Genomic DNA, 61,849 nt, shown 5'->3' with positions numbered 1-61,849 from the left:
TGAACAGACTGTGACTTAAATCAGCTGGACTGAGACTTCACTATGCATTGCAACAGATATGGATTCTTTCATATTCAGTAATAGCAAAAGTTTCCCAGACTCAGTATATGGAGTCCTTGGTGCTCTCTCAGCTTGGTTTCTTTCTTGCGGATGTTTCAATACCAAACTAGGTAACATCATCAGTGCTAGACATTGGTGCTAGACTATCCCCACTGGCACTGATGATGTTACTTAGTTTGATAATGAAATGTCTGCAAGAAAACAAGCAAACTCAGAGAGCACCAAGAACCCCCCCAGTTCAACCTTGAGCTATAAATATTCCCTTCTATTAAACCCCAAAGTGCATAGCAATATGTTGATTAAGGTCTCAGTCATTCAAGTAGAATTGTCTGGAAGTTGAGTCATGGCAACTGGACTTATTTTCTTGTTGGTTTGAGACTTTGGAGAAGAAACCCTGAGATTGATGAGACCCCTAAGAATTTTAGCAGTTGGCACATTCCAATGATTCTCTGCCTACTCAGATTCCTGTAAGCAACTTGTTAAGACTGAAAAAGTTCTTTGGATGGGCAGCAAAACTTCTCAAACCAACATAAAATAAGTCTGGTTGCCATGACTCAACTTCCAAACTGTTAATTTTTATGTAATTATGATAATTTTTGGCTACTTATATGTGTAATTTATAGCTGCATTTGTGTTTTAGTTATTGTGATATTGTTTGCTACCCAGAGTCAGTTGGATTGAGATGGCTGCCTATTGAACAAAGAAATAAATAAATAGCCATTCTCCACCCAAGAAGCTTATGATCCACACAATCATTACATTACCCAATGGGCACCATGTCTATTTCTGTCTAAGAGAAAAGCAGTGATGATTATACTGTCTGCATATGCGAGTCTATGTTGCAAAAACGGGAAGAAGAAAGGATCTTGTTAGTATCAAAAAATTTAATGTAGGAAGGGTGTGCAAACATTTGGGAAAGCAAAAGAAAGGGAGAAAGCAAAAAAATTGCTAAAATGAAAAGTCAGGCATCAGTCCCACACAAAAGCTGGTCAGTAAGACTTGGCTTCCCTGAATGGATAGGAAAGGAAAGAAATGGGGGTAATGACCAATCTTGCAATGGCTGAAATTACTCAATGGATCACAGTCTGATTCGTAGCAATTTTGATTGAAATTTCTGAAGTTGGCTTCAGAAACAGCCAGGAGCAACATGAGAGAGACGCAAATTAGGTTGAACATGATATTACCCATAATCTCCAAGAGCTGACTCAGCTCAGTCCTAACTAGCTAGTTTTCATTTGCTCAGTGGAAATAAAATATAGAGAAGGGCTTTAAAAATGATCTTATCTATGAGAAGAAAGGACAAGATGCTATAAAAATGATTTCAATAACCTGATCCCATGCTCAGGGTACTAAACAGATTTGGAAGAGAAATCTGTTGTTCTTTATAGCTACTGCTGTTGTAATTTAAGAAAACTACTTTTTATATAAAAATGATTTTAAATATGCAAATTATATATGCTCTAATAGTATCTATATTTCAACTTGATTGATTGTCAGTATAATGATTCACATTTAACCTATTACCATTACCAGGTATTGATTTAAAATTCCTATTTGCCCTTTTCAGACATTTGGAAGAATATAAAGGGCTGGAAAGCAATCCAGAAAATTCACTGAACACAAATACATCTCTGGACATGATCCACAACTGTTTTTTGTTAGGTTCCCAGATCACCTACAAAACTGAGAGATGATAAACTTCAAGGAAATACAAATAAGACTATTCTACTCTCTAGCTGAATGTTGGATGTTGGAGAGCAGAGATCTGCATGTGTATTCCACCTGTGCATGTTCTCAAGTTCCCCACATATTGATGTAAATGCCTGGAGTGGACTACTGCCTTACCTGGATTTGAGAAAAGGGAGATATAAAGTTGGGTGTCAATTGTATATTTGCTGATTCTGACCTTCTTGCCTAACTGCTCCTGATCACTTGAAAAAGATATTAAATGGCATTACCATAACAATTTTAAACAGAATAATTGCAAACAACATTGTATTCAAAAGTGTTAATTAATGTGCACATTAGTAGCTGATGTCTTTCTTATTTTGATATACTTTAGACTTCATACATAAGGATATTTGAAGAAAGTCTCTTTCATTGTTTAGGGAAACTGCACTTTGGCATATGTAAAAAGAATGCCATGATGAATAAGCTTATACTGTGAAAACGATACAAACAAGGTTAACAAAGTAACTTAAACTATTTTGCTGACAAGGGGTAAGATTCATATTTGATATTTTCTGAGAAGCCATCTCATCAATCACATGTGGGGTAGCTATATCAACTCATTTTAGTGCCCTTGGAGTATGTCCTTTTGACTTTCAGTTTTTTGCAACAGCAACAAATGATGAATTTTACCAAGGAAACCACATGGAAAACAACATATAAAATGATTGATAATATAGTACCAAATGATGGGCACCTTGGGTTACAAGGCATTTAACCTAGAACTGAGGAAGAGTGGAGGATCTTTTGGAATATTAATGGGATTTATTACATGACTAAACTCTTCAGGATGTCTAGTTGCTGATGTTCAAGATAGGAAAAGGAAATCCAAATATGCAAAGATAGAATTACAGTAGGAACATGGAAAATAGGAAGCATGAACACAAGAAAACTCCATACAGTGAAAGATGAAATGAATCAACTACACACTGACATCTTAGGTGTCCATGAATTGAAATGGACTAGAATTGGACACCACTCAAAACATGAAGATCAAAGAAGGAACAGCATTGCATTCATATAGGAAGGGTACAACAAGAACTATACTGGCTATAGTATAACCAATAACCAAATGATATCAATTAGATTTTGTGGATAATGCTTTAATTTGAAAATTATTCAAGTTTATTTTCCAACCACTGATAAAGAGGAAGATAAAGTTGGTGCAAAGATGCACATTCCAAATTAAACTAAAGTGGAAAAAGAAAGCCAATTTCCACAAAATGAACATATACTCATCATTTTCAAGAAGAACATCAAGAATCAGTTTGAAGTGCTGAACCTCAGTGATAGAAACTATAGGAAGTATGGAATGAAATCAAATAAATTATTAAGGATGAATGTGAAAAGTGACTGTGAAAAAGAAGCAGAAGAAACAAATTGGATATTAGAACAAACAGTGGAAATTGCCAAGAAGAGAAAATAAAGCCAAGAAAAACAAGGTCTCAGAAACGATATTAAGAATTTCAAAGAGCTGTTAGAAAAGATTATAATCAGAATTACAAGATCTGTAAAGACATCAAAGATGGAAACATACTTGGAAAAACAAGGAAAGTGTCCAAAAATTCACTGAATTCTAAATTTTTATGCCAAAGGAAATCAATGAACAGATAGTAACTGATTCCAAGAAGATAAAAAAGGAGTATACTGAAATTTTGTACAGTAGAGATGTCAACATCCAAGATACCTTGAAGATATTATTTAGTCACAAGAACTTCCAGTACTAGAAGATGAATTAGACAGCATTCCAGTTATTACCAAATCACAAGGCTACAGCAATTGGTGGACTATTACAGAACTATGGTAAGCAACTTAATGGAATGTTTGGGTGACCTTGGGAGATGGGGGAAGGAGATGCTGCTTACAAAGCAATCAAACAATCAGTAGCCCCTAATAGATTAATAGTCAGAGGAAGAAACTTAAGAAGGGTTAGCTTTAATTGTTCATGTGATTAAAAGTGGTGTTTGTACCTTCAGACTGGCAAGGTTCTGTTAATGTAGCCTTACAAAAGGCTTCATTCATTCATTTGTTTATACCTGGGGGGGGGGGGTCTGACAGCAATAGAAGAAGAATCAGAAAAAGTTGTACAACGAAATCTGGGCTATGACCCAGTAACCAAGAAATCTACATACCAATACCAAAGAAAGGAGACTTAACAGGGTGTGCAAACTATCCTTATATTTTTATAATTCAGATATTATCCATATGATATCCCTAATTTCACATAGTAACAAAATAATAGCTAACACAATCCAATTCAGATTACAGCCATGCTTAGAAAGGAAGATGCCAGATGTCGAAGGTTTAACTAAGGATTATTGCTGATGCATGCTGCATAATTGAGAAAGTCAAAATGTGCTTCATTGTTTACAAAAAAGCCTTCAGTTTATGTCAGGGTTGGCAAAGTAGTCAGAAAAGAGCTGTATACTCTCCCTTTACTTATTCAACCTACATGTGGAATATATATTGGGGAAACTGGACTGGAAGAAGATGAATGTGGTTTTAAAACTGGAGAAAGAATCATCAATAACCTGCACTCTCTGATGAAAAGTGATGCAAGTGATCTGCAAGCTGTAGTAATGAAAGTCAAGGAACACACTAAAGAAATGTGATAAGATTAAATATAAAGAAACTAAAACTACTAATTATGTCTGCCATTGTCACTTGTTTAATTATTTGAAAGAATATGTTAAATAGCATATCAAAAACAATGTGTCCGCTCTGGAGATTATGGAATAAAAATTGGATGCTATTTACTTGTTTACATGTTATTTACATGTTGAAACAGTTTCAGCTTGTTTCATGACAAAATGGGATTCTTTGGGGAAAAGTGGAGGGGTACCAATATTTTGGCTGTGTCTCTAAAAATATATATTTCTCAGAAATCATATTCTAGGTGGGTGGGTTGCTGGTTAAAGATGAGCAGAGCCAAAATATAATAAAGCTTAAGAGGCACTAATTTTAAGGCTTAACAAAACTTTCTAATCAACATGTAGCAGTCCATCTTCAACCCTATGGCCAATAAGACAAAAGTTAGTATTTGAAAACCTTCTCTTTGGATGTGGAAGAAGATGAGCTGCAGAATAATAGTCGGTGAACAGTTTCCAGATTAAGTTTGTATCATTTTTTTAAGGATACTAAGTTATATTTGATATTGAAACATACTCCTAACTCATAATTCACCCTGTTTTTAGTGGGGAATTGAATATGCTTTCTGTGAAAATTAAAGAATCTCAGCAGTCTTATGCTTTAGATCAGGGGTGTCAAACTCACTTTAATTGAGGGCTGCATCAGCATTATGGTTGTACTCAAAGGGCCAGCAGATCTCTCACCCGGAGGGCAGCAGAAACATCGAAAGAAGCACGTGCAATTCAGCAGCGTGTGGCTTAGGTTTCTTGAGTAGCTTTGGCCCAGCCCCGGCCCGTGTGAACTTCCTGTCTTGTGTTTCCTTGCGTCTTTGGGGAAAAGTCTATGAGGTGAGCTGCTAGTGGGAAAGTGCAGCACAGACGAAGGAAGAGGAAGAGGGAAAAGGGGCAAGGCAGGGAGGGGTAAAAACTGAAGAAACACACAACCCAAATGCCTTCCGTCCTTTCTCTTTCCTTCCTTCCCTCCCTTTCCTTTCCTTTCCTTACCAGCCACTTGCTCTCAGGCAAAGGGCACTTTAGCCATGCCCACCTGCCCCTGCGGTTACTGCTGCCGCACAGCTCCATGCCTTGGAAAGGCTCCCGCTGCCCATTCTCTGCTAGCACTGCTGCCACCCAAAGAAGCGAGGTGGTAACTACTCAATCACCTCCTCTTAGCAGGCAGATCTAAACACATTATGGGCTGGATCTGGCCCGCGGGCCATGAGTTGGACATGTCTGCTTTAGATAAACACGTGGCCAAAATCAAAAAGTTTCAAAACAGGAGAAAACTTTAAATATTTCCTCTTGTAATGTTATTTTCATGAAGAAGTATCAGTGGGTATTTTCAAAAAGAAACTGCTTTACTTATTAAGTGGAAGATAGTACATTTACTATGTTTTATGGAACTTCTTTGTTGAAATGACTGCCTGCTCTTTTTGGAAGCAGCTCAGTAAGAGACAGTGTCTTCCTCCCAGATTTGGAAGCTAATTAAATCACCCAACACCCACTGTTTAAGAGTTCCTATTTGTTTCCACATATGCTTTTTTTGTGGCATGTTTGTACATAATGGAAACAGTACAAAAATGCTAGAAATCTCCAATGGATTTTCAAGCAAAGCAAATTAGAGCAACAAATGCATTAATTGCCAATTTGCCTGGTACTTTAAAAATACAGTGCCCTGAAGAACATCTTGGAGACCTTGAATCTGAATAAAATATGAAAAGGAGCATAGATTAAGAAGGAGGCAAGCATATGTCAAGAGGAAAAATGTGATATTTTGAGGGATTGAGACTTTCAGATATAGAAGAGCAGTGGAGCTAAAGGAATAAAACTTTTTGTCTAATTAAAAATTTAAAAAGTGTTCTTTTTTCTTTTTTCTTATTCTTGAGCCCTAGAAATATTGAATGTTTTCCCATGTACAGTTCAAATGTAAATTTAATCTAAATTTTGTAATATCTTTCCAAATGGAAGCACTTTTACTAAACTTTAAAGCTGGAAGTTATTATTGTTTTTACAAGAAACTAACATGCTTTCTTTCACACGACACACATTTTTGATATATATTGGAGGTAATTCAACAATTCACCAAGGAATTGACAACCTTGATTAATGAATCTGAAAACATTGTAGAGCAAGAAATAAACAATTTAGAAGGATATTTTTCACATTACTGCTTAGATCTTTGTCAGCAGGGTTGCCTTAGTCAAGCATTATAGCTTGAATAAAGATTATATGATCCATACATTTTGCTCATAGTCTGGAGGGATATTTAATAGTTATAGCTGGAGTTTTTAATAAAATTTGGACCCCTTTGCTCAATTGTATAGTTTCAGGTAAGTAGAGCTCTCCTTCATGGGAAGTGTTACATGTTTATTTACTGGAATAAATCATTTACAATCTTATAATAATATTTGACTGTATCGTTATTAAAAGACTTAAGTATAATAAAGCACAATGAAGCAAGATTTCAAGGATATTAAAAATGTAGTTAAATATCCACTGAAATTTAGCAATTTTATTACATGCTTTTAAGGCATATTTTCCACACTGAATAACTATTTACTGTATGCTTCAAAGAAAAAAAGCAGTAAGATATGATAAGTCTGAAAATCAACTTTTGATGGAGTATGTGACATATCCTAAGTTGCATTCATGTAATATTTTCAGGTCACCTGCAATGGAAATCAACTTGTATCACAGAATCGTTATTTAAATAAATTAAGAAAGCTTATTTAGAGTGAGAAGAAAAACTTCTGAATTATGGGATTCCAGTCTAAAACTATGCCAATAAAATAATATTATTCCTACAATAAAGGACTCTAAGGAATATATATATATTTATCAATATAAATGGAATGAATAAAGCGCGTTCACCAGGAGAGTTTAAAGTTAAAATGATGTTAAGACATATGTAATCACTATATATATGTTGAAAGGCTTCCTAATTCAAGTAGGGACAGACGACAATGCCTGGATGACTTTGTCTTCATGCATGATCAGGATTTGCTGGTATTTGAATGGGAGAGGTGAAGATTAGAACTGTAGATTAGATTGGAAGTAGATTAGACTGAAAGTGTATTAGACTGGAAGTAAAAAGAAATCCCAGAAAAAGAGCATGGAAACCCACTATTGTTACCCAGAAAACTACATAGGAGTTTATTTATTTATGTATTTATTTGCTTAGCATATTTACATAACTGCCCATCTCATATGATATGATTCTGGATGGCATACGGTCAGACTATAAAAATGTTTTTAAAAGCATATAAAGAGTACAAAAAATGAGAGTTGTAAAAGGCTAACAGAGAATGTCAGATTGTGAACAATGGAACTATCTCAACAGATTACCATTCCCTTGTGGACCCCAGGCCTGTTGACACAACCGAGTTTTAAGGAACTTCTAGAACAGTGTTTCCCAAACTTGACAATTTTAAGGCATGAGGACTTCAACTCCCAGAATTCCACAGCCAGCAACGCTGGCTGTGGAATTCTGGGAGTTGAAGTCCACATGCCTTAAAATTGTCAAGTTTGGGAAACACTGTTCTAGAAGATCAGAGAGAGGAGGCCAATCTCACCTGGGGGAAGATGGTGTTCCACAGGGTGGGTTCCATGGCAAAAAAAGGCTTTTCAGATATAACTGGATCCTATCAGATATAATTCCTTATCAGGCGGGACTATAACTGAGTTCTTCTGAGCTGAATTTGACTTGATGGAAATTTTATGTTCTGAGTTTATACATTTTCAATATTGGAGAAACCAAAGACAAAGCATTTCTATATCAGAGTGGATTCTCATAATTGTTCTGGAATACTTTAAACTATTAGATGCAATGTAAAATGGATTTTTTTTTAAAAAAATGTCATTATATAATACATCTAGAAATTAATGTTTTGAGAAAAAAATTTTTGTTCAGTTGCATATTTGCCTTGCTGATTCTAAAATGCTATTCTTTCTTCCTCTGAAGTATAAAGCTTTTGGTAAACACACACATTTATTACTGTTGCATTTGATTTATGAGATTCATGCTGTAGATTCTACTGCTTTGAACAAATAAAAGTTGCAGGATTATGTTTGGGTTAACCATGAACATTTCAAGTCCATTTTTATTTGTACTCTTCAGTTTCAAAAGTATATGATTTTAAAAAGCAATGAATTATCAGGACCTTATTAATTTTAGAAATCTCTTATTGTAGATATTTTGATCTGAATGAACTAATAAGGTGAAATCTTTATGGTATCTATCTCTGCTCCCTTCTCATGGAAGGATTATGGTTAGGTTTCATGCCTTTCTCTGTTCTACCATTATCAACTGTCTGGTTTAAAATTACTTTAAAATATGCCTCTTTGAAAGCCAGAAGTATTTATAGTCATATAAGTTCATGGTGTCTCTCAATATCATGTACAAGTAGCAAAGAGAAAGAGTATTATTGATTAATGTTGAGGATTAAAACAATATCTGTTTATGGATACCATGTCAACATTTTGCATATTTGCTCTTATGTCTTTGCTGAACCTGTTTTTATACATTATTATGCCTAAGATATTAACATGGATAAAAATATATATGCACTTTAATATTTAAATGTTCGAAAGTGAAAAGCTAATAATGATCAGGCAGTAGTTCATATTTCTATCTTTTGGATATGCAGTAATATTTCTACATTCACATGTTTTCTTAAGAGAAAAGTCAACTTGCACATGAAATATAAATGAGATGAGTTGATATTATGCACATAAAAGCCATAATAAACAAAATGTTGGTCAATTTGTCCTGCCCACTTATATTTGACTGTTGACACTCAAGTAGGCAGATATTTTTGTGCATATTCGGTACTTTTAGATTCCCATTACTCAATGCATTTCCTGATTTCAGGGACTCTTGTGAATTTTGTTCAGTTGAATATATTTACTTGTGTCCACTGCCATCATGAGAAAATCTCTAGAGATGCCTTGTGCCTTAGGAGAAAAAATATATGAATACTTTGTCTTCCTACACCCTCTTAGCTATCTCTTGTGGAAACTAACCACCTGGTTTATTTCAATAAATCATAGGTTGAAATCAAAATTAGTATTATATGGAATGGACTCATTTAAATGGTGGGACTTATATTAATTCTGCTATATATATAGTACATGTTCAATAGGTTTCATGTGATAGGTTTCACAAAGTATTGGCAGAGTTAAAATGAATATAGCCACTCATTATTTCTCTTTCATTGAATGACTTCATATGGATGTATTGTCCTTTAGGTTTTTTAAAGGGGATGCTAGAAGATATCTGCTCTCCTTTGTAGATAAGAACATTCCATAGAAAACTAAGAATGGGAAATAAGAAGTAAGAATTCTTGGTGAATGAATGCCATTGCATATACATTCACCAATGTAGTCTAAGGGATTGAGGAAACTTTTATTTATGGTTTCTTTATAGTCCATAATATGTTTTGGTTTGTATATCTACAGGGCTAAAGGAAGTTTGGCATGAAGTTGTATTTGCAACACAATCCTGGAGAACCCCTCAACACAAGGATCAGCCTTATTCACAGCTTTCCTATTCATGAGTGATCACAAGCTTGTGATTACCATTAAAAGGAAATCTATATATGTATCAAAATGTAAAGCTGTCTATCATATGATACATATGATTCAAAATGGGATATTTGTATCTATAGCATAATTATTTTCTTTGTATCATGTGAAGTGTTGCTTACATTAATAGTCAGAATCTCAATCAGAAGGTGCTACAAAATCAAAATATCAGTACTGATTTCCAATTAGCTGGAAGAGGGGATGGTTTGTGTGAGGGGCAGGCACGCACATGCACAATTTCATTTGTGTGAAATAGGGTCTATGAGTGCCAGCATGGTTGCAAATAGGCCACGACCTGGTAGTGGGCCATGGCCCACAGGTTGGGGAGCCCTGTTATAAGGATTTGGCTTAAAATGAATGCATCTTATTATTTAATAGCCTCTTTTATGCTACAGTCAGAGAAAAAACACTGCTAGCTAGAGTTATAGATTTTTTTGCCTGGGATGAATTATTGTGCATTGTACTTGATGGGCTATTGGTGCTAAGAGCAACTGGCAAGCATGCTGTTCATAATAAAAGAGGCTGAGGAAGGTATATAGATATCAGAAGGAGATTTCTGCCACATTTTAGGCAAGAAGATTCTAGCTGGGTTCTCTTTTTTTATAGTAATTTTACTAACAATTACAATGGAAAAGATAATGCAAACTAAAAAATAAGAGAATCAAAAAAATAGAAAGTACAGAAAATAAGAAAATAGAAAGAAAATAGAAAATAAAGAAAAAATAACATAGTAAAAAAGAAAAGAAATATATAAAGATTTCCTCCTTATCATAAACATATAAATTTTAATAACTGATTATCTCTTATCATATCTTGTATCTCTTCTTCCCATATTCTATATACTATTTATAAACTATCTCTTAATTTCTGATTTCAGTCCTGATAAGCAAAAATCCTTTAAGGGCTACAGAGATAAAATGATATCATTTTTTTCTGCTTGGTTGTTTGTCTGGTATTAATCCCTATTTATCTGAATGTAGGTTGCTAGAAAGGATGAGTTCTGGCCTTTTTGTTTCATTCTTAACTTTTTAAAATTATGTCATATGAACAGTGTGTAAATATTATTTTTATGTCTACATATGGCTGATTTGTCTGAATGAATTCCCTAGCAATTTTAAATCTAACTTGGCTAGGATGCTCAAAATTTCCTATGAGCCTGAGAACTATGGTAGAGTTTGTACATATGTTATGAGATTAAGAAGTTTTCATCTTGTCTTCTGACTGCTAATTGGTGTTCACTTTGCTATTTTTCTGCCTGTCTGTCCTACATAGTGGCTGTTACTGTTCTTACACTGTATGTTGCAGATATGTCCTGTTTTTCTTCTTCTTGAGGTATTCAGTTTTTTTGTTTACTTAAGATGTTTTGGAGAAATGTATTCAATCAATCAGAAAACAATATCTAATCAGGGAACTATTAAGGAGAAAATTGGAAAACTGGCAGTACAACCTATATAAACAGAGAACAAACCCCACATTCACTCATATTGAAGATATTACCTAGTTGGGTAATGAAATATCTACAACCAAATAACCAAACTCAGAGATCACCAAGAACTCCATAGTGCAACTGTGAATTACATACTGTATATTATATTTTATTGGCACCATTATCTTTCTCTTTTGATACTTGCTAAAAATACTATAATAATTCACTTTCCTTTTTCAAATAAAGTTTTCTACTAGTTACCTTGTCGTCCCTTTTAGAAGCAGAAGTACTATCTAAAAAGTGACCAACTTTTTTACAATAAAAAGGAGGACACAAATAAATTGAAGAAAAAAATATCGTAGATAAAAGAAACATTTTATTCATTGCAACAATAATACAGACAACTTGCATGTGCAAAGTTTACCAACCGGGTGTTTTGGTGCGCTCAGCAGCAATTCCTATTGGCTTTCAAAAGCCAATAGCGGGAGTAGCACAGCTCATGCAAAAGTTGAAAAAAAAAACATCAAAACAGGTGCTGAAACGCCATTCTGAGGGTTTTATGAAGAAAAAAAAGCTCTGCAGATTAGTCTTCAAATATCGAAAAGGAGGACATATAGGAGGACACTTTTTAAGGGAGGACAGAACTTACAAAAGGAGGACTGTCCTCCCTAAAGGAGGACAGTTGGTCACCTTACATCTATATATGGATGATGGAGAAATGAAAGAGAGAAAACATTTTCTGCCTTTCCATTTGCTAGTTACCAAACACCTTGAATGACATGCATGATTAATTGTCTTTTTTCCTATTCAGTGTTTATTCTTGCATTTTAATGGCTCATTTATCAGCTATGAATTATATTGCACAATTATTTAAAGGCTCATAAAATATAGACAATGAATTTTAACAAATGTTAAAGAGCCAAATGAACAGGCAACTTTAGTATGAATGTAGCTAATAATAATGATGGAGTAGTCTGCCAAGTGCTGAGTTTTTAATTTGGCACATTCAGTGTCCAAGGTGAGACACTTGGCTCTGATATTGGGTAGCAACTTATAATATCAGTGGCATTTTGATTGTAAAAAGTACTGTATGACTTGTTTGTCATTCATTGTCAGCACAAGTTTTTGAAAAACCTTACAACTGCCTATTTTTAAAATGCATCTTTTCCCCTCTCTAATAGGAAACAAACGCTGGGCTAAAATAGGAATTTAATTCTCTAATTCTAAATCCCAGAAACCTAATGGTCTAATATCAAGATTATGTTCCCTGGGCTGCCCCTGTGATATTTAGCCACGGGTGATTAGCAAACAACTTTTTGTTCAGGACAACTCATGATGGAGAACTTCTTTTTCTGTGCAACAGACCATATCAGTTCAAAGACATGAGGAATTATGTGTATGCAGAGAGTAAGCAAGGAAAACAGGCACTCTGACAACCACCCCTTTGTTCATTTCCTCTTGACACCAACCATTTGCAATGTTGAAAGAGTACATTCTGAAGCACAAGAAGGAATCACCATGATAATCTTTCCAGAGCCTTGATCCAAGATGTAGAAATGTCTAAAGCAACTATCAGTCATGTATTCAAACAGAAAAATAATTTTAGTTATTGGCTTTGGTCAAATAGCTGTTTATAATTTGCTTTGGACTTTCTTTCGTTTGCCTCAACAAGCCATCTAGTTCATGCAGAAGCTTAAGAATCTGCTCTTGCTGGATGGAAATTGTAGGTTCATTGATAATACTAAAAAATTGAAAACAAAACATTGCAGAAGAAAGCAATAGCAAGCATCTTTATTGTTTCAAGAAAATTGCAGGGATACAGTTGAATCAACTTGGACTCAAGGGTATGTCCACTTTCCAGTTGTATTCTTGGTGTTAGATTTGTAGATTTTATTTTCCTTTTAAGATGAATTATGTTTATTGCTTGTATTGTTTTCTTTTATCTCCCCCAACCCCCACCCAGCAAGACAACTTACTTCCATTTTGTTAGAGTTTCTCTCTAAATGTCACCAGTGATCTGTGGACCTAATTTTTTTTTTCAAGATTTCAGATTTTGCATCCAGTTTGGGGACAATTAATTGCCCTTCTCTAATTTAGGCCCATAAATTAAATGTGTAGTTCATGTTATAATTTTTTAATTGGATTTTTAAAATCTACAGAATATTGAAATAAACAAGACTTATTGCATCTTCTTAGAAATAGAAACAATTGTGATGATGCATAAATACACACAAAAATTTCAGAATATTTCTTCCACTAACCTGCAAAATATGAGCAGTGAGTCAATAAAATAATGATAGGAAAACATTTTTCTATAACCTGTTAACCAATGCCTAATTTCTGAAAACTGAAAAATAATTATTTGCTATTTGTGAAAAATATTGCTGGCGAGAATTTAATAATCTTCTAGAAGTTCAGATGCTTTAAACTGTTATTTAGGAGATGAAAAATGAATATTATTCTCCAGTGTCAATTTTAATATTAGTGTCAAATAATATAATAGGAAAGGGAATATAGCAGAAAGCAAGGTCCATTAAAGAGGAATGAAGTTGGGATTGGGAGCCTTGTAATATAATAGCAATCCATGTACACAATAAGTACATAGAGAAGTCTAGTAACTTTTAAAATATCTACCTGGATCATATTATTGACAGCAGTAGCGCTCAGGGAAGAGAAAGTGTTATGAAATGCAATTCTGATTTATAATTCTTCGTGTTCTTTTTCTTCTCAGTGGTGGAAAGTTCAGTGTAATTCTTCCAATAAAAGTCTACGCAGAAGAATCTATCAGAGTGCTATGCATTGCAATGCTCAGCTTGATGTATGACAATATATCATATATTGAACATACAGTATATTACAGAAATTCAAAGGCAAGCAAGCAACTGTTAGATATTATGGGAACATAGACAAAACCCAGCAACATCAATTCTGGTTCTTCAAAATACTATTTTCATATCATCACCATCAACACCAGGATCCCACTTTGAAGGCAAAACCTCCAATAGAAATACTGAAAAATAAATCAGAGAAAGTGCAACTTTATCTGAGGTTAACCTCATCCTTAATTTCATTTACTGTGCCAGTTTCTTCTGTCTGCAGTACATCTACCTTATCTGCAGTTTTCAATTTCTTTGCTTTTTCACAAGAGAGCTTCCATGGAGAACTCATGCCAATTCACAGAAGGATGTCGTACTTGTTTCGTAGAAAGAAAGCTGGTAAAACTAAAATGTTATTTCATAACTTAAATGCAAGGCTGAAGTGTGATCCAAAATTGTTGTTAGAAAATACTTTTTGTTTGGTTTGGTTCCATTTTTTTTTACTAGTGCACTATTATACAATTAGTTTGCAGTATTGAGCAGAGCAACATATGTAGCAAAATCAGCAGCAAATTCCCAGAAAAGTACATTCTGTATCCCAAAGTACTTCTAGCATAGAACTGATTGTCTTCTTTTCCTCTTCGTTTCCAAATTACTCTTAAATTCCTTTATATCAGAAATTTCAAGTTCAGATTGTCATGACTGCAATATGAGAACTAATTTATTAATTCAGGAGCCATAATACTGAAGCTTTTTCATACATTTATACAAAAGTGTCTAGGGAAATAAAAATGAAGAAAATGAAACAAAATAAGGCATGCCTTTAAACCTAAATTCATGAAAGTTTGTAAAATTATTGCAAAACAACTATTTTTTGCCTTTTCACTTAGGTGGTAATGATAGCTACACAGTGATAGTTGGGGTATCTTTTGACATTAGAGTGGGGTGTGGGATGTGGAGGTCAGGGAGAGCAGAGGCACAGGCTGTATGGAAGATGGTTCTGGGAACCTCAGAATAATGAGGAAGTGCTGAAACTCCAGGCACCCTTCCTCTCTTATTAGAACCAATCCTTGATCATGGCCTCAGAGATCATGCCACGAGTCCTCCGACGAACAGCTGACAGCGGGGGAATCGACCAGGCGGCGGCTGGAGTTTCAGAGCTTCCGGAGCTGCAGTAAGTTGTAAGAGTCAGAATAGAGCTTGGCTCTGTTAGCAGCAATTCAAGGAAGCTCTCAGAAGAGGAGAGGAAAAAAAGGGTCCGTGGATGCCCAGCCTGTCAGCCCGGCCGGGCAGTCAGGTGAGGATGATTCCAATCGCTGGAAAATTTCTTTATATTAATGAAATTAATTAATGAAATTAATTAAATAATGAAAAATGAGGAATTAGAGCTAGGCTAACAGAAATAAGAAAAAGGGAAAATACACAGTCTTCTGCTCCTGGAGCGAAGAAAAAATGCATCTTAGAGCAAAGAGACTAAGTCTAAAACTGGGGTGCAGTTGGCACAGAGGGGGCGGTACTAAATTTCAGACTTAGTCTAATTGTAGCAGATAGATTAAGACAACCCATCCGTGGGTTCTCCATCCAATCATGCTGGAGAATGAAAGAGCAAGACAAGCATAGAGATTCCATTGGACTAAGTCATGTTTAACTATTGCTAGTAGCAAGGAGGAACTGCAGTAATAATAGGGGAGTAGGAAAATGAAAAATACTAGGCCTGACCTGAGCTGTGATGGTGGTTAGATGCACTACTATGAATGTATGTGCTCCTCAGTTTATAGCTGCCCATATATGGAACCAGGTCTTCTTCTTGGCCTAGAGATATTGAATTCAGAAATTCTAAGGAGCACAGTCAGTGTCAAAGCCTCGAACATGTTCTCCTATTATCAGGAAACACAGAGTTGCCTTTTGCAGAACGTATCATCAACTGTAGGCTTACTCCTTCTTCTAAGTATTGTTGCAGAACACAAAGATAATTTGGAGGGCTGCATGCAGCTCACACATCTGAATTTAAAACCTCTGCTTTATACTCACATATTATATAAGCCTCTTCCCATAGCAACCGAAGGATAAGGAGGGTAAGACAGATGATTTTCCAATAGCGTCTCTCATTTAAAACATTCAATGTTTTTGTACTCCTCTGGAAGAAATAGCAGTCAGTCTTTCAGGAATAAGGTTAATCAATGTTCTTGACAAAATGCATTCTGGCCAGCCACTTTAACAATATCACCATTTTTATTTGATATGTCTTGCCTATACAAGAAGAAAAAGTGAGGCTCATAGTTGTTGAAAACAGGGAAAGTTATCCAGCCTTTCCTTTTGATTTTGTTGAAATGTGTTTTTATTGGAACCCTTCTCAGGAGACTTGAGTTGTTTTGCAGGGCTGAGGAAACCTAATTGCAGTTTAAGCTTAATTTCCATAAGCTCAGGGTGAGAGATGCTGTGAATTGTAGTTCAGCAAAATCTGGACAACAACCTATTCATCCTTGCAGTACGACACACAATGCTTTTCTGCAGTGTGTGAAGTGGGATTTCTTTGCTTCAAAGCAGTGCTTCGCCTCAGTGTGGTTTGAGTAACTGAATTTTCAGAGCAGATCTGATTGCCTCCATTGGCCACCTTGTTTGAAGTGGCAGAGCACTTATAGTCATTTAAGAAATACTTAAAGGTGTGCTACAAAGAAAGTTTCCTCAAAACAAAACTCTCTCCTCTCTTTTCTTCATCCCTCTTCAGATACAATTCAGGGGTAATGTCCGAGCAACTCCTCTCTCCAAATTTCCCTATCTGTATTATATACAATAAGATTAATACTTCTATTTATCTAAACTTCTTGGTATATACTTCTATAAACATTTATACAGCCTGCAGTTATTCAATACTGTGTTGCCTGGGTCTCCCTCCTTATCTGCTCCTTCTTCTTCCATCTAAATTGATGTTAACTATCTTTTAACTGTATTCTCTTTTCAGCCAATCATAAAAAGTTCCCCAAATTTCATAGTAGTCTGACTCTGTCTTATCTTTAATTGTCATTGTTAGTCTATTCATTTCTGCACATTCCAATATTTTCCCAATCACCTCTCCCTCTGGCGGGGCTTTCAGTGCTTTCCAATTTTGTGCAAACACAATCCTGGCTGCCGTAATTACATGAATAATTAAATATGTTTTTTCTTTATTGTATTTCTCTGGCAGAATACCCAACAGGAATATTTCTGGTCTTAGTTCTATCCGTTGTTGTATCATCTTTTCTATCCATGTTCTAATTATATTCCAATAAGTTTTAGCTTCTACACACGTCCACCACATATGGTAGAAGGAACCTGGTATCTGATGACATTTCCAACATTTCATAGACCTGTCCTTAAACATTTTAACTAATCTTTCAGGAGACATATGCCATCTGTAAAACATTTTGTACATATTTTCTTTATACGCAGTTGCCATTGTCAATTTATAGTTTCTTTCCCATAATTGCTGCCATCTATCTAATTCAATTGTGTATCCAAAATTCCTTGTTCATTTTATCATTGTCTCTTTCACTTGTTCCTTCTCTAACTCCATATGTAGTAGATAACTGTACATTTTTTTAATCCATTTTTCTTCCGTTCCTGTGAGTATTTCATCTAACTCTGTTGTCCCCAAATTAACACCATCTATTTTAACATCTTTTTCATATCTAGATTGTATTTGCGTTCTCATGTACCAATCCATCTTTATTCCTTGTTCCTCTAATTGTTGTTTGGTTTTCAACTCCCCCATATCTGTTAATAAGTCTTTATATCTTATAATGTTTCCCATGTTAAACATATTGGGGTGTATTAACGCCTCCATAGTTGAGAGCCAATTTGGAATCTTCAAATAATAATTTCTCTTTAGTTTCTCCCAGACAACAAATAAAGAATTCCTTATATAGTGTTTCTGGAAATAGTTATGTATTCTGTTTTTTCCATACCATATGAAAGCATGCCATCCCAACTGTAAATCATGTCCCTCTAATGTCAATAATCTTGTATTCCTCAGTAAGATCCATTCTCTCATCCATGATAATGCTGCAGTCTGATAGTACAATTCCCAATTAGGTAGACCAAACCCACCTCTCAATCTTGTAACATTTTTTGTTTAATTCTTGCCTTTTTTCCCTGCCAAATATATTTCAAGATTATTTTATTAAGCCCTTCAAAATATTTCCTTTCTAATCTTGGTATTGTTGTAAACAAGAACAATAATTGTGGTAATATATTCATTTTGATTATCGCAATCCTTCCCATTAATGATAGTTGTACATTTTTCCATTTATCCAAATCTACTTCAATTTGTCTGAGTTGGATTATAATACAACAAAAAAAAATAAGACTCTAAGAAGAACACTTCCTAAATCCTTCTATAATATGGTGGATGAATTAAATATACTTGATGCTTGGAGAGAGAAATATCCGGCAAAGAAACAATATACGTTCTATTCTAACAGACACCTGTCCTGGTCGAGAATTGATATGACATGGATGTCAACAGATTTATTTACAAACATACAAAATATAGCCATAGAAACAAGCACATGGGCGGATCACAACCCAGTGACAATCATATGGAAAGGACAAAAAAAGAGAACAAGATGGACATTAAACCAAACTATATTGAATGAAAAGGATTTTCAGCAATATATGAAAAAAGAAATACTTTTTTTTAAAGGAAAACAAAAAAGAAGATACTTCACTTCAAAATGTTTGGGATACGGCGAAAGCATACATGAGAGGTCTTGCTATCACTTATTTGGGAAAAAAGAACAAACAGAAAAGACAAAATAAGGGAAAACTGGAGGAAGAATATAAGATACTTGAGAAAGAATTACAGAAAGATATACAAAACAAAAAGATTAAAAATTTAATGGAACTGAACAAACATAAAATGAACTTACTAGAAAATGAAGAAGTGGCAATGAAAATAAAGGCAGCTAAGCAAACCTTTTTTGAGCATTCAAACAAACCAGGGAGATGGTTGACATATAAAATTAAAAAGGAGAAAGAGAAGAGATGGATTAAACAATTGGAAGATGCTGAGGGGATTTTACAACATCGAAATGAAGAAAAGAAAAAAATAATCTGGGAATATTATGAGAACCTATACAAGCAACAAACAGTTTCAGATGATAGGATAAAACATTTTTTGGAAGAAACAGAGATATCTAAAATGCTGGAGAAATTTAAAAAGCTATTAGAAGGGGAAATAACAATGATGGAATTAATAGAAGCAATCAACAGACAAAAAAAATGGTAAAACACCAGGACTGGATGGACTACCAGCAGAGCTATATAAGACATTGCAGGAAGTACTAGGTAATGTAATGTTGGAACTTTATAATAAATTTCTTTCTGAAGCTAAGATACCAGATTCGTGGTCCGAAACTCTTATTACTCTCACACCAAAGAAGAAACGGAAACACAGAAAATAAAGAACTACAGGCCGATTTCCCTATTGAATGTGGACTACAAAATATTTGCATCAATAATGGCGGAAAGACTTAAAAAGTTTTTAAATGAATTTATACAATCAGATCAAAATGGCTTCTTACCCAAAAGACAGATTAGAGACAATATGCGAATTATATTGAATACACTAGAATATTATGAAACACATCCCGAGAAACAGATGGCATTGGTGTTCCTGGACGCTCAGAAGGCATTCGACAATGTGAACTGGCAATTCATGATAAGCCAATTACAGACTATGGATTGTGGGGAGAAATTTATAAACGTAATCAGAACAATTTATAATAAGCAATCAGCCAAAGTAATGATAAATGGAGATATGACTGAGAAGATCAACATTATGAAGGGAACAAGACAGGGCTGTCCCCTATCTCCACTGTTGTTTGTTCTGACATTAGAAGTATTAAATAGACGTATAAGACAGAATAATGACATAAAAGGGATGAAAATTAAGAGGGAAGAATATAAGCTACAAGCATTCGCAGACAATTTAGTATTTATTTTGGAGGAACCATTAGAGACAGGACCTGTATTAATAGAACAAATAGAAAAATATGGTGAGGTAGCTGGGTTGAAAATTAATAAAGATAAAACCAAAATGTTAGTGAAAAATATTACTGAAAAACAAAAAAAAAGAACTGGTGGGAAAATTAGATATACAGATTGTAAAGAAGGTAAAATATTTAGGGATCAACCTGACAGCAAGATGCACAACAATTAAAGAGGATAATTATCATAAACTCAAAACAAAACTCATCTTCACAGTTTGGCATATGCAAACTATCCTGTACTGGCATCCATTGTGTGGAAGATCTTCAGGGTCTGGCAATTTCCCTTTGTTTTGATAAGCTGACCAGGATAATTAAGATACGTGACCCAATTTAGTTTTCTCCTTCTGGAGAACTTGTCTTATTTGATTGTATAACCTTTATTTCTAAAAATAATCTGAGTTGCATTAAAACATGGAGAACATGTTAGACAACATTAATGTGAAATTATAATCAGATCCCTTGGCAAGAATCACATCTATTTTAAAATTATTTTTTGCTTTACAGATACATGCATAAGAGAAAAATGACTTGAAAAATCTTAGTTTTTTAACATTTAAAACTATTTATGCAATATCAATATATTTGCATTAATCCTAATTTTTCAATTAAAAACATTGTCAGAATTAGATTTGAACTCTGTATGCATTTAATATCCTGTGTGCTCTTATATGATAGAATATAAATTGGTACATAACATATTTAGAGTGATTTGTATTTATTTATTTTATAGATTTAATTTAAGAACTGAACTGATATTTAATTGAATTATTTCAAACATTCTTGAGAAGCCTCCATATTCAGGTTAAGACTGTGCTTCATGTGCAATGGTCCTCTTTAGTACAGGTAATCCTTGACTTACAACAGTTCATTTAATGACCATTCAAAGTTACCATGGCACTGAAAAATGGGACTTAGGATCATTTTTTACAATTATAACCATTGCAGCATTCCCATGATCATGTGAACAAAATTCAGTTATTTGGCAACGGGTTAATATTTATGACAGTGGCTGTGTCCCAAGGTCACATGATCACTTTTTGCAACCTTCTCACAAGCTAGGTCCATTTAACAACTGGGTTATAACTTATCAAGTCCTAACACTCACTTAACAAATGTTTCACTTAACAACAGAATGTTTGGGCTTAGGTTTGTGGTTGTTAAGTTGAGGACTACCTGTTGAGTCCTTCGCGAAATGGCAAGACACGAGAAGCAGTTGTAGTTCTCAGGAAACTTCTTTATTCATGTTTTCAGCTTACAGTTAGAAGACGCCAACATCGCCCAAACTCCTGGCCTCTTATATAGGCCATCCCCGGGTAAATCTGTAACTTTTGGCGCGTTAGCACTTGCGCATGCGCACAAGTACTGGCGACAGCCTGTCTGGTCCCGGGCAGCCTGCACCTGCTGGAACCGTTTGCAATGCCCCGAGCCTGCTTGCACAGGCTCAGGACATAACACCCCTTCCCCGGGCTAAAACTATTCCTTATACCATAATAACACAAAACTCATTTCTGTAGTGTAGTGCCATGCTCCCAATACCATCGGCCTCTGTGCCTCTATTGTTACTGGCTCTGTTTTGCCAATAGTGTTATGTAATCTTCTAAGTACTTAGGAGATTTCCTCGCTCTCTGTGACCTCCTAAGCTCTGGGTGCTTGCCAAGTACCCCTTGACTGAGGGATGATGCGTGCCTGTCCCCCCTGTTTCGCCCTGGGGATTCCCAAGGACTGTGCTCCACTGCCTGGCCTTCTTGCTTGCCCACCAGGCTCGTCAGGCCAGGGCTTCTTCCAGTGTGTGACCTGGTTGTCCCACCTAGCTGTAGGCTCTCTGGCCCTTCTAAGTGACTGTCACTGTTGGGCATTTCTGTAGAACCTCCTAGGTCCATCCAAGACCTGTCAGGAGGCTGTCTGTCCCCTGAATCCCGTTCTGTGTTCGGGCTTGTGTGGGTTTCAGTACTGTCCCAAAACTCAGTTGTCCCCTGAGTGGAGTCAGAGGTGTTGTAGTCGGGATTTGGTTCCTCGACCACCTCCCTATGTGTTTGCCCCCTTCTAGGGATAGGGTTGAAGTCACGCCAACTAGGAGGAGTGTGTGCCAGCTCTCTTGCAGGGAATGGATTGTTGGGATGCTCCCGGGTATTCTCTCTGACTGGAGTACTGAGTGATGCGTGTGAGAAGTGATCATGCCCCCGGGGTGACTCCCTGGCTGGAGTAGGCATTGATGCCTGGGTTCTAATTGGGCTCCATGACTTCCTGTTGGGAGCAATTGCGGAATCTCAGGATGGGCTGATTGTGGCTTCCCCATTGATAATGGGCATCATTCCATGCCCCTCCCTTTCCCCAAAGGGCTCCCCCTCCCCCCCTGGAAAAGACCCAGGAGTCTCAGCAGGAAGGTCCCGTCTAGGGCGAAGTTGGTCAATGTGCCGACGCAGGACACAACCGTTGTCCAGGGATACCTCGTAGGATAGAGGACCTGTGACCCTGGATATAGATGCCGGGACCCATGTATGACCAGGCCTGTAATTATGAGTCCAAACTGGGGCACCCACAAGAAGTTGTCTAGGTGCCCTGGGGTGTGAGACAGAAGGAGGCAGTCTGTCTGGATGCAACTGGTCAAGCTTGGTAGTCAGATTTCGCCCCCAACGAAGTTCAGCTGGGCTTCTCCCTGTAGAAGTGGACGGTGTGGTGCGATAAGAAAGAAGGAAGTCAGCCAACCTGTGATGCCAGTCTCCGTAGGTGAGTTCCTTCAAGGCGTCCTTGGTGATGCGCACCATGCGTTCAGCCATACCGTTGGTGGATGGGTGGAAGGGTGCAGAGGTGGCATGATGAATCATGTTAGCCTGCAAGAAAGCTTGGAATTCGGAGGAAGTGAATTGAGGGCTGTTGTCAGACACAATGACGTCTGGGAGCCCATGTGCAGCAAAAATCCCCCTCAGTACCTGAATAGTCTTTGCAGCGGTGGTGGATGAGACAGGTACAACCTCAAGCCATTTTGAATGGCTGTCAACGAGGACCAAGAAGAATTGACCCTGAAAGGGCCCAGCATAGTCAATGTGCACCCTAGACCATGGAGATTGGGTTTCCACCCATCTATGCACAGGAGCTTGGGGCATTTCAGGGCGTGAGCATTGACAAAAGTGGCATGCATGCACCTTAGCTTCAATGTCTTTGTCTAGGCCAGGCCACCACAAGTGGCTGTGCGCAAGAGCCTTCATTCGTACAATGCCAGGATGAACCTCGTGGAGGGAACCTAAGACCCTAGTCCTCATTGAGGAGGGAATGACAACTCTGCTTCCCCAAAGCAGACAACCCTGAGAGGTGGACAACTCGTTCCGTTTAGACCAGAAACTCTGAAACTCAGGACTAGGACAGTGCTCAGGCCATCCAGACAAAACCCAAGAAAGGACACGTGAAAGTGTGTGATCTGTGCCCGATTCATCGGCTACATCCCAGGCATTCAGGGGAGACTCGGACAAGGTTTGGATAGAGAGAATATTGATAGCTGGCGCAGGGTCAGCTTCTATTACCGGCAGGGGTAATCTACTGAGGCCATCAGCATGGCCCATTTCCTTCCCAGGCTTGTGAAGTAGGGAAAAATCATATGCAGACAAAAAGATAGACCACCTAAGCATTCTAGGGGAAATGATTTGGGGAGTTTGTTTATGTGTGGTAAACAGTCCCAGCAGAGGCTTATGGTCATTGAAGACCGTGAAATGCCTGCCATACAAAAAATCATGGAATTTTTTAATTCCAGCAACAACAGCTAAGGCCTCCCTGTCTATTTGAGCATAGTTGCGCTCAGCTGAAGACAATGTCCTGGAGTAATATGCAACAGGAACCTGAGTTCCATCAGACCTGAGGTGGCTCAGTACAGCTCCTACCTCATAAGGGGAAGCATCACAAACGATGCACACAAGAAGGGACTCATTGAAGTGTGCAAGTACACTGTTAGAAGTGAGCAAGGCTTTGACCTCATTGAAACTTGCCTCATGTGTTTGTGACGACTGCCACACTGCCTGTTTATCTAATAGCCTGTGAAGAGGCTCAGCTACACTAGCCTTATGTGGGAGAAAGGAATTGTAGAAATTCAGAAGGCCCAGGAAAGCCTGTAGTTCGGCCTTAGACTTTGGCCTAGGGGCTTGCATAATGGCTTTTAGTTTGGATTCAGCAGGGTGAATCCCAGCAGCATCAATTTTGAACCCCAGAAACTCTGTGGAAAGCACCCCAATGTTACATTTGTCTTTCTTGAGTTTGAGTCCCGTTTTCCTGAACCTTAACAGGACAGCCCTTAACCTTTCAGCTAGAATGTGTGTGGAGTCTCCTGCAATTAAGACATCATCAAAATAGGGGCAAACCCCTGGTATACCCTGTAGTGTGTTTTCCATTACGCTTTGGAAAATCCCAGGAGCGACATTTATTCCAAATTGAAGTCTCTTTACCTTGAAAGCCCCTCTGTGGGTCACAATAGTCTGAGCTATAGCAGCATCATCATCAACAGGCAGCTGTTGATATGCTTGAGCTAGGTCAAGCTTTGCAAAAACACGCCCCTCCTTGAGGGAGGCCAGAATATGACTGACCACAGGAACAGGATAGGCATGTTGCTGCAATGCCTTATTCAGAGTGCATTTGTAATCAGCACAGATGCAAATGTCCCCATTTGCTTTGAGCGGCGTGACAATGGGGGTTTCCTAGGGACTGGAGTCAACAGGTTCCAGAATTCCTTGTTGGATCAGTTTATCCAACTCAGTGTCAATTTTAGTCTTTAAAGCAAAAGGGACCCTTCTTGCTTTAATTCTAATGGGAGTGACAGTGGGGTCTAGCTTTAAGGACACAGGAGGTCCTTTGAACGTGCCCAGCTGGGGGCTGAAAACATCTGAAAATTCTTTGCAGACTTCCTGTAGGTCGAGTGTTTGTAGGCTGTTGAGCCCTGTGACGTGTATTCCCAAGGCCTCAAACCAATCGAGTCCTATGAGAGTCGTTCGTTCACCCCCTACTACTAATATGTCTAGTGGACCTTCAAAATCCTTATACTGTACATTAAGGGTGGCTTCCCCCTTAACACACACTCTGGAGTTTTGAAAGTCTGTTAACACAATATCAGAAGGCCTCAGCTTGGCCTGAGTTCCACTACCGGAACAAATCTTCCTAAACGTTTGCATGGAAATGATTGAAAGGGCAGACCCCATATGCAGTTCCATAGCAAATGGAACCCTTTGTAGCTTCACCTTAAGTGACAGCTTTTTCTTAATTGGCTTGTGTGTGCCTGTCCTATAGATGCTTCTTCACGAAGCGCAAAACCCCACCCTATTCTGACTGGGGACCCTGGTACCTTTCAGGCGCAATTCTTCCTGAGGTTGTACCTTCTGACGGCCCAGGCACACAGCTGCAATGTGTCCTTGTTTTCCGCACGCCCGGCAGATAGCGGAGCGGAACTTGCAGTCGGTTCTCTTGTGGCGACCTCCACAACCGATGCACTTGGGGAGAGCTGAAGAGCTTCCTCTTGGTTTTCCTTCCTTTGTGGGGTGGAGACGGTCCACTTCCTCGTCCGGATCCTCCTCGGAGTTTCTTTGGACTTCTTCCTGGTGCACGGATGCAGCATCTGGACTGTTTCTGATCGGCCGCATGTTCTTGATGGCGCCGCCCGCTGCTTCTTCTGCGGTGACCTCTCTCAAGGCATCTTGGAAAGACAAGTCCTCCTTGGCGAAAAGTCTTTGTTGCAACTCTCGATGCCTTAGCCCGCATACAAACTGGTCCCTCAGTTGTTCTTCGAGGTCCTTGAACTCGCAATGTTTGGCGGCTTTCCTCAGTGCGGCGATGTACTCCTTGGCCAATTCTCCGGGTCTTTGATCCCTCTGCTCGAAGGTGTGGCGCCACGCGATGACGGACATCTTAGGCTGGAAGTGGTCCTTCAGTAGCTTTTTTAGATCTGCATAGCTGACAGAGTCTAAAGGAACAGGTGCTGCAAGGTTCTCAGCGATTTCGAATGCATCTTGACTGCAAACGCACAGCAGGGTGGCAGCCTTCAAACTTTCTTCCCTCACTTGGTTCACTTTGAGGTAGTTTTCCACCCTGGCTGCGTAGGACTCCCACCTCTCTGGATGTGAGACGTCGAATTCCGAAAGCCTTCCAATCTTTGCCATTTTTGTATCAGGAAGGGTCTATCAGCCAGCCTACCCCCGAATGCACGCTGGATTGGCGGGTAGCTGCTGAGTCAACGCCGTTCCTGCCGCTCAGGACTCACTCGGGTAAGCTTACACCTTTTTGTTGATATAAGGCAATCCCATCCTCGTCGCCAGGGTTGAGTCCTTCGTGAAATGGCAAGACACAAGAAGCAGTTGTAGTTCTCAGGAAACTTCTTTATTCATGTTTTCAGCTTACAGTTAGAAGACGCCAACAACGCCCAAACTCCTGGCCTCTTATATAGGCCATCCCCGGGTAAATCTGTAACTTTTGGCGCGCCAGTACTTGCGCATGCGCACAAGTACTGGCGACAGCCTGTCTGGTCCCGGGCAGCCTGCACCTGCCGGAACCGTTTGCAATGCCCCGAGCCTGCTTGCACAGGCTCAGGACATAACACTACCCATATTAAACTAATGCCAAGTAAGAGAGAGTACTGGTATTCCATTGCATCTTCCACCACTCTTGTGAAGGTATAGGCTTGGGGCCACTCTGACCAAACCACCATTTTTACATTCCAAGAATGCCATGACATTGCAGAAGTTCAGCACATTGTGAAGCCTATGGCAAATGGGGCCTGAGGATGCCCATTACAGCTGCAGCTGCTTTGAATTCCCTGGACAGCATTTGTTTTCAAAAGTTTTGCTTTCTGATTTTTTGGGGGATGATTATGATAGATATCTTCAAATAGAATACAAATATAATTTCATAATGATTGTATCACATAGGAATCTTGAAAGATATGAGAAATGTTCCATTGTGACAATGTCCGGGTGAAAACTTTCACCATGTCTGTCACTGACTGCACCTAGATTTTTGGGAAAGACCTCTTAAGTTTGAATGCAGAAAATGAATCTTCGGTGACATGTTGCACATCATGGTCTTGTATGCTCTGAGAAGTTTGTCAATCTGCTGAATGTAGTTTGGTGTTCTATAGCTGCCAAGAAAATTCTTAACAACATCCTTCAATGCTTTCTAGGCAATTTTCTCTGGCTCCACTAATACATCTTCTTGTTGAAGATAAAAGCAGATAAAAGACAACTCCATGCCACTGAGGATACCTGGGCTTCTAATGACAGTAATGGATATAGAAATGCTCCCAAATTGCAAACCTGATCCTTTAAGCTATCTGACTTCCCAGGCAGTAACTATATGATTAACTGGATAGATTCACCACCTACAAATAGTATGTCTTTTCTGGATTGGGTCTTGGTTTATTGGCCTTCATCTGGTCCCTGGCCATCCTGAGCATTGCTTCAGAACTCCAAATGCCTCCCACCTCTCTTTAGATGAAAATGAGAAGTAGAGCTGGGTGTCATCTGCATATTGATGGCACCACAGTACACTTTCCTGAATGTATTTTCTCTGCAGTTTCATGTAGATGTTAAAGAGTATAGGGCAGAAGTCCCCAAGCTTTTGGGTGCCAGGACCGGTTTCATGGAGAGAGGTTTTTCCGTGGACTGGAGAGTGTGTTTTTTGTGTGCTGCCTGCATCTTGCGGATGGGGCTTTGCTTGTTTGTGTGGACTGGTTGCTGGCATGCCGCAGCCTGGTACTGGTCCATGGACCTGGGTTGGGGACCCCGGGTATAGGGGATATTGTCATGAGGCAGAAAGATAATTCCCCCATACCACCTTCTGGAAATAGCCATCCAAGTAGGAGTGAAACCAACATAGGACAGTGCCCTAGCATCCCATCTGAATGTCTATCCAGGATAATACAATAGCCACTATTAAAACTGCTGAGAAGTTCAAGAGGACCAACAGCATTTCGAACATGGGTTATCCACAGACCAGTCAAGGCAGTTCCTGTTTCATAGCCAGGCCTAAAATAATGGTTCTAAAGTGTGCCTGAAGCCACTATCCACTCAAGCACCTTACCTAGGAGGGGAAATTTGGTCTCTGGCCTATAGTAGTTTTCATTCTCTGGGTCCAGATTTGGCTTCTTTAGAAGTTTTCTTATCACTGCCTCTTTTAAATATTCCTGATATTATTTTTATTTACATTGTTACTGCAGTCCTCCAATATTAACCTTGAAATCCAAAGTTATCAGTAGTTATCTTGTTGATTGGTGCCAAATTATCTGTATCAAAAAGAAAAGAAGAAAAATGACAATAAAGTTGAAAACAAGACCTTGGGCAAATAGGACTTGTTTCAACTATTTGGATAAACTTATGTTTGCTTAATCTTATAGTGTTAAATGGTTTTAGATAAAGAATATTCTTAACCCTCACTTTATATTTCTCCATTTCCAAGTTTCAGTCTCTCTGGGAAGAATTGCTTGGAGCCAAGCTCAGATTGAAAACATCTTTATTTCTTTGATAAAGTATCTTATTAAAAGATCAGCTCGAAAGCTGTTACAATAAAATGGGCACGCTATTGATCATTCTTTTAAACTAATGTCCTTTTTTAGTTAATCTTGGTCTGCTTCTTATAAACGTCCATTTATAGGGAATATCATAATAAAAGTAAAGATACAAACATTAGGGCAAAATGTGTGCTCTAGTTTTACCCACTCTGGTTCTCTCAAATTGGAATAAGATGAGAGAATCATGCTTTCATATTAGGTATTGCCAAAAGGGCCTTGCAATCTGAATCAACAGTAAAAATGACAGTAAGAGCTGTATCTCTTACCATAGTAAATTGTCTCTCTTCTCAATTAAAAATATCAAAAAGGATTCTCTGTTGCTTGACACAAGCTCGCTATGCATTTATGGAATAATTCAGCCTTTGTCTTTTCTTCCTTTTTCATATCGCCTAGGAGATGAAGTTGTCATGGTTATTGGATGGCAACCAATACATTCACTTGTTCCATAGACACACAGCACAGTAAAATCTAGAACTGAGATTTGAAATTTGGTTGAAAAAGAATAAGATTTTTAGATTCAGCCATAAATATGTATATAGCTTTTTGAAAATTAAATTACCAGGTTGTTAATAGATCTATTGATGTTAAGCTCTACTGTTTTCTACAGATATTGCCTTTCTTTTCAGATAAACTCTGTGTGGTCACTTGTGTCTTGCTTTTATTATGCCAATATCTGATACTGAACCAGTGCTCTATGACTTCTATGTATTATAATGAAAGGGGCAAGACAAATCAAAATTATAGCTAAAATTATATGCTGATGATGTACTCACAACTACTTATCCAAACTTCTTAGAATGTATGATGGCTGAGTATGGCTAAAAGTCTTGCGTGGAAGATTTTTATCATATGCCATACAGTCTTCAGGCTTTGGGCTTTGGAATTGTTTAGAGCTCTCACAGGAAGTGGATAGCTTGGAATATTTTTGGTGGGTAGCCTGAAGGGAACTCTGGATTGCTGTTTTTAATGCAGCATTCACCATTTAACTGCTGGTACAGATTGTATTTACTACACCAGAAATTTTACATTATGGTCCCAAATAGACAGACATCTTTCCATTCCCCACCATCCAGTTAGAGCTGAAGAAACTTTTTGGATGAGAAGTGAAAGGTCTTCAAAGAAAAACAAGAAAGTCCAGTTGCCTCCTGAAAAAGCATCTGTGGGATAACTAATAAACCTCTTTCCTTTTCTGAGTGAGGAGAACATATAATTGAAATATTATGTGCTAATTAGACACATTTTTTTCTTTTAAGCATTTAGATTCCAATTTCTAGCACCAGAAAGAACATAAAAATATTTTAAAATGTCTTCTTGAGTCCAGTCCAGCATCCTGTTTGTAACAACTAATCAGATGCATCTATTTATCCTATAAACAACAGATGATTACAATACAGCAGAGAAGGTGCTATAGCATTAGGATAGAATGCAATATTCCAGATGTGGCTAGCTGTCAGCCTTTAACTTTTGAAAATTGGCTGACCACACTGGTTTATTTTTCATTACCATTTTTAGCATGGAATATAGGTTTGGCTACAAATTTACAAATGCTACAAATCCTGGTTTGAGAGGCACCTCTTTCTATATATTTGAGGGATTCTCTCAACATTCAATATTTTTATTAGTTGTACAATGAAAACTGTCTGGACTCTGCTACAATCAAAATGTTGCAGTATTAATGTTTTACAATACAGTTGCTGCCATATGCTAATTATCTGGAGCAAGGTATTTCATCCATTTGGGGATTCTTGCTACTAAAGCAAAAGATTTAGGACAAATACTCAATACTCAATGCTCCATTTTATTACTAAGGCATCTGACTGTTTGATGAATTACTCCAAACTTTTTTGTTTGCTCATTAAGGTGGTCTCCCCATATTAAGTTGTACTGATTTCCAGGTGTTTTTACCCATAATTTAAATTATATTTACAGTGTATTCTTTCTTACAGGGAGTTCTTGACTTACAAACATTGATTTAGCAACTGTTCGAAGTTACAGTGGCACTGAAAAAAGTGTTTTACAACCAGTCCTTGCATTTATAGCTGTCACAGCATCCCCAATCACATGATAAAAATGTGAGCATCTGGCACCTTAGATGTATTTACAATGGTTGCAGTGTCATGTCCTTGCTATTTGTGTCCTTCCCAGTCAACTTTTGAGAAGCAAATCAATGTGGAAAGCTGGATTTGCTTAACAACCACATGATTCACTTAACAACATGGCAAAAAAGAGTTGTTGAATTGGGGCAATTCAGCAACTGCCTTGTTTAGCATTGAAAATTGTGCTCACAATCAAGGACTACCTGTATATCTAAACATAATACATCTTATTGCATCTTTTGCTTGGGGTTAAAGAAATGATAAAATACTGGCTACAGATAAATATAATCGACATTATAAAGCTGTTTTCCTCAGATTTGGTATAATATGAATATGAAGTAATTCTACTGATCTGTTTCACTGCAAAATTTTAAACTGAAATCTATACAAGATCAAAAGCACCCTTGATTAGAAAGGAATTAATTCATAGACTTGCTCTCATTTCTTTTCCAGATATTCAGATTGGTTGGAACTGTGTAGCCATCTAGCACCCCGGCTTTCTGTTCTCCAGTGCTAGATCTAAGAAACCTTATTAATGTATCTTTCAGTATGAACAAACAGCAATGATACAATCATTATATTGTACATACTCTACCAAACAATGGGTTGTGATACTACAATGAAACCAAGAACTTTAATTATGTATTTATACAGCAAGTCATAAAAGATAATAATAAATTGCTCTATCATTTGAATATAATTCCTTATGAACATGATACTCCAATATTTCTAATAGTAATTGCAACCAATAAAGAAACAGGCAAATAATTATGTAAAATAAAAGCTATTGTTTGGAAAATGCATCTTTTTATCTTCTTACTCTCTGTTTTTCTTCTAATTGAGCTGTGTTGTTTGTGTAGAGTCTGCCTGGCTGCTGTTCCATCCATCTGTGTCCTCTTTTTACCAGGTTTACACATTACATTAATCCAAATTAGACATGAGTTATTTGCATCTTGGTGCAATTATTTACTCCTGCTCAGCTTCTGTTGCCAGAAGAAATGGTAGACAGTGATTCTTTTCCCTCCCAGTTGATCACTTTAGGAATGGGAATTATATGCAATCATTCTTCAGATGTTCTTTATTTCAATTCTTTTCATTATCGTCACAAATATTGTTTGTTAGGCTAATACAAATAGAAATTTTGAAGCACCTGGAAATAGATACATTATCCATCTCTGATTAGTTTTAAATTTGGACAAGAACCCCAAAATGTTCTAACAAGCTGGGGTCATAACTCATGATTTGCTGTTGTCCACAATTTCTGGCTTATTTGGAGCACTCAGATCAGGGATTTTGGTTGAGATTTTATATTTAATGAGCCATAGTAGCAGCTTTTACAAGTTTTTAAAGGTCTGTCCCCACTAAAATGCATTTTTTTTCATTATTAACCTGGAATTTGAGTTAATCATCATAATTCTACAATTCTTATTACAATTCTTGTACTACTGATTAAAGATTAAAACATCATGCCTCATAATACCAAAGCTTGCCAAGTCTAACAGGTTCTTGGAATTTCTTCCCAACCCCAATCTTTGTAATAATGTTAAATAAAGTGGGGTACTGTTTCACATTTTTTATCTGAGGTAATTTTTTTAAAAAAATAATATGAACAATTGTTTAGTCTTTAGAAGCACTCTAAAATTTTAGGTGGGAGCAGAAGTTTGCAAACTGCAACAGTTTTTTCCTAATTTAAATTATCAAAATAAAATTTAAATCTGTGGTTTAAATCATTCAGAACTGTTCTAAGATAAGATATCTGTCTTTTACATAAAGTTACCACAATTAACTGATGCACATTATGATTTATTAGTCTTCACACACACACACACACACACACTCAACCAAATACTTCTGACAAATAAAAATAATCCTGCTTTAAAGAGAAATTTGAAACATTTTTCCATCAGCAGAACAGTGCAGTCAATCTATTTCATTTAATAGGTGGGGAGTAATAAACCTACAGCTATAAGTATACAGTTTTAAACAGTACAAAATAAAAGCAAGATATAAATTTAATAATACATACATTTATATATTTATTATGTTTTATGTTGTAAGTACACAAATGTAATATTAACATTAAACATATATCTGTATCTCCACCCCAAAAAATGTGGTAAGATGGGTGGCCAATAAATTTTATAAATAAATAAATAAAAATATTGTGTCCTGACCAAAATATTCCCATATTATTTCTCTTTATTTGCTTGCTTGAATCCATTTAATTGATTCCATAATCAATCAATCAATCAATCAATCAATCATTTGATTGCTGAACCATTTGACTGCTGAATCAATTAACCAAAACTGGTTTGGCAACATTTGGCCACCAGTCACCATTTACTTCATAGTTTAGAACTTACTGTGGTATTTATGTTTATCACAAGTGAAATTATTTTGAAAATTCTGCAGCATCAGCAGTTACAAGGTAAATGTATAGCAAATAAAATAAATGCATGATATCTAGTATAATTATCCCTTCAGCAAAAAATTCAAAACACCAATGCATCCCTGAATGTGTCTAGTTTAATGAAGAGTTAAATGGGTATGTCTAGTTTAATGAAGAGAAGGACGAGGAGGGACATGATAGCAGTATTCCAATATCTCAGGGGCTGCCACAAAGAAGAGGGAGCCAAGCTATTTTCCAAAGTGCCTGAAGGCAGGAAGAAGCAAAGGCTAGAAACTAATCAAGGAGAGAATCAATGTAGAACTAAGGAGAAACTTCCTGACAGTTAGAACAATTAATCAGTGGAACAACCTGCCTTTAGAAGTGGTGAATGCTCCAACATTGGAAGTTTTTAAGAAGAGACTGGATAGCCATTTGTCCGAAATGGATGTTTATAAAAGGAAGGAAAAAAAGATATTATTCTATAAGGATAGTTTGGAGGGTCGGAGCTAAATTCAATATTGAAATTCAAAGCCTGGGTGTTAAGAAGCTAAAGAAAAAATGTATTAGAAAGTTTTGATTTTAGAAAAATACTTAAAGAATGTTTAGCATTTTTCTTTTTAAAAAAACGGGGGGGGGGGGTGATGGTGGGAAAAAAAGTACTTTTTCCAGCAAGGTCAAAGAATTTGAGAAAGTATGCAGTTAACTTTGTTAATAGAAATGGTGACAGTTTACAAAGATTAGTAGAAGCAAATAGAATCATATACTATTTCAACTGCAAGGTAAAGTAGGAATGGTTAAACTGATCATTCCATTTAAAGAAGAGAATATATTTGAGTATGTTTTTCATTTGGCTACCACTTCTGGATTTTGTGCTTTTATAAAAAAGGTATTTTTGAATTTGTTTTTGTTGATTAGATAGATTTGCTGTTATAAAAATGGCTACTTATAATGTGTAAAAACAAAAAGTCGAGGCTAGAATGCTTTTACTTTATACTGTGCTAAAAAGAGTCGGAAGTCAACACCTTTTCCCCCCCTTTTCTCTGTACCTCACACCTTCTCTCCCCTTTCCTTTTCCCTTCCTTAATCCTCTATTTCTATTTTTTCTTTGTATTTTATATTTTATATATTAAATAAAAAAGAAAAAAAGAGGCTTGAAGTAGCTGATTTATTCAGAAGAAATGATGTAAGGTCTATCCCCACTACCATTCCTTTAGAATTCCTCAAGAGCTTTAATGGTACTATTTGGTCCTCATAGAATAAATACATTAGAGCACCATGTATGGTAAAGCACTGGTTTGCACTGATGTCACTGCATTAGCTCTTCCTTTACACACCTGCATCATGATGTCGTTGTGGGACAAGGCTAGCCTAGCAATGTCACTGGACATCTCAAATACTGCCGAAGCACATCTTGGTTACTTGCAAGAAAAAACCTGTCTCCTTTTCACTCATATTGCTGTGTTAGCCCCTCCTCTACACAACTGCATCATGATGCTCATTGGACTAATATCACCTCTCTCAAGATTGTTGTCATTTACGGAGAATTCTGAGTTCCCTAACAGAGGATGATAATTATTTTTCAAAAATCTGTGAAATGAGAAAAAAGGAATGATTAATATGCCTCCTAAGTCTATATCTAACATTCCTTCAGAAAAGGGATATTTTCTTGCAGAAAAGCAACAAAACTGCTGCTTTAATTCTTTCTTTAAAGCCAGTGTAATGTGGATCTTTATGTAGCAAAACCAGTTGTATCAGAATACAAGACAGAAAGTCAGGAAAAATATAATATTTGAAAACCACTCAAAAATACCTGAACATGACTGATTTTTATGAGTGACAGAACAGAATGTGTATACCTATTTAACAAAACAACTTAGGGAAAAGAGAGGACTGTCTTTCTGCACTAAACCATTACATGCTGTAGATTTTTTTTTTTTTTTTACTGCAGTACTAATTCTCTGTTTTTGCAACCAAAAGATTATCCAATCAGCTTTTATCAACTGAATTTTCATGCTGAAAATTATGCACTGGAATTGTATCACACATTCTGACTTTAGAACTGTTAAATTGATCAATTATAAGCTCTGAATGTAGAATATTAATTAAAGTGTATTAAGCAATTATATGCGGACAAGGGAGAGCCTTGGCTTCTTGGTTGAAACAATTAAACCAAGCAACACAATACCTATAATCAGAGATATTACAAGGACAGTTGATAGGGAATATAATGTAATACATTCTGAGTTTTTATAGCTCTATTGTATTTATGTTCCACAATAGGGGGATATATCTGCTGAAAAGAAGGGTGGCTCTTTAATGAAAACAGTCTTCCAAAAATGTTATATGCATTCAAGGATTTTAACCACAGTTTTAACTTTGAGCAGATATTTGAAACTAGTGAAGCAATGGAATCTGCAGAAGCTGCTATGCTAAACAAGGTCCCTATTGAGTCCCTATATATGTTTTCTGAGGTTTTCGCGGGTGTTTGTATGTAGGTCTTTGGTTATTCGGGTTTTCTCCCACGTAACATTGGAAGTGTCTTGGCGACATTTTGACGAAGTCTCATTCGTCATCTTCAGGCTGGTGCTTTCGGCTTCGTGCTTCTAGAAGCACGAAGCCGAAAGCACCAGCCTGAAGATGACGAATGAGACTTTGTCGAAATGTCGCCAAGACACTTCCAATGTTACGTGGGAGAAAACCCGAATAACCAAAGACATATATATATATATATATATATATATATATATATATATATATGGAAAGCCTGGCTCCTAAATGATAAACTATGTAGCGATAGAATATAATGAGATATTTGAAAAAAAGTCCCTTCCTTAATCATATTATGAGGTTTATATTTTGATCTCTTCGAGAATAGGGAAGGATGCCAGAATCTGAATAAATTATATTCTGATATCCTTGTTAAATGTAGATGTCGAGGTTCTGACAGTTATCTTGTAACAGCTATTATATAAAGATATTTCTTTCAATAATTCACCTAGCATAATGTGGCTTCATGAAAGGATGTCAATCTTCTGACAATATTAGAAGATTGGAGATATTTTAGCATTGTATTCGGATAGTAATCAGTCACAATAGCTTTGCAAGATGCAAAGAAAACCTTAAGGTTGGGAAAAAATTATGGAAAAAAATGGGTTTCTAGAAAATTTAATTCTTGCATTAAAAAAATTATTCTAAAGTTTTTGTTTGGCTAATTTCCAATGGGATCTCCCCTGTAATTAAAATGTTACATAAAATGTATCAAAGGTTCCTGTTTGTGTACTTTGATATTTAATTTGCTGATGGCAAATTAACCTCTGGCATGCTTAATTAGATACTCAGATGACATTTAGGGTGCTTGGATAACAGGAATTAAACATAAATATTTTTTGAATTGATAATAAGATATGCCTAGAAATACATACAAATGACTTTCACTTTCCATCTAGATTCTATTACATACTTGGGATAATTCTCCCTAGAAAAATAAATAGGAACATTAAGAAGTAGATAAAATTTCCTATGAGTCTACAAGGAAGAGTAAATATAATGAAAATGAAAGTGAATTTAAGTTTGATATATATGTTGAGAATACTAGCAATGTTGATTGCACTCAAATATGTTAAACAATTAGATAAGTTAATCTTTGATTTGTAATATTATTGTAAGATTCTCTGGAAGTCTTTTTAAAAAAACTTTGTCTCTCATAAGATAACAGGGGCTCTAATTTTCTGATAGTAAATCTGTACTACTATGGACCCAGTGGACAGTTGTGATGTGGAATACCTGGAAAATATAGGCAATCCTTAGTGCAAACCACAATTGAGACCAGCCACTCTGTTGATAAGTGATGCAGCTATAAAGTGACATATCACATGACCACACTTAGTTACGATGTCAGTTCTGGCGGCAGTCATTCAGTAAATCACCCTGCATGTTAAGTGCTATATCACATGACCATAACTGACGACTTGCAGCTGACTTCCCCATTGACTCTGCTGTTGGAAGCTGAGTGTAAAGGTCACAACTGATGATCATGTGACCATGGGATGCTGCAAGCATTGTGAATGTGTGCTGGTTTTCAAGTGCCTGAATCATAATTACATGACATTGTAGGATTCTGTGACAGCTGCAACTCCAAGGACCACTGTAAATCTACTTTTTCAACATCATCATAACTTTGAACAGTTGGGTTCTAGGTACTTTAGGATTTTTGTGGTATTTTCAAAATATTAAAGTAGTTATTCCTTTTTGGTGTGATTGGATAATTTCACTTAGATCTCTTGAGTAGGAGATGCTTTGCAATAGTCCTTATTTTAAAATGACAGGAAAAGAAACAACAACAACTAGTACCTTGGGTGGACATTATTAATAATATTTTCAAAAGTTTTGAAATCTTGAAAAGGAATATAATTTATCAAAAACTATTCAGTGGAAGTATGTACTGTTAAAGCCTTGGTAATGTGTCTTTGTTGGTTTGGATCCTGCCTCTGACATTTTGATAGCTTTAAATGTCTTTGAGAAAGTTAGAAGCTAAACCAACAATCCAATATTAACAACATTTTTAAAAGTTTACCAAAAAAAGAGGAAGGGTAAATAACTAATTAACAATATACAAAAAGTTTAGAATAAAGAATTTGAGCATCATATATTAGTTGTTACAAGTTTTTAACAACCATTAAATACATTTCTTGGGGTTTGAAGACAAGATTAATTATATAAAATGCCTTTTTCCAGTTGATTGGCTTCCCCGATAGCTGCTCAAAAAGATTAATAATAATACATTCTATATTCAATATGCAATACATGTGAAGGTACATGGACACATTTGCTTTGGTAGTACCTTTTATGTTAGACAAGTATTTTTCAAACTTGGTATCCTTAAGATTTATAGATTTCACCTCCCCAAATTCCCCAACTAGCATGGCTCACATGCCTTAAAGTTGTCTAGTTTGAAAAAATTCTGAGTTAGATGGTATTACTGTGGTCCTGGGGAGGAATTTAAGGTTCAAGAATGCTAATATATTGCTAAATTAGCTCCACCAGTTGTTTATTTATGAAGAACATTATATAGAGAATATTTAAGAAGTATCTACAGTATATATGTTGAAAGGCTTACATAATAAAGTTGGCTATTTGTCCATTCTCAGCACTGTATTCATGAGTGACAAAAATAATGGACTATAGTTCACTCCTGCATTACTTAAAACTGAGTTATAGTAATTTGCATACAGATGTAATGTCTATTCTTATACTGTAGAAAATATGTTATTTTTCTCTTTTTCACATTTGTATTAACTTGTCCCACTTGGATGTTTATATGTAATACTGTTTTGTTTGAAAATTAATATATGTTGGGTTTTAGAGTTTGTATTCCTAGAATAAGAACAGTCAGACAAATATGACCCCCATGGGTGATTATCAAAAAATTATAAAACATCGCTACAATTTTTTTATAATTTAATTTACAATCAGCATGACAAAAGGCTCTGGGACCAAACTTTAAACATTGCATGTAATATTTATAGTTATCCTTTGTTTCATTCCAATACACATTTAATGTAGTTCATCCCTGCTCTGATTTCCCTCTCTCTTTTTCCATATGAGTTGCATGCCATTGAGATGTGTCCCAGGGTTACCCCCCCTTTTTTGGAATATTCATAGGTAGGGAAACGGGTTCCCTTAGCAACAAGAAAGAATTCATGAAAACTCTTAAAACACCTTCCAGTACTTTTCTTTTGTTGGCCCAGAGATATTTAAAGAATAAAACTGTAGAGAAGTCAAATATATCAAACAACCGGGCTAGACATGAATAGATTCATAGATACTGAATACTGGATAATGGACTTTCTCTTTTCTGTCAATTTCTAGGTTGCAATGCCCAAGAGGCAGGGATATATCATTTCATAATTTGAAATGGATTTTTTTAATGGATCATAATTTTAATGGATGTTGCAACAGAATTAATAAATACCTATTACTTCTGAATTAAATACAAATGCTATAACTTCTCAGTGAACACCATATTCAGCTCAGAGAAAAGTTAATGTGAAAAAAAAATTTTGCATTTACTGCATAGCTTAAATATGGGGATTAGAATTTGTATATTATGACTATGCAGTATTTAAAAAATAATATAAATATAAAAAATAATATAATAAAAAATAAGCTCTTTAAAGCAACTGTGTATTTTCCTAGGAATGCAATGTGTTTTTCCTATCCCAAGAGGAAAAAATGGCTGCTATAAACAGGTGCAGACTGGTATATAACATAATATAATGTAGCATAATGTAACATAACGCAACATAACATAACATACAATATAATACCATATAATGTCTCATAATACAATATAATAATAAAATAAAATATACATATGCAGTTACATACAGATATAATAAAAGTATAACTAATATTCCTAATAATTATTTTAATTATTAACCTTTGTGAAACCACAAGAAACATAATTGTACTAGATACAAATAAATCTGAATCTGGGTTATCTTCTTCTTTGATGAACAGATTATGTTTTGTGCAATATTTAATAGAGCATTTTTTATCAAAAGGATCAATCAAGAAGCAACGGGTGGAAACTAATCAAGGAGAGAAGCAACCTAGAACTAAGGAGAAACTTCCTAACAGTGAGAACAATTAATCAGTGGAACAGCTTGCCTCCAGAAGCAGTAAATGCTCCAACACTGGAAGTTTTTAAGAAGAGACTGGACAGCCATTTGTCCGAAATGGTGTAGGGTTTCCTGCCTGAGCAGGGGGTTGGACTAGATGACCTCCAAGGTCCCTTCCAACTTTACTATTATTATTATTATTAATTTCTGCATTAGAATCAAACATTTATTAATATGTCCCTGCATCCATCCGGAGTTCAGTGTGACTAGAGAAATATTTACCATTATAGCAGGGGTCCCCAACCCCCGGTCTGTGGACCAGTACCAGGCCGCAGCATGCCAGCAACCGGTCTGCACAAAAAGCAAAGCCCCATCCACAGGATGCAGAAAGCTCACAAAACCACGCCCCCTCTGGTCTGCAGAAAAATCTCTCTCCATGTCCCTGGTGTCTAAAAGGTTGGGGATCTTTGCATTATAGCACAATAATCTTTTGTTGATATTTTTAATAAAGTTATGACATACTGTGACATCATAGCTCTAAAATCTCAAGTTTGGTTATCATCATCTGTCACACAAAGATTAATTGAATGTCCTTATTGGTTCTTTGCATGATGATGTCATCCTGGTTGTCTGCATAGTTGAGGACAAGTCTATTACTGTTCCAATTATTTTGCCACCTTTGTGTATTTTACTGCTGCATGTTCACAATTGTTTGGGTTCATTTTCTCATCCAGTGGTAATAACTTAGGCATTCCTTAGAGTACACTCTACCATAAGATAATCATTTTGTAAATATTTAGGACTTTGATTGGATCTTTTAGCTTGTCCATAAGCTGGTCAGCATATTTTTCATGAATCTGGTAACTGCCTCAGTAGGCTATAAATGGGTATTGACATTCTGCACAGTGATCTTCTTTTCTTTGCTCTTGCTGAGCATTCTTATCTTTGCAAGTTACAGCCTTTCATCAGTCTTACTGTGGTCTTTATTCTATTTTAATTTTCATTCATCTTTCATTTACCCACTAAATGATCTATCTAAAAATTCTCTCTCTCTCTCTCTCTCTCTCTCTCTCTCTCTCTCTCTCTCTCTCTCTCTCTCTCTCTCTCTCTCTCTCTCCCTCCCTCCCTCCCTCCCTCCCTCCCTCCCTCTCCCTCTCCCTCTCCCTCTCCTTTTCCCTCTCTGTGCCTTTGATTCAGCCTTGACTCCTGGTGGCTGCATGGACCAATCCTTGCAGTTTTCTTCAGATTTTGGAAGTGGTTTGCCCCTGCCTGCTTCCTAGGGCTGAGAGAAAGTGACTGGCTCCAAATCACCCAGCTGCTTTGTGCTTATGGTAGAACAAGAAGCCTATGGTAGAACAAGAACTTTCTATCTTGATGTCTTAACCCTTACACCAACTTGCTCTATAACTGGCTTTCTATAGCTGCTACACACGTTTCATCCAACTTGAAGTTAACTAAGATGAAACCAGGGATAATTAAACTATTAATCATAGTTCTATGTTTCTCACTCTGTAAAGCCCCATTAAGAGAATACAAAACTTAAATTAAAATGGATTCATCTTAAATTTTATTGCCCACAATAAAGACATTCTCAAATAAATGTTTGGATTTAATCAGATCTGAACAAACAATTTACAAAGTCATCTACTCGCTAAGAATCATAGACCACAAGGTTAAGTCTAGAAGTTATAACAGCCTGAATACTGCAATATTACTTTCAGAAAAAGACAATTTTGTTCAGTTCCATCAAGATATAAATGCCTTACTTTATTAGGCATATATTTCTTTTGAACATACTACACATTAAGGTCTTCTACTTTGGAAAAGAGAGATATTAAAGAATAGATCTGAAGAAAACATGCTCAGCTGGACATAAAGACATTCTCAGTTCAATAAGAATCTTGTATGAAATAATATTTTGTGCAATAAAAACAAAACTCAGTTTTGATGCTTTTAAAGAAAAAAGAAACTCTTTCAGAATATGATGTATGCACAGATTTTCTGAATTTAATTTCTCCAAAAAACTACTTCCTACTTTCAACTTTGCTTTTAATGTAATTCAGATGTTCTCATTTTCTTAGGAGATTATTACAAGTTAATGATATGCCTCAATTAGCCCAGGAACATCACAGTATAAATGATATGAATGCCCAATCAAGGCCATGATGTACTTTAAGGCCATAATTTGGCTATATTTGGAATGCAAATTTCTTTCATCAGGATAATTTTATATGTTTATTTTTAAAAATAAGCCAACATTTGGTTGTTTTTGGATTTTACTAAAGAAAGCTGATGCATACATTTTTTCATATAATAAAGTTTATATTCAAGGATGAAGGAATACATTTATTATTTTCCTTAGTGTATGTTGTATCCAAAAAACAATAACACTTTAAGAGAAGTTGTGATTACAAATTCATTAATTTTACTATGTACTAATAAAGTCTCTTGAATCTATCATAATAATATGTGGCAAGCAATATCTCTTAAAGAGGAGACATTATTCTATAGCAGGCATGTCATACTGCTGGCCCGTGGGCCGGATGTGTCACGCTGAAAATATACTTGGGATAGTTGTGTAGAGTCTGCCACCATAATATTGTGGCACCTGAAATTCTTCTTCTGAAGATAATTTTGATTTCTTCCATCCTTGTAATCCTCCTGTTCTGAAATGTTGCACTCAATATTGTAAAGCAGCTTTTAACAAATGCTGGATATCCTTTAACTGCAGATTTATGAATTACTTTGAATCCCGTCAAACAAAAAGGAAAAACACATTATTCATGTCTACAAGGGGAGAATACATATTATACTTACCTACTAGGTAGCATACAAATGATCTTGATACACAAAATCTGGGAAGGAGCAAGAAAAGAGATCAATGGTGGGACCAGGAGAACTGAAACTGAACAGAACAAGGCCACTTGTGGGTGCTGTCAGAATACTATTGGGTTTTCCAGTGGTGTGAATCAGCAGAAATGGTTAAAGCAAGATAGACAGGCAGGTAATTAGATTGTCTTCTCATCTCTAAAACCTAGTAATTAGTTTGACAGTGCATTCTAGAAATAGAATACCGTATATGCCATAGAAAAGACAGATGAGAAAAATATAGAAATATATATACTTAAAAATAAAATAAACACATTTTAAAATGGTATCATTGTTTTGAATTTCAAGTCAGTGGGCCGAATCAATTGCAAAAAAAAAAAAAAACCCAACTATTTAAATGGTCCAGAACTAGGAAGGCAAAACTGGGTGAGAAGTTTTCTCAATGAGGTAGTGTACCAATAACTCACAGGCAAGATAGTTTTTAGTGGGTTCTACTACCCCATTCATGTATTTCTGTCTCAACAGTAGGACTGAACAAAAAAGAATCTTTGGGATACCAAACAAACTTGTTTTTCTGATATAGATTTTAAACATGGACCCAATATCACCTCTGTTTCTGCAAAAAGAAGGGCTGAAGGCAGAGGTTCTGGGATCAGGGTTGAACCCATAAGACACAGGTGTCAAATGCGATTGCATCACGTGATGTATCATGACGTATCACAATGTTTTTTGCCTTTGCAGAGCCAGGGTGGGCGTGGCCTGTGATTGACGCATCCGGCCCACAGACTGCTACTTTGACACCCCTGCTAAAGGGATACTGAATCTTCTATGCTAAAATTATGTTGGCTCTTATCAATTTAGACCAGAGTTTCTCAAGCTTAGCAACTTTAAGATACCTTGACTTCGATTCCCAGAATTCCCCAGCCAATATCTGGGGTGTTAAAGTTTATACATTTTAAAATGGCGAGGCTTTAGAAACATTAGTATAGACTGACTTTCAGATTATACTTTTGCAAACTGGAGAATTTTCTCCTTTTTGTGGCTTTTGTGGCTCAGAATCAACTTGACTAAGCCTTTTCTGGCTTAGAATTTTCACTTTTGGAAATTCTCTAAACACTATGTTATTTCTTTAAACAGTAAATAGTTACCAAAGTATGCTCACTTTAACACTAAAACTTATAACAAAAAGGGGAAATGAGAAAATAGTATTGAATGTACATTTCAAACAAAGATGAACATTAATCTGTCCCATCCATTCTGAGATATTTGGGGTGAAAGATGATTTTGTCTTCCTTTCTTAACATGGACTGAACAAAGGTGTGTGTGTGTGTGTGTGTGTGTGTGTGTGTGTTTGTGTGTGTGCAAATGCATGTGTTGTGAAATGCCAACAAATTAGGGAGCAGTCTTGAATGCTTAAATATGTGTCATGAGCAATCAGATATGCTTTATCTGAGATGTCTGTTTATCATTGCCTCTCATAGCCTTAACCCTAAGTTAATTAACCGTCATGGGGAGAGGGATTCAATGGTTTGAAATTCTAAAGCACTGGGAAATGATTAAAATACAGAGCAAGAAAGCAATGTGAAGGATGGGAGAGGGGGGGGGAATCTTGCAGGAGCTGCAAAAAGATTGGCTGTCTCACTCCTTGCTTAATACTTTGTCTGCCTTTTGGTGTTTAGGAAGTAGTCATGTGAGCATGGAAGAGAATGTGTACAAGGACTGCTAGAATACGGAGCTTGCAGAGTGCGAGGGGAGACAGGGAGTGTATTAGAGACAGTTTAGTAGAAAGGGAAAGTGCAGCCCGCTGCAGTTACAGCTACTGCAGCTTTGGAGTGAAAGCTTGCGATCCAGCTTGATATCCCATCTCTTCTGCATCCCCAGAAGTGCAAACATTTCATGGTGCAAAAATACTCCAATGCCAAGAGTGCAGAGGAATAGGAAAGGAGGCTTTTCAATTTATGAGAATATCTGCCGGGAGACCCTCGTAGTTTTCCTACACTTAAGGTAATGCTGCGCCTTATTTTATTTCTCTACCTTTTTAATTTTTCAGGAGGACAGAATGCCTTCTTCTTTGATAAGAACAACTCAGCTTTTTCATCTTCAAGAACTTATCAAGCTTTTGGAGCTACCTCATATTTTAAAAGTCCCTAAAAGTCCAACCTTTTTATGTGTTATTGTTGGCTCTTATACCCAGTATCTAACAGAGCTGGGATTAATCCTCTTTTGTCCCATTAATTTCCAGTGGATTAGATTTAAAAAAAAGATAAAATACTTTTAATTTGTCAACTAAGCAATTATTTTATTAAATGCTGATATTCATAAGACAATGATGATGATGATTACTTGAATGCCTCCTGCCACTCTAAAGATATCAGGGCTACAGGAATGTAATTTTAGTGGGGGGGAGGGTTGGGGGGAATTCTCTTCTCTTCTCTTCTCTTCTCTTCTCTTCTCTTCTCTTCTCTTCTCTTCTCTTCTCTTCTCTTCTCTTCTCTTCTCTTCCCTTCCCTTCCCTTCCCTTCCCTTCCCTTCTCTTCTCTTCTCTTCTTTCCAGGTATTTATCTATTCCTTTCTCTCTCTTTCCGCCTTATCTTTTCCAATAGGGCTGGAAAGAGAATTTTCCCATGGAATCACCAGTGTACATATTTCGTGAAGAGCTGGGTCCCACCTGCCCCCCAGGCTTTTGCCCTTTTCCAAGCAGGACCAGCCACAGCTGGCTTGCAGGCTGGAAAGAATATGGCAACAGCAGTAATGGTGGATATGAGGACTTGCAGCAGAATCAGACCAATATCTCCCCAGCTATTCCGATCATCATTACAGCAGTCTACTCTATGGTCTTTGTGGTGGGCCTGGTGGGCAACTCTCTGGTTATGTTTGTCATCATAAGGTAAGTAGTATGAAAGGCAATTATGTAAATCTAATTCATGAAAAGGGTTATTATTGCAGGAAGAAGAGATCAAAGAAGGGAAAGAACATAAGAAAATCAGAAAGCTAACTGGCCCGTGCTTAATTATTGCATGCAAGGGGACAGTCTGTAGAGGGGTGGTAAAGTGTATCTTTTGCATTCAGAAGGTTGCATTTTTGATCCCTAGCATTCTGAGGTACGATGGAAGAAAACCTTGCCTTAAGTCCTGGAGTCTGCTGGCAACAATTGTATTGTGGCTAACTTTGTTAATATTTAAATGTTACGATTCTTCAAGGGCTGCTTAGTGGACTCACATTAGAGAATAATTTACAAATTAGTGTATGGGGATGGTTGAGGTAAGGATTGAAGGGGGAGAAAATTATTTCTTCCCAGAAGTGTTACCTTCTGTTTTGTTTAGCTGGTGCAGCAAGTGGATTGCTCTTCTGGACACCCAAGTGAAGTAGGAATGGCCATTAGTAATACCTGGAAAGAACACCTTCATAGAATACCAGGATTTTCATGAGACTGGGAAGTTGAAAAACATTCCATAAAATGGTACTGGCAAGCCATTTTTGTACTGTTGATATGAAACCACAGGAATCTATTTAAATAGTTTAGTCACCAGAAGTTGAGCTATGCTAGAAAAGACATTATCTCTGTTTTGGATTAGTGTAGTAAAACAGCTATGGAGAAATTGCCTAAATGGATTTAGTATCAGCCCTGCTTTCATTTGGAATATAGACAGAGAAAACTAAAATGGAAAATTGATGATAATTTTTAAGTGATCAGCCTGGACGATGTGACAGTTGAAAAACAACTGCAGAAATATGTGGCTAGAGCTCCCCCCAGGGATAAAAATGTTGTTTTTATTATTATTAATGTTATGAAAAATAAAATATGCATACTAATTATTCTGATAATCAATCATCTTTCTAATAATCTCCTTACTTTTCAAATAATCTTATTAGAATTCAATATACTTTTTAAAACAAAATATGATATAGTGAAATTCACCTAAAATGCTACATCTGTGCAAGAAAACACCCCTTAAGCTCACCCATTTCCCTATATATGTATGTGAACAAATGTATATGCATCAAGTTATTCAACTAAATGGAGATCTATCTCCAGATCTTCCCTATCTCAGTTTACATTTCTGATGCTTAAAGATTTATCAGTGACCTAGCTTAAGGATTTGCGATTTATCCCAGGAGAAGTGGGGAGAAGTGGGGATGGCAAAGGAACTGTCTTTTCTAATCACTTGCTTCAAAATGCATTGAATTTTGAGGTGGTATTGTTTCATATAGTTTTACTGAACTTTTGTACAGTGTTCTGGGGCTCTTTAGAGGTAAAAATAGCCTAAAACAGTGTTTCTCAACTATAGTGACTTTAAGATGGGTGGACTTTGATGCCCAAAACTGGGGAGCTGGGAAACTGTGAGTTGAAGTCCACTACCTTAAAATTGCCTAGGCTGAGAAACATTGGCCTAGAAGTTATTAAAATAAGTACAAGAGTGGAACATGGGAAGCATAGTAAGCATCCAGTTGTCTGACTGTTCTATGCTAGCCCACGGAGACTAGAGAGAGTCCTGTGGAGTTTAGCTTAACAGAATTATCTGGTCACTGGGAATGGACTGGATTTTAATCAGGGTTTTGTACCCATGTTCAGGTTTGAGTTGGTTTTTAGATTTCATGAAATCATTATATGTAATTTTGCTTCATACAAGACTCAGTGTGGATATACTTCTGTTTCCAGTGTCCTTGATGGAAAAATGATGGCGGCAGAACTTGCAGCCAGTAACTAAATAAAACCCAAGATTAACCCCCCCTTTCAAATCTTTAAATCAGTTTCTGCAGTTTTTATTTAATTTAAGCATTAGTGTTGAAGACATTTCCTAAGTCTAACAATAATCTAAAAACTCATTTTTCTAAATGTGCTAGCAACCACGTGAAATGACATGGAAGAAGCATTATCAATAAATAAGAAACTATATTTTCTGCCTTAAAGTAAAGTCACCTTTAAGTTGAAGCTAACTCTGGTACTTAAATATACCAATGTTGCTTTCTTGGCAAAAAGGATTAATCATTTCCTTCTTCCGAGATGTTTTCTAGTCTAATTTATGGTCTAGCTGTTTTTATATTTTTAATGCTTTAAATACTTTCTCTTCCTGCATTTGCAAACAACCTATTATTTGTGATAAATTTACAGCATACTTACTATTTTGATTAAAACCTTTGATCTCATTTGTCATGTGATATTCAAGTTGTGCAGCTCATTTTCTACTTGAAATCCAATAAAAAGTGATGATAAATTAAAAATAAGGCAGATGGTGAAAAATATTTCAGAATAATATTGAACAGAGAGCTCACATTGTTTATTTTTCAACAGAGATCATTCCTGAGAAATACCTACAAATATGTGCAATACATAACAATTCTATTGCTATTTGTTAGGGAAGTGTCAGAACTAGGGTATTTCTCCTGTCTCTTCTGATGTAACAAAGTTGTAATCAAAGGAGGAGGAGATACGAGATACATACATGGGACTCAAGCTCTCACCCTGATTTGGAGTTAGGAAAGTGCTGACATGAAATTGCAGTTGATTACTTGATTGAGCACTTAATTTTTTAATTTCTTGAACTGACATTCACCTGTAATCAGTGTCTCACTTCCTTCAGGAAAGCTTATAATTTTGTTTTGTTTTGAATTCTGCTTCAGGATCTGAGTTTTAGCATTGAAACATTTAGCCTCAGAATTATCATCTACAACAGGGGTGTCAAACTCAATTTCATTGAGGAGCGCATCAGCACTGCGGTTGCCCTCAGGGGGGCGGGTGGGTGTGGCCAGGGTGGGTGCAGCCTACTGGGTGGGCATGGATGGAGTGAGTGTGGCCTACTGGGTAGGCGTGGCCAGCTCTACACCGTTCACGTCAAGGGGGCCTGTGGGGGCCTGGGCAGAAGTGGGATAGATCTGAGGGTCTCTGGCAGAAGGGGGTGGGACCAGGGCAAGTGCCAAGGCATGGTCCACTGGAGGAGCCTCACTGTTCCTCTCAGGCCATGTGGGGGAGGGGGCTTATGGAGCTAAGACTGAATGCATTTCAGCATAGATAGCCACCACAAAATTGTACATTGGCTCCCAACTGGCTTGGGCCAGAGCCAAGGCAGGGGGGCCGTTCCCTCACAGTTTCCAGGATGGCTTTGCGGGCCACATGAAACCACTTCACGGGCCGCATCCGGCCCCCGGGCCTTGTGTTTGACATGTCTGATCTACAAAACTGGCAAATATTTTCTGAAATAACAATGGACAGCAGATACGTGTACTATACAAAAAAATTAATCAACAAACCACTCAACCTTTTACTGAGAATCTAATCTATGTTGACCTGAAATGCATTATATGGTGACTTGCAATCACTTTATGTCTTAAATCAGCATTTCCAAATTCTGCAGATCCCAAAATCCCTTGCCTCATATTTGACTACATTGACTCAGGAATATAGGACTTGAACTTCAGGACCCCAGATACAGGAAAAGCTATTTTCAACAAACACAGCCTTTATAGAGTTTTGCCTTTTATCATTAGAACTTCAATAGGGCATAACATTCTACTACAAATCTCCATTTCAGATTTTCCCAAAATTTGCTTTTGATTCCATGAGGCTATGCCTCTAAAGCCATGCTGAATTAATAGCATTTGAAGCAGCATTTGCTCCTCTCTTTTTTCCATCAATTACAAATGCTTTTAAGAAGTTACCATTGTTCCATTCTAATTAACTGCAATGCTGCCTGGCTTCAATGGCAAGCTAGGGAATACTCATATGCCTTCAAATGTGAGATACAGTATCCACTGTAATATGGGGATAATGTGCTATGTGGTTAAACACATATTTTTGCTATCTGCTCTGAGAAATTAAATAGCTGCAATGGAAAAAAGGGGCAATTATGTTTAAATAAAGGCTAGAAATTTATGATTGGTCAAGTTGAAAATCATTCAGTTAAGTGAAGTTTGGCATCCTTCCCTCCCTCATTTTGAGGTCTGCAGATAACAAGAAAAAACAAAATTTCACAGAAGTCAAACCAAGCCATCTGGTGATTTCCAGTGATGTTGTTCCTAGTTTCTGAAGCTGTGTGCCTGGCTCTCTTTCTCACAAAGGGCAGCAGCAGCGTCTAGTAGCTGCTGAAGGAATGCTGGCTTCTCTTACTCTTGTCTGTAGCAATGCCCTTCATGAACTTAACTAATCTTTCTAACAAAGATGGAATTGGAATAGGCATATGCACACTGCAATGAAATAGAAGAGCAGGTAGACTTGAGAAATGGGAACAATGCTCAGAACTGTGAATTCTTTCTAGTGTCACTGTGAGTTCTTTCTAGTGTTGTGAGTTCTTTCTAGTGTCACTAGAGATACCTAGCATTGGGCTTACATTTTTTCCATACTGTTATTTATCCAGCCATCTGCTTTCCACACCGCAAAACTTCTCATCACTGAAAAGTTCAGGAGACAGTGAAGAGAGTCAAGCTAGCTAGCACATCAACAGCCAGTCTGCACAGTGCTTCAGACAGCTGGGTAATTAGAGTATTACCACAAACATCTATCAGTTTGGTTTATGGCTTAATGTTTATAACTCTGCTTCTTTGGATATGGCTGGTCTCCTCCTTCTCCCTGCTTTTTCCTTTGTTTTCTTTTCCTTTCTTTTTCCTTTTTCTCCATCTTTAAATATATTATATGGATGTTAATGGAGCAGAACACAATTGGGCATTTGAAATTTTTCCACATTTCTTTGTAGGAAAGAGAAATTCCTCAAAAAAAATTCACAATGTTTTACCCCTTGGAGATAAAAAATCCAATAACTCCTCCTCCGAGAGTCACTTGATACACAGAATGCAATTACTGTTGAAAGAGCTAATATTTCAAAATTATGAGGATGGAGCCTGCAGATAGACTACTGTGAAATGAATGTAATTACATTACATATATCCTCATATTCAGTCCTGTAGAACTGAACCTGGCTTGCTGGTCAATTGTTTGTAAAAGTTTACTGAATCTAGAATTATCAAGGAATCCAAGGAAAATGGCTAAAAGTAAGAAATATTGTAAAATGGGATTTGTTGGTGCTGGTGCTGTAGAAAATATTGTGAAAGACCTTCACGACTAATTTTCAAATCAAATCTAAATAAATGGGCTATGATGTGCATGCTTGGCAACTGTGAGGCTCATCCCTATACAGCTGTTAAGAAGGAATGAAATAAAAAAAAATTCCCAGCAAATATGGTAGGACAAACATAAGAAAGACAGCAATGATGTTGAGAAAAAAAAATAAAATACATTTTCAGTTGGATTGCTATTAGATTAATATCTATACAAGGAGTGGTAAATCTGTGCCCCCCCAAAATTGTTGAATTACAATTTTAGCCCTTTTCACCATTAGTTATGCTTGTTGAAGTTCATGTCCAAGAAGATCTTAATGTTCCCATCCATCTTCTACAGGAAGCAAAGCTGAAGGTAGGTGATACATGGTTCTGGGCGTTTTTCTAATGCATTTCTGATTATGGTAATCAAACTCCTGGGAAGGGAGCCCATTGCTATTTTAACACTCTTTTCATAGCAGGGACTTCATTGGAAATGACATTTACAGCTTATTTAAATTTAAAGAAAATGACTCAAATTTCAATTTGCAATGGAAAAGGCACTGCAGCATTATGGACCTGCTGCCTCAATGCTTTGGACAATTTAATAATGGCTACCAATGGCAATGTGACTCATTCAGTAGTTTTGAGTTTCCTTAGTTTCTCAGTCCCAGCTGAACCAGGCTGCTTTTTAACTGGAAGAAGAGCTGGGTATCATCAGGCTTGAAGTAGGGCATTCCCCCCCCCCCATTTATCTCATACGCTTCCAATAATGTGCATAATTTTCTAAGTTCTACCTAACAAAGCTTTTAGTTTTATGGCCAAACCCAGCTGTGAGAAAAGGTAAGACTGATGAGGTTTCTGATGACATTTGAGAGAAGGTGGGAAATAATTTTATCTTCATAATCATACATTCAGTTTATAGCTCAATATTATATTAGAAAATGCAGCAGATAAGAACCCCCACTTTGCCTTAGATACCTTAATGCAAATGAGAATGCACTAAAAGTAAGAGGGGCACTTTCTTATCGTATCTTGAATGCATGTATAAATGTTTATTAAGTAATGTTGCAGCATAAACAGAATTCATAACATTCTACTATACACTTGTTTGTATGTGATGTTCTCTCTTTGTTTGTTTTTTTTTATTAAATCATAAAAGGGTATACATCCTTATCAGCTGAAATACTTTAGTTCTAGCCTAAGGATAAAGTGCTCTGTTGAGAAGCTACAGAAATTAATTGTATTTAGTTATCTTTGTGCTTTGATCCCTGGCTGACCTTCCCAGTGTTCTGATTCTTTATACTTTGACCCCCAACTTTCAGTGTCTTGTCTCCTCCCTCTGAAACTTAGACTGATTTGGCATTTGTCTTCTGGAGTGATGGAGTGATAACTCTTCTTTGTGTGCCTTTGGACATGAGTAATCCCTTTTGGGTTTAGATATCCATTTTGGAGTTAGATCTTGAATTTATAGTTGCATTTTTATGGTTTTTGTCCTTTATCTAAGATAGAACATGATTGAACAATGTATTTTTTTGGAGAAAGAGAGAGAGAGAGAGAGAGAGAGAGAGAGAGAGAGAGAGAGAGAGAGAGAGAGAGAGAACATAATAATATTGGAAACATCATTGAGAAAATGAGATACAAAATTTTGAAATTTGTCTACCCAAGATCTACAAGCCCAAGTCAGTTTGGGTACTTCTGTAATTATGCAGTAACTTTTAATTAGACAGATGAACTGAACACATGTGAGCCAGTGTTCAAAGCCAGTGTCATTGAAATCTGTTTTGCCCTAGATTTAGGAAAAGTGTGGCAAGCACTGCATGATTGTCCATAAAACATTGACATATCTCTAAATCCTTCAAAATCAGAATTAGGTGATACCTGGATTCTCTGGTCTTTCTTGAAGACCATGAGATTCAGATACAGTGCTGTTTTAATTTTAGTATAATGGAAGCAAATTTCTATAGCAGGCATGAAAAGTAGGGTTTGAAGTCTATTTCTTAAAGACAGACAGCTCTGTTTGGCCTGTTTAATGTAGTATCATTCCGTCAACTGCATATGCCAAACCATCCATTTGAAGCAGTTATTCAGCCCTGTTATTTCTGTTTTTTTAACTAATGAAAATAGAAATATTATTTTAAAAAGAAGAGCAAGATAATATGAGCAGGTAAACCATTAGATTGAAATAGCACAGTACTTTATAGAGGTTATTCAATGATTCAAAGGAATTATTGTAAGAAGTACTATGTACATTCATAGTACTATGCTACTGATTGAATATTCTAAATATTAGAAAACAGTCTCCCATGATCAATCTCTCTCTCTCGCTCGCTCTCTCTCTCTCTCTCTCTCTCTCTCTCCCCCTCTCTCTCCCTCCCTCCCTGGATAGCTTACCACCTTTGGATTTCTAAATGTTATGGAAATAATATAATCAGATATGAGCGACATTACTCTGTTATTAGGTCCACTTAGCAGTTGACAGAACTGCCATAATTAATACCTATGTAGTTAAATATTGATGAGAATATGATAACTGCATTTTGTTTTGTTTAAAGAAAACAAATGCTATATTTTACTTGTTCTCAATAGAGAACATTATATTTTCATTGGCTACAAATACATTTTGTTGCTTTATGATAGCCTAATTTGCATAATTTAATTAAAATCGCGTATTAATACAATTCTGCTTGTGGCAAGTAAAACTTAATTGTTAACGTATCATTACAACATTAAATCAATTAAATCATCATGGAGTAAAATATTCATTTGTTGATTCTGAAGATTGATGTAACCACCTTGTTGCCTTGTTTTCCCTCTAGTAATTCTCTCAAACTTCATGACCCAAAAAAATCAGAATCCAAAGTTAAATGATTCTCCTTTTAACAATCCATGTTTCTCAAAAGTATTAAACTTCATGGAGTTCAGTTCAATCAAGATATTTTGCACGACAGAGGAATGTATACAAATATGAAATAGATTCAAACAATATATTTATAGCATCCTTTGTTTGAAAAACAGAAAAACAGAAAGAAAAGGAAGCAAAAATTATTTTCCTTATTTAAAACAAATATTTTTAACAATCATTTATTAAAGATCAGTGTAATAAACAGTATGTGCTGGAGCAGAATCTTATCCTATAGCACAGGTGTCAAAGTCAATTGCGACATATGATGTATCATGATGTATCGTGACTTTTTTGCCTTTGTGGAGTCGGGGTGGGCGTGGCCTGCATGTGACACATCTGGCCTACGGGCTGCCAGTTTGATACCCGTGTCCTATAGAATTTATTCATCAAAACAGTGATTTGTGTCAGTTTATATCTACCCCAATAAAACTAAATCTGGAGGTAACTTAGTCTTATGTTAGATTTCAGCACTGACTCTATTACATCATCATGGTGAGCAAAAGCAATTGCACCACCATATGGAAGAGCAGACAGTATATAAATGCAGGCATGTGCTTTGGTCCCAGAGACCCCCCATGTATTTTTATTCCTGCCAAAATATTCCCCAATCAGAACCTCAAAGAAATAATCTAAAAGTATAACCTTGAAGTAAGCAGTTTGGAGTGTGTGTGTATTCTATGCAAAATAGTGATATTTGGAATAGTCTCTGTATTAGATTTATGGATAAATATTTAAAAATACTTCTTTTGTTTTAGGTACACAAAGATGAAGACCGCAACGAACATTTATATTTTTAATTTGGCTCTGGCAGATGCTCTTGTCACCACAACTATGCCTTTTCAAAGTACTGAGTATTTAATGAACACTTGGCCCTTTGGGGATGTGCTGTGTAAAATAGTCATTTCAATTGACTACTATAACATGTTTACAAGCATATTCACCTTGACCATGATGAGTGTAGATCGCTACATTGCTGTGTGTCACCCAGTGAAGGCCCTGGACTTTCGTACTCCTCTGAAGGCCAAGATCATCAATATATGCATCTGGGTTTTGTCTTCTTCCGTAGGCATTTCAGCCATAGTTCTTGGAGGTACCAAGGTCAGGGAAGGTGAGTACAAACACCAATTTTATATGTAGCCTGGAAAACATTGGGATATATTTTATTATTGATTCCTAAGTCAATTCTGTGTGCTTTTTTAATTTACTCAGAATTAGCAGAAGTAATACTATTTCTGAGAATCCCTGCTTTGAGCTCAGCCCTGTAAATCAGGAAATCAATTCCACTTGAAGACTCTTTATTGTTGTGGTCTATAATAACAAAATATTGAAAGCCTGCCACAATTTTCTTCTCTTCCTCTCTTACCCGATGCAGAATCAAGGCAGGATTATTTTAAGTCTCCTTCCATGCTTACTACCTTCCCATGGCTGAAATTTCTCTTTTGTCTGTTAAAAGATGTTGCATCCCTTTACCAATGTTATCTCTACCTCCCACTAACATTAAAAAAGGAAAGCTAGGGCAGCGATCCCCAACCTTTATGGCTTGGTGGCCTGATAGAGGAGGGAGGGAACTCGCTTAGCTCGGTTCCAAACAAGCCACAGCCCAGTATTGTGCTGCAGCCCAGGGGTTGGGGATCCCTGCCCTAGAGGTCATAGCTGCAGAGAATGTATTTTATTTATTTATTTAAAATATTTATAGAGCCACCCATCTTTCAACCAACGCTGGGCATCTCCAAACCAAATGATTTAAATATCTAATTACAAACATATGAAAAGAACACGGGTTCAGATTTTGACACTATGCAGTACAATTCTGGTTAGTAATACTGTTTAAAAATTATAGGCTGGATTATGAATGAGTAGCACAAAAAAAGTAAAAAAGATGTTGAGACTCTAGAAAGAGTGTAGAGAAGAGCAACAAAGATGATCAGGGGACTAGAGGCTAAAACATATAAAGAATGGTTGCTGGAATTGGGCATATCTCGTTTATTGAAAAGAAGGACGAGGAGGGCCATGATAGCAGTGTTCCAATATCTCAGGGGCTGCCACAAAGAAGATGGAGTCAAGCTATTCTCCAAAGCACCTGAAGGCAGGACAAGAAGCAAAGGATAGAAACTAATCAAGGAGAGAAACAATGTAGAACTAAGGAGAAACTTCCTGACTGTTAGAACAATTAATCAGTGGAACAACCTGCCTCCAGAAGCAGTGAATGCTCTGACACTGGAAGTTTTTAAGAAGAGACTGGACAGCCATCTGTCCGAAATGGTGTAGGGTTGCCTGCCTGAGTGGGGTGGGGGGGGTTGGACTAGAAGGCCTCCAAGGTCCCTTCCAACTCTGTTATTTTGTAACATGATTTCTTCTGTTTTGTCTTAGCAATGTTGTAATTTACTCAATGAACTGTAGATAAACAATCGATGTCTTAATCTAGTGCTACCAGATCTGGACTACAAAAATGTGGACAAACATGAGATGGCAGGGAAATAATTTCAGAATATTTTTTTCCAGAATCCCCCCCCCCCTCGCCATCCACTCAGAGTGATCTGAGTAATGATCATCCAGATTTTTGAAGTTTAAAAATTAAATTAATTAAAATTAGTCTCCAGATCAAAGCTTTGCACAAATAAAAACTATTTATCTAGCATTTGCCATTCTCAAAATTAGTATATGATATAATATTTAATTAAGGAGGCAAAAAGGTTTAAATTCACAGTGATCCATATCCAGCAAAAAAGATTGTTTTAAAGCAATTTTGACTTTTTTGGGGGGGGGGATGTATCATATTTGAAACAAATTGGTTTTAAATTCAGAATGGGACCTCTAAATAAATAGGGCTACTTCAAGAACAAAATATTTTGAATTTCAGATGTTTTTCACACCCCTATAATCCTTTCCATGCAACAATATCTGTAAATATATTTTCCATAGTTCCTGAAATGAAGAATATGTGACTTATAGCATACATCAAAGAAGATAAAAGCACATTGGATCACATTATATTAATTTCTATAGTTCATGTTTCATCAATCTCAAAGTGGATATGTATGCTACCCAATAGTAGAATAATATCAATAGATATTAAGTTAAACTTCAATATAATCACTTTTAAATTAATGTTATATTATATATGTTATTTTGTACAAGTTTCCTAAATGTTTTAATAATGATAAAATAATAATGTAATCAATTTGTATTTTCACTTATGAGCCACAAACTGGCTGTTCTTACAGTAAGGCACATCATAATACCTACATTAGGTATAGGTATATAAAAATAATTTTTGATCTGAATATATGGGAGGGATTTGGGAACTGTGTACATGTGAAAAATATTTTCTGTGGCAAACAATACTTGCAGATTGTTCTATAAGAGTTTCCAAAGCACTTCCCCAGATATCTAAAAGTGGTGAAATTATGTACAGAAGGCAGTTTATATCCACTGGATCAAACTATACTACTTTAGAAACTGCATTCCAAGCACTGGCATAGCCAATTTAGTTAAATCACTGGCTAAAGGAGAGAGGGGAGTAAAGAGGCATTTCAGCATGGAGTTGCTCCATGGGATCAAATAACATATGCCAGATCAGTGAAGCTGTTATCTACTGATTCCCAAGAGAATACATTTAGTCTGACAAGATTCTTGTAAAACAGGTGATCAACAATAAAGACACTGCTTTGGCTTTTTTCATGGAGTTGTTCTGGTTCTTTGCACTTGACGCCAATTGAAAACCTAAATTAAACTAAAAAATTAAATTAAGTTAAACTAAACCACAGTTGATCTGCTGATGTCCTATGTGTCCAATACTTTTTTTCTTTTCTAGGATGTTTTTTTAAATATTATAATCATACCCATGATTTTGAGACCAACATGCTTCAAACTGCACAACTGTCTAGACTCTAGATGGACCTAGTTACTAGTTCTGTGCACCAAACCTATGATTTTCTTGGTAAAAGGGACTTATTTTAAAACAAATGAGTAAAACCCATTTTTCTTTTTATTCAGTTGAGCGAGCTGATGCATTATAATAGCAAATAGAATATTTTGTTCTCCTGCAGACACTTCTCAGTTTCTCAGCTGAACTTGCCTCTTACATAACTCTCTTTAAAAGGAATGGCTTACCCTTCTAACCACTTCAGTTCATTATTGGCAGTAACATTGCCTGAAATTAAGGACAAGAATACATTTTTGAAATACAATTGCAAAGTTCATCCCTGAACATCTGCAGAAGTATCAAGACTGTTTTTTTTTTTATCAAGTAGTAAGTCTGTTGTCGAGATTGTAGGTTTGTAATTAGAAAGGACAGATGTAATTAGCAACAATTCTCTAAGCCTGGTTTCAATAATACAGTAGGCTGTACAATATCCTAATTTATATTTACACCCTGGTTCCTTACGTTTTTCATTTGAGTGAAAGAGCCCCTATGCATACAAGTAATCCTCGATTTACAGAGGATTTGTTTAGCAACAATCTGAAGTTACAACAGCACTGAAAAAAGTGACTTGTGACCATTCCTTGCATTTGCAAATGTTGCAACACCCCCATGGTCATGTGATCAAAAGTTCGGTACTTGGCAGCCAGTAAAAGGCTTCTGACAAGCAAAGCCAATGGGGTAAGCCAGATTCACTTAGCAATCACAGTGATTTGCGTAACAACCATGGCAAAAATGTTCATAAAATTGGGCAGAAGCCACTTAACAACTGCCTTGCCTGGCAATGGAAATTCTGGTGCCAGTTGTGGCTGTAGGTCAAAGACTACCTGCAATTATATCCTTTGCATTTAACTGGGAGAAACTCATAAACACCTTGCAGATTTTATTAGAATTAATTTCCATTTGTAGGCCATAATAAAGGATTTCCACGTAAACCGCAGTTTAATCAGTGGAACCCATATCCAGGGTATATTAAAATATGCCTGTTAATATTTCACCTCTGATTTGTCAATACAAATGCAATGAAAGAGAAAAGCAAGATTTATGAATCTTGCCTACAGAGCTTGATTTTAGCCTCTGAAAGTGATATAACTTTGAATCATTGTACATTCTATCCTATTTGCTTTTCCTGAAATTGTTAATTTAACATATTCATTTGTTTTCTTCTTATGGGTCCCTTTATATACAGATACAGGCAGCACTGAGTGTTCTCTTCAGTTTCCAGATGATGACTATATCTGGTGGGACATCTTTATGAAAATCTGTGTCTTTGTCTTTGCCTTTATTATCCCAGTCCTAATTATTATAGTTTGTTACACTCTAATGATCCTGCGCTTGAAAAGTGTGCGGCTCCTGTCTGGATCACGAGAAAAAGATCGAAACCTCCGCCGTATCACCAGATTGGTTCTTGTTGTAGTTGCTGTTTTCATTGTCTGTTGGACCCCCATCCACATTTTTGTATTAGTTGAGGCTCTTGGAGATGTCTCACACAGCACTGCAGCCATTTCCAGCTACTATTTCTGCATTGCATTGGGCTACACCAATAGCAGTCTAAATCCCATTCTATATGCTTTTTTGGATGAAAACTTCAAGCGTTGTTTCAAAGATTTCTGCTTTCCTTTTAAAATGAAGGTGGACAGACAAAATATCAGCAGAGTTAGAAACACAATTCATAATCCTGCTCATGCTGGAAACACTGATGGTGCAAACAAGCCAGCATGACTAGCTGTGGAAATGTCATCATATTGTCCTCCTGGAAGAGAAGAATCCAATGATCTTGGATTAACTCAAATAACTACAGCAGTGTGAAGTGGACAGTAAAAGGACTACTTGATATTATTTACAAAATCCCACAGTTTCAATTGAAATATAGCCACCAAGATGTCCTTCACCGATGTTCACTGATGATAAATTCTGTTTCAATAGAACTTTGTATATAGCAAAGTAATCATTTGGGGCAGAAGAAGAGAACTAGCTTTTCTCCCATTTTTGACCTTTGTATATGTTTTATGTGGAGTAATGTGATTTCACCATATCACTAGTTTTATTGTACTTGTCAGAATAGCAAATCAGCATTTCCTTTTATTAATTATATTGATTGGATATGCAGTGTATTTTCAGCTATTTATATGGCCGTGAATAATACAAAAAAAAAAGTGACATCTAGCCTTCTATTGCAATGGTTTCGAAATTTCTTCTGAATGGGTTCACACAGTACTGTAATGATTTATATGATGATAATGTATCGTGTGATCAGCAGAAGCATTTTAATTATGGATTTTCTGTTTTCAATGAATAACTTTTAATCTGAGGAAACACTATATATGATGAATAAGGCTATGTGAATTTTATTTATTTAAGCAATTTGTATTGTACTTTTGGGGTGCTCTAATATTCATGGGCTTAGTGTAAAAATTCTGTGTCCATCTTCAGGTGAAATAACAAAGTGTCAGGTAATTAAAGTCTTTATTAAACCTGATGGACAACCAGGTTGACATGAACAAAATTCACAGAATGGTACAATCCTAGGTACCTCTTCCAGAATGTGCATATATTGACCCAAAATTGGAGCTGTTAATATATACAAAAAAATTAGGGATCATATATTAATAAACATACATAATACAGTTATGATATGCAGTCAAATAATAGAAATGGAAACTCAATGTTCCCATTAGTCTCTATCAAATTAATTCATCTCATTCACTAACAAAGTTTATAAGGGAATACAATTTTGTTAAAATGAACCATAATGGAAATACTTTTATCAAAAAAACAACCTGCTTATTCTTTGTAACACAGATTGGAAAATTCTATTGGAAAATAGATTGGATGTTTACATATCGCTTTTATGAGGTGTGGACTTTCATCTTATTTTGGAACTTTAATATTTCTCCCATACCAATCCAGTATTTTTCTTTTAACATGTCTAAAAACCAGAAAAACCTGTGTTTAAACATGCACATATGCCTGGAGCTTTGTGAATTGCATATGTTTCCTTGCTGTTCTGTTGTACCCACTTTTCTTCAGATTCTTCTGGGTTTGTATGGAAGCCTCTTCTCATTATAGCAAAGGAGACAACTACATCATGGCACTGGACCTAATTGAGGACCACCTATGTCTGATAGTTTCTGCCCATCCAGTAAGATCCAGGAAATGATGCACTTGAGATTCCCTCAATTAAGCAATGCCATAGTACAGTATCTTAGAGGCATGGCTTCTCGGTCCAACCTCTCTCTCCATATTTCCATCCCAAAGAGTTTTCCTGGATGTGATATATTTGTCTTTCTTTACTATTTTGGCTTTGTATAATGTAAATTGCTCGGAGTTGTTTGGACTTGAGCATTCATTAAATATATGTCAATCAATCTATCAATCAAATCAGGATATGGTGATCTTGAAGTGTCATGGTGGAACAACTAGATTTTACAAGCCAAAGGAGTCTCTTAGATTGGAACTTGGCAATATTTGGTTTCAAGGTAATGTATTCATTGCCTTTTCACACAGTTGTAGTTTTGCATAGTAGCGTTTTTATAACAGCGCTGATCAAAATTTGCTTACCAACCTATAATGAATGGAGATCCTGATTCTACCCAGAAACCTCAACTAGAAATACTTTGTTAAATATTAAAACAATTAAAAACATGTGCCATTTTTAAACTGTTCAATAAAATCTTTACTATATAGGTCAACCTTAGAGGATAAGGAAAGGATCCTTTTGAAAGTGGCTTTTCTCCTTGCAAATATTATTTAATTTTTTATCATCATTATATTAACATAACTAATTTCAAATTAATTTTTTAAAAATTATTTTTTTTTAAAAAGTTGAGTTACAGAGAGGAACTTGTAGATCACTCAGAGTCATTATTTTGCATGTAGTGGTTTCTAATAAGCAAACAAGTAACAGTGAGAACTTCTATTAGCCCAACTTAATTATAATAAAATAATAATGGGCTTATAACCCAACACAGCAGCCAATACATTAGACATGATGCAATTGGAATTGACAAGTGGAGAGTTAGTTTCAAGGAAGGAGGGTCCTAGTAGGGGAATCAAGACACTTTTATAATCATGTTCCAATTCCATTATGGAATTCAGTAAATTCAATTCAATGTCCAAGGGAGAAAGTAAGTTCAAAGAAGAGTGGGGAAATAGGAGATTTCAGGAAGTGATTTACCTAAAAAACAAAGTACATAGAGTTCAGCTAGAGACAGAGAAAGCAGAAAAATTAAAAATTCCAGGCTTCTCAGTGATGGAA

General features: G+C 36.5%; 1 protein-coding gene and 1 long non-coding RNA gene across 2 annotated transcripts; one reads left to right on the top strand and one right to left on the bottom strand.

Moving 5' to 3' along the window:
* Positions 1-14,633: 14,633 nt before the first annotated feature.
* Positions 14,634-29,184, bottom strand: LOC120311657. The gene is made up of 5 exons (XR_005557690.1): positions 29,069-29,184; positions 28,316-28,517; positions 16,272-16,375; positions 15,960-16,052; positions 14,634-15,017 (listed from the first exon to the last, which is right to left on the bottom strand). It is a non-coding gene; the product is annotated as an uncharacterized LOC120311657 (long non-coding RNA).
* Positions 29,185-44,508: 15,324 nt separating this feature from the next.
* On the top strand, positions 44,509-61,181 carry OPRK1 (opioid receptor kappa 1). Its single transcript, XM_039351372.1, has 4 exons — positions 44,509-44,740; positions 45,340-45,623; positions 54,425-54,777; positions 58,781-61,181. The coding sequence occupies exons 2-4, from the start codon at positions 45,361-45,363 to the stop codon at positions 59,311-59,313; spliced, it is 1,149 nt and encodes a 382-aa protein (XP_039207306.1). The 5' UTR covers positions 44,509-44,740; positions 45,340-45,360; the 3' UTR covers positions 59,314-61,181.
* The last annotated feature ends 668 nt before the right edge of the window (positions 61,182-61,849 follow it).

The sequence above is a fragment of the Crotalus tigris genome, unplaced genomic scaffold (assembly GCF_016545835.1).
Source record: "Crotalus tigris isolate CLP2741 ecotype Arizona unplaced genomic scaffold, ASM1654583v1 scf7180000018371.15429387391:27106975, whole genome shotgun sequence".
Taxonomy (NCBI): domain Eukaryota; kingdom Metazoa; phylum Chordata; class Lepidosauria; order Squamata; family Viperidae; genus Crotalus; species Crotalus tigris.
This window is presented reverse-complemented; position numbering and strand designations above follow the sequence as displayed.

What these genes read in the sequence shown, in the direction of transcription:
- OPRK1 (XM_039351372.1), top strand. Translation starts at nt 45,361, where the DNA reads ATGGAATCACCAGTGTACATATTTCGTGAAGAGCTGGGTCCCACCTGC. An exon ending in GTTATGTTTGTCATCATAAG is followed by an intron (nt 45,624 to 54,424) that starts GTAAGTAGTATG and finishes CTTTTGTTTTAG; the next exon opens with GTACACAAAGATGAAGACCG. An exon ending in AGGTACCAAGGTCAGGGAAG is followed by an intron (nt 54,778 to 58,780) that starts GTGAGTACAAAC and finishes CTTTATATACAG; the next exon opens with ATACAGGCAGCACTGAGTGT.